The 69,219-nt window shown below is 41.4% G+C and overlaps 7 protein-coding genes across 10 annotated transcripts in view; 2 read left to right on the top strand and 5 right to left on the bottom strand.

The window, feature by feature from the left end:
* Nucleotides 1-8,053, top strand: part of loxhd1a (lipoxygenase homology PLAT domains 1a) — a 37,021-nt gene extending 28,968 nt beyond the window's left edge. Inside the window, exons 34-41 of the mRNA XM_014413513.4 lie at nt 1,031-1,158; nt 1,271-1,388; nt 2,790-2,967; nt 5,100-5,285; nt 5,398-5,568; nt 5,663-5,795; nt 6,981-7,136; nt 7,252-8,053. Of these exons, the coding sequence (XP_014268999.2) occupies nt 1,031-1,158; nt 1,271-1,388; nt 2,790-2,967; nt 5,100-5,285; nt 5,398-5,568; nt 5,663-5,795; nt 6,981-7,136; nt 7,252-7,732 (1,551 nt within the window). The 3' untranslated portion in view covers nt 7,733-8,053. The remainder of the gene's footprint in view (nt 1-1,030; nt 1,159-1,270; nt 1,389-2,789; nt 2,968-5,099; nt 5,286-5,397; nt 5,569-5,662; nt 5,796-6,980; nt 7,137-7,251) is intronic.
* Nucleotides 8,054-11,743: 3,690 nt separating this feature from the next.
* On the bottom strand, nt 11,744-25,795 carry ark2ca (arkadia (RNF111) C-terminal like ring finger ubiquitin ligase 2Ca). The gene is made up of 8 exons (XM_004549746.6): nt 25,501-25,795; nt 18,486-18,786; nt 18,272-18,397; nt 17,999-18,128; nt 17,810-17,914; nt 17,484-17,579; nt 17,284-17,384; nt 11,744-15,717 (listed from the first exon to the last, which is right to left on the bottom strand). Exons 1-8 carry the CDS (start codon nt 25,559-25,561, stop codon nt 15,600-15,602), a joined length of 1,038 nt encoding a protein of 345 aa, XP_004549803.1. The 5' UTR covers nt 25,562-25,795; the 3' UTR covers nt 11,744-15,599.
* Nucleotides 25,796-29,863: 4,068 nt separating this feature from the next.
* On the bottom strand, nt 29,864-43,175 carry ark2n (arkadia (rnf111) N-terminal like PKA signaling regulator 2n). Of its 4 annotated transcripts, none has more exons than XM_004549742.6 (5): nt 42,940-43,170; nt 41,217-42,125; nt 34,224-34,394; nt 33,675-33,786; nt 29,864-33,550 (listed from the first exon to the last, which is right to left on the bottom strand). In XM_004549742.6, exons 2-5 carry the CDS (start codon nt 42,055-42,057, stop codon nt 33,361-33,363), a joined length of 1,314 nt encoding a protein of 437 aa, XP_004549799.2. In that variant the 5' UTR covers nt 42,058-42,125; nt 42,940-43,170; the 3' UTR covers nt 29,864-33,360. The 4 variants fall into 4 exon arrangements, with proteins under 4 accessions (XP_004549799.2, XP_004549800.2, XP_004549802.2 ...); XM_004549743.6 differs by having other exon boundaries at nt 41,217-42,122; XM_004549745.6 differs by lacking the exon at nt 34,224-34,394 and having other exon boundaries at nt 42,940-43,169.
* A 695-nt stretch (nt 43,176-43,870) lies between these two features.
* Nucleotides 43,871-48,763, top strand: atp5fa1 (ATP synthase F1 subunit alpha). The gene is made up of 11 exons (XM_004549741.2): nt 43,871-44,010; nt 45,127-45,205; nt 45,384-45,553; nt 45,939-46,112; nt 46,438-46,604; nt 47,151-47,451; nt 47,546-47,770; nt 47,840-47,947; nt 48,042-48,186; nt 48,300-48,450; nt 48,537-48,763. Exons 1-11 carry the CDS (start codon nt 43,951-43,953, stop codon nt 48,613-48,615), a joined length of 1,659 nt encoding a protein of 552 aa, XP_004549798.1. The 5' UTR covers nt 43,871-43,950; the 3' UTR covers nt 48,616-48,763.
* A 552-nt stretch (nt 48,764-49,315) lies between these two features.
* Nucleotides 49,316-52,843, bottom strand: hwa (huluwa). The gene is made up of 3 exons (XM_004549740.3): nt 51,983-52,843; nt 51,168-51,363; nt 49,316-50,150 (listed from the first exon to the last, which is right to left on the bottom strand). Exons 1-3 carry the CDS (start codon nt 52,562-52,564, stop codon nt 49,984-49,986), a joined length of 945 nt encoding a protein of 314 aa, XP_004549797.1. The 5' UTR covers nt 52,565-52,843; the 3' UTR covers nt 49,316-49,983.
* A 217-nt stretch (nt 52,844-53,060) lies between these two features.
* On the bottom strand, nt 53,061-56,845 carry zgc:122979 (dnaJ homolog subfamily B member 5). The gene is made up of 4 exons (XM_004549739.2): nt 56,629-56,845; nt 55,790-56,048; nt 54,912-55,444; nt 53,061-54,000 (listed from the first exon to the last, which is right to left on the bottom strand). Exons 1-4 carry the CDS (start codon nt 56,734-56,736, stop codon nt 53,767-53,769), a joined length of 1,134 nt encoding a protein of 377 aa, XP_004549796.1. The 5' UTR covers nt 56,737-56,845; the 3' UTR covers nt 53,061-53,766.
* Nucleotides 56,846-63,375: 6,530 nt separating this feature from the next.
* Nucleotides 63,376-64,787, bottom strand: LOC143419300 (urea transporter 1-like). The gene is made up of 5 exons (XM_076885503.1): nt 64,779-64,787; nt 64,163-64,300; nt 63,836-63,955; nt 63,766-63,798; nt 63,376-63,672 (listed from the first exon to the last, which is right to left on the bottom strand). The coding sequence occupies exons 1-5, from the start codon at nt 64,785-64,787 to the stop codon at nt 63,376-63,378; spliced, it is 597 nt and encodes a 198-aa protein (XP_076741618.1).
* Nucleotides 64,788-69,219: the final 4,432 nt, after the last annotated feature.

The following is a 69,219-nucleotide window of genomic DNA, read 5'->3' as shown; positions in this document are numbered from 1 at the left end:
GAGCCGTGATTCAGGATAAAACGAAAAGCAACAGCATGACAACAGTGTCTCAGGCAGCTGAAGGGAGACTGTGATAAAGAACAGGAGGAAGATCAAGGCCCTCCATGGGGTCTGCCATCAACAGACTGAAGAAGTGGAAATTAAGAAATCCTTTCAGTGTCTAGAGAAAGCTGGCCTAAAGGACAGCACAGATGGTGATCACGGCAGCACAGGAGCAGGACCTAAGCATTAGCTCCATAGAGACAAAACCTAGTGGCTAGGATGGTGTAGATGAACACCTGTGCGGCATATAGAGAAGTCCACAAGTCCTGATGGGAGACACCTCCAGAGGTAGTTGAGAGCAACATGGCGAAGGTCCTATGGGACTTTGACTGTCACACAGGCGCAGCTTCTGGCCAACCAGCCAGACATCATGGTGGTTGACACGCACAGAAGACAGCAGTTGATGTGAAAATCCTAGCAACATCAGGATTTGTGTTTGCCAAACTGGACTCTAACCAGGGGTGGGCAACTCCAGGCCTCGAGTGCCGGTATCCTGCAGGTTTTAGATCTCATCCTGTATACACACACTTGAATTAAATGATTAGTTAATTACCAGGCCTCTGGAGAACTTCACGACATGTTGAGGAGGTCATTTAGCCATTTAAATCAGCTGTGTTGGATGAAGGACACATCTAAAACCTGCAGGACATCGGCACTCGAGGCCTGGAGTTGCCTACAACTACTCTAAACCATCAGCATCCATCTACACGATGGTTTAGCTCCTTTATATTTCACTGGTGCACAGAACAGGAATTCTTAGCCCAGATATTCACAACTGTTGCTACACTGGAAGCCCCAAAATATTGGCTGTCACCTCCCTTTTCATGGCATAGCTATTAAATAACCAATGTCTGCATTTGTGTTTATTTTATCACTGTTTACAACCTTAAAATGACTGAATTAATTCGTATGTGATCGTCCAGTGAAGCTGTAGATGTACTTGTGGGAGGATAGTATTGTTTGATGTCTGATAATCTTTCCATGTTAGATTATCTATGAGGTGACAGTGGTAACCGGAGATGTGCAGAATGCGGGAACAGACACCCAGATCTTCATGACTGTTTTTGGGGCCAACGGCAGTACAGAGGAGATGCTGCTGCAGAAGAATGAGGACAGGTAGCATCAATGATTTCTATTTTCATTCATGTATCTAACTGTAAAATAAAGAGAGGACCAATTCATACTCAAGATTCTAAACTTTGTGCTTTGATGTGGTGGTGAACAAAAGGTTTGAGCGAGGTCAAGAGGACACCTTTAACATGGAGATCGATGACGTTGCCCCACTGAGAAAAATGCGACTCCGGATAGATGGATCAGGCAGTCGGCCCGACTGGTTTCTTGACAAGGTCGGCTCACCAGGCACACAGATACAATGCAGTCATTTAGAAGATGTTTATTTGGTAAAAAGGGTTTAGAAAAAACCCCAGGAACAGCTAGAGCAAAAGGGAACGTGTGCAGATTGAGCTCTTTAGTAATATCATGCATAGAATTTTTTGTTCTTGTCGAGGCCTAATTTGTTATAAAGAAGAAACTGCAGATCTCAACCATAAAACATAAAACCAGCAACATAAAAAGCAGAAGAGTAATCGCTATCTCATTCCAAGATCAATAGTACAAAGCACTCACAGGCTTGTGTTTTTTTTATCCTGGCACCACATGCTGTAGGTCACAGGATCATTCAATCTATTATATGGCACAGACAAACACACACACACACACACACACACACACACATCTACCCCTGCCTGCAGGAGAACGGTCAATGATTCAACCACACACAAAGACACAGGCAACAACACACACAGAGCAGGGCCCAGAACTCCTGGAGTGAGCATATTGACCCATTTTATTCTCCGTGCCGCTGTTGCTTGAATCACGGACACGCTCTCTCTTACAGTACGCACACGCTACAAATGAGCACCGTGTTTGGCCTCGAGAGAGAAATCATTTCATCTTATATATAAATTAATTTACAGAATACTAGTGCAACATATTGGAATTGACTGCCTCAGTACTGAAAGATTTTTTTAAATGATTCTGTGAGGATGATATCACTTCCCACCACTAAATTTAGTGTGAAGTCTCAGGCTAAAGGTTTTGATGAAGTAGAACACATTTCCTATGCAAATGTCTTCTCTACTAAATGCACCATGCCTGTAGGGCGGCAGAGCAGTCAGAAACAATACAAAGCCCTGTCCATCCGTGCCCGAGTCTCAGCCGCTGTGAACATCTCCTTGACTTGACCCTGAACAGAGCCTTGTGTGTTCAGCATCACAAGCAGATATGCTGCCTTTATGGACAGGTCGTCGCCTTGAAACTGACACAATGGTGCACCAGGTGGACTGCCAGCATAGTAATCTGTCCAGATAAATACGCAGAAGGGAGAGCTAATAGATGTCTGGCTGATTCTTGGCCTAACAGAGAAGATTTTTCCTGTTATTAGAAACTCGAAACCTTCAGAGAGGCAGGATTAGTGTATCTGCTGGTAACACAGTAGTCATCCAGCCATAATATGACACAGCATTCAATACACTAGTACTGTGGTTCAAGTAATAGCAATATCAATCATAAGTGAATGCATTACTACTGATGATGCCCTGAACTTTCATCTGCAGGTTGATATTTATACTCCTGTTGTAATACATCACACCACAGCAGCATTTATTACTGTTAAATCTTACCTTTAATAATTATAATGCAATCTTCCAAACGCTTTGCTAATTTATAAGCTAATTCTGTGCATTCAGGTGATCATGCGTAACCTGACCACGGAGGAGGTGTCTGTGTTTACCTATGAAGGGTGGCTGTCCAGGACACATGGACCCAAGAGGACACTGATCTGTGAGATGGCAGCTTTGGTGGACGAGGAGGTGATGGTGGAGGTCACTACCTACATTGTCCAGGTCAAGACGAGTGACGTCGCAGGTAGGTTCTCAACCCAGCTCTGTGGTCCCATTCGAAATATGCAGTACTTGTCCAAACATACATGGAAATCTTCAAGGTGTCCTTTTATGTTTGAATGAGTCATAGATCAATGTTAAATGATTCAAACAAACAAACAAACAAACAAAACCTTCCTCTGAAATTTCAAGTATAATCAGGTCAAGCATAATGACTGGACTGCCCAGTGTCCAAAGAAAAACTTTGAAAGCTCTTCATAAATTCAGGAAAAGTATTTTTCAAAGTGCTTTTGAAAAATACAGGAAAGTCTGACTCTTTGGAAGCAAAATATGAAGATATGAGGGACAACTTTGATGAGGGAAGGGATTTTGCACATATGCTAGATAATTATTTGAAAATTTGTCTGTGTTTAATATGAGAACCCATCATTGCAACAGGATATATGTGACAGAAGAAATGAAAAGCATAAAAGCTTCTTTCAGACACTGTTTTTTAAACTAGTTACAGGTTGCCAATATTTGTTGTGGCCATTTTAAGATTCATATTGTTTGATCTGAACATGTTTAGGGGCTTGACGATATCAAATGATTACTTATTCACAAGCAAATAGGTAAGATTAGAAACATGAAGCACATTTTTTCTATAAGAGTCCCAATACCCAGTTTTGATTGCACATATCTTAATGTGTCAACATAAAACCAAATAATAACTGAAATGTTGAGGTCTGAGCTGTGGGGTCAGTGAGGGCACTCTAAGTATACTTAACAGGCCTATGAGCATTCCCTGTCCATTCGGCCTTTATTCTCTGGGTTCAGGGGTGCTGAGACTGAGCAGAGTAGACATCCTCTTTCATCAGGAACATCCTCCAGCTCTTCCCGGGGGATCCTGAAGGACTCTGTGGTCAGCGGACACATTTAATTTGTCAAGCGTTTCCTGGATCACATCCTCATCATCTGTTTTTCGGACCACTTTCAAAGGATACACCAGAGAGTATTCTGCATTTGAGCACCTGTGAGTGGCTCTATACTGTGAACATCCTGTGAAACCCTCCCCATCAAAGCCAAACGAGCTGCTGCCTGGAAGAGACTAATTACTGTATGACTGCCATCCCATGTTTTCAGTCACTACCCAAAGATCAATGCAGAGTTAGAGCCTCATTTTGCCTGCCCTTGTGCAGGGGTTTGTTGTTTTCCTAGGCAAAGGCAAAGGTGGAATAATTCATGGCTGAATCCCTCGTGGCAATTAAAGAGATCCTCTTCAGAAGCCCTCCACACCGCTGCTCCATCTTTTCTTCACCCTGGATTTTCATCTAGCTCAGTTGCTCTGCTGATCAATACGATCAGAATGGCAAGAAGTCTGAGCCGACTTCAAAGGGCTGCTCTCTGCCACTGTCAGTTACTGGAAGCTGACATGTAGCCTTGCACCGCCACTAAGGCTCTGGGAGGAAAAAATGAGCAAGGCTGATAGATGCAAACACACCCACAAACAACATCACATAGGCAGAGCTGTTCCTATGCACGTATACTATAAAGAGGTACTGAAGATCAAGTGTGTCCATTAGAATATATGTCACATAAGTTACATATGTTACATATAACTTTAAAAATATCCAGATCTCAAATATTGCCAGCGTGATAATTTCTTATTACAACTGCTGGATTGTTAAATGATCAACATTCTTGCCTACTCTACAGAAGCGAGTTTAAGCAAGGACACTGAAAACATGCTGCAGGCTGAGTGAGGTTTCACTCAGGATCTAACCGACTGTGATAAAATAATAAAGCACAGGGGGATTATAGATGCGCTGTATGAGTCAGAGAACCCAGCTCTCACTGCTCCCCAGTTTACTTTTCAGGTGGTGATTTGCTATTGCTGTACAGCCTTTTTACTGCCATACAACTCTTTGATATAGCTTAATTGCTTTGCACGTATATAATTAGAGCTAGCTCGAGTGACAGTAAATCATTTTTATTATAGTTAATTGCATTCAGTGACCATGTAGACTGGGAAGCTGTGACTTTATAGACTAAAATCCAAGCAAAGTTCTGTCCATGGTTCCACCCATGTTTATTTAAAAGTGTAACCAAACCAAGAAAAATCCCTTATTATTGTCGAGGATTTTTTTTTCTAAATAGTAAACTGCTGCATCTCTTCAGGGGCAGGCACTGATGCCAACGTGTGGATCATTATTTTTGGAGAGAACGGGGACACAGGAACACTGGCGCTGAAAGAGTGCAACAAGTCCAACAAGTTTGAACGCAAGCAGGTGGACACGTTTCGCTTCCCAGAAATCCTCAGCATGGGAGACCTCTCCAAAGTACGAGTCTGGCACGATAACACAGGTCAGCTGCTCTAACTGGCACGGTGAACAGCTTAGACTGAGCTCAACTGTTCTTAGAATGAAAAGTTTGAAAGCACTGCACACTGGTATTTTTTGCATCTCGTTACATGCAGGTATTGCTCCAGGCTGGCACTTGGAGTATATTGACGTGAAGGACGAGATCATGGACAAAACATTTCGTTTCCCCTGTGACCGCTGGCTTGCCAAGAACGATGATGATGGACAGATAATGAGAGAGCTGGCCTGTGCTAACAATGACTACTTGGACCTCAATGAAAAGACCAGTAAGGCTAGCACCTCACAGCATTCAATTATCCCCCCTTGTAGTTTAGTGCAACAACATTTTACTGTAACTGAGTCTCCTTTTCTCTATGACAGAGTATGAAATTTGTATCACAACTGGAGACACAGCTGAAACCAAGGAAAATGCCTGGATTGTACTTGAAGGGAGAAAGGGTCGATCAAAAGAATTTGTAATGGAGAACTCCTCAAAGAAGAAGAGGTTCTTGCGGTAGGTACTTGCTGCAAGATTAACTCAGTCACCGGCAGCTTGTTTGCATGAAAAAGAAATGTGCTTTCTTTCCCTCTGCATCTCTCTCTGCCCTCATGATGATTATCCAAAATACTTAAGACCAGACCAGCACCGCACTCTGATGTCATGACTACACTCCATCCTGTTAAAGATTAATTCTGACACAGAACAAACTGGCAGTGATGTGAATTTCAATTAAGGCAAAGCAATTTAAGGGAATAGCTACTAGGGCTGGGCCATATCATACCGTTCACGGTAATACCGGTATAATGTTGGGCAATGACAAGAAAATGAAATATCGCGATAGAATGTGGGTAAAACGCGCATGCGCAGTGCCTTTGTTTTCATACGCACATGGCGAAAAAGGCACGGCGGCGACGGAGAATGACATGGGCGAAAGCGGATCGTTGAATGAAAAGGATGAACCATAATTGGTTTGTAAAAATGCTGCAACTTCAGTGATGTGGAACTGGTTTAGCTTTCGTCCGTCAGATACACAACAAAGCACTATTTTTGGTAGAGCGTGCTAGCGGGCCGTGGTTATTACCGTGTTTTTTGGAAAATACGGCACACTTAAAATCAATCCTTTGATTTTTCTGAAAATCGACACTGCCCCTTATAATACCGAGTGCCTTATGTTTGGATTCTGGTTGTGTTTACTGACTGATGTTTTAGTACGACTTTGCTAAGCTACAAACCTGCACCACTTGATGGATTGTCGGAGCATTACGTCTATCGTAGGGAACAGCCTCGCGGAGTGATACGTACTGTGCTTCAACATAATATTACCGTATTGCGTGTGTATAAGCTCTTTTTAAGTTTTGTGGATATTATACATGGTTATGCTGAGAATATGTCGACCAATTTCCACTGGAAATGCCTTTTGGTTAAACTGTCAGCAAGGAATTTGCATTTGCACTGTTACATTTTTATATAACTTTAATGCAAAAAACAGCTGCTTGTTTAAGTGAAAATACATTGATGGGGTTTTTTGCACTAATACAATTGTGGAGTTGTAAAGTATTTTGTCTAGTGTCAATTATATCGTCAGTTATATCGTTATCGCAAATTTTCAAATGTATATCGTGAGAAATATTTTTGGTCATATCGCCCTGCTCTAATAGCTACTTTCACCAACGAATCCATGTTCCTCTCTCTTTTTAGGGGAAATGTTGACAGGTTTGAATTTTCATCCAAGAACTTGGGTGATATTGCTGGCATCTGTCTGGGCCATACACCCAAGGATGGAAAGAAAGTAAAGGGGGAGGTTTACTGGCACGTGGAGGAGGTTGTTGTGACCGAAAGAGAACTGGGAAACAAGTAAGGCAGCTGCTTCCCCACTGTAGCCATTCATTTATTTTCCACCATCAAACAATTTCTTGATATTCTCAAATGGTTAGACTATATTCCTTCTGCTCTGCTCCATTATCTCCAGGTACATTTTCAAATGCAATTCCCTCATTCCTCTTTCTCCTAAGAGGGACGATTTCATCACCGTTGAGTGCACAAAGACCATCGAGAGCTTTGCAAGCAAAGCTCGAAGCCTGGTACCTGTCAAATATGAGATCATCGTCATCACAGGTGATGAAAAGGGTGCAGGAACCGATGCCAATGTTTTCATTACTCTCTATGGCTCCAATGGAGATTCGGGTTGCAGGCAACTGCGTCAGAAGTTTCGTAACCTTTTTGAACGTGGGCAAACAGACCGTTTCTCTGTGGAAATGCTGGACATGGGGGAGTTGCAGAAAGTCCGGGTAGAACACGACAACTCCGGTCTCAGCCCTGGCTGGCTCCTCGATCGTGTGGAAGTCACCAACACAGCCAATGGTGTTACCACTATCTTTCTCTGCGGGAAATGGCTGGACTCTAAGAAGGCAGATGGAAAGATCTCCAGGGCCATCTACCCAAAATACTAAAAAACCCTACAGCTCAAGCATGTCCTCTTATGTTTAAAAGTAATGACCAAAGAGATTCTCCTTCTAGCAAGTTTTATATCTCAGGAACTGAGACATTAAAAAAAAACATGTCATGATGATGTCTAATGTGGTCAGGAAAAAGGAAAGTGCCAATCTTTTTAAATATCAGGGATTCTTTGCATTGTTTTGTTGTAATACACATTTTATAAAATGAACAAATGAATAAATAAATCCAATTTGTTTATAACACCCAGTTTTCAGCTTCACTTCTGACTTGCTGGTAGGTCTAAACTTTACCTTCAAGTCTGGTTAAGCAGAAATATACACTCATTGGGCACTTCATTAGTTATACTTTGCTATTACAGTCGTCTCCTTTTGCCTTCAGAGCTGCCTTAAACACAGCAAACAAAATGCTGGAAATATTCCTCAGAGATTTTGATCCATATTGACCTGATTGCATTACACAGTTGTTGCAAATATTCAGTTCCACAAACTTGCAAAGATGCTATATTGGACTGAGATCCGGTGACTGTGGAGACAATTTATGTGCAGTGAATTCATTCAACAAATCAAGAAACCAGTTTGAGTTGATTTGAGCTTTGTGACCTGTCGCACTATCATGCTGGAAGGAGACTGGTACACTGTGGTCATAAAGGGATGGGCACGGTCAGCATCAATACTCAGGTAGGCTGTGGTGTTAAAATGATGCTCAGTTGATACTGAGGGTCCCAACATGTGCCAAGAAAATCTCCTCCACACTATTACACCATCACCAGTATCAGCCTGAATCACTGATACAACGCAGGATAGATCCATGCTTTCATGTTGTTTACACAAAATTCTGACCCTAGCATCTGAATTTCTGCAGCAAAAACTGAGTCTCAACAGACCAGGCAATGATTTTCCAATCTTCTGTTGTTCAGTTTTGATGATCCTATGCAAATTGTGGAGAATGATATTTAGACATTACATTAAACAGGTAAATAAATGACTCAAATGGGACATTCAAATATGTCAAAGTGATCGTTAAGAAGTAATTGTGTATGAATTTTATATTTATAACTTTTTCCTTGGCCCAAAACAATTGTTTTAATGTCTAGTCAACAATACAGGGACACACAGAGATTCCATGATTTCTTCGGGTTTTTGAATTACAATCTAACCGCTACATGTCAGTAGATTGCAGAAATCAGTCAACTGAGTTCTTTTGTCCCTGATTCAAGTGTATAATCCTAGATACGGTGGCCAAAGGAAAAACATGTTGTAGTCAGTCAAGAGAGACCATAAACATTAAATTTAGACTGTTCCCCATGGTGACATGGTCAGTCGGCAAGTTTCTATTAATGTTTGGACCAGATCCGGAAAGAGTTTTTCCCTATTTGTGAAAAGCTGTCAGTCTTCTGTTTTCCTTAGCTGTCAATGCCCAGTAAGAAGCACCTATCTCTATTTTCAAGTCCAATATGTGTCACTGAGTCAGAGAAGCTCATGTCTGAACAATGACAGCCATACTAAGGTGAGTTGTTGAGGACATACAGAACATTAGGCGGCACTATAGTTTTTGCTGCTGGTAGCCTCTGTTAGCTTCTGTGAAACAGTCTTTGAAGTGGATGTAGCTTTGCTGAACTCTGACGCTCTGAGTGAATAACCTCTTATAAGGTGTGAGAATGTAATCAAGTGTGAATTTTTAGGATTTTTAGGAATTTTAGGATACTTTAGCCTAACGTTAGCTAGCATAATGTTAGCTTAAAACCAGCTGCTGTTGTTGTTAGCTTTTGTCAGCTAGCTGGAGATAGACAGATAACAGTCTAATCTTCTGACAATAAGTAACTGGAATAATATTAGGAATAAATGAGGATGTTTATACACATTTTTGTGTTTTAGAGTCCTGACTTCAGTTCAGCAGATAAGACTTGAGGTGAGGAGGAAGAGGATGACTTTATATCCAGATGCTGTTGCCTCTTTTCTTTGTGTTTTCACTTCTTTGGTAAAGGAGATCCCATCAAAGCTGACATGTGGGTGATCTCTAGCCACATACGTAAAACGCTATAAATTTATAAGTACAATATCTTTTTTTTTTTCTCTATAAAACAACCTGATGACCTGACTTCACCTTTAACCAGTGTTGGGTAAGTTACTTTAAAATAGTAACTTAGTTACATTACTAGTTACTTCTCTCAAAAGTAACTCAGTTACTTCAAGTTACTCGTTACTTTCAAAGTAACTAGTTACTAGGGAAAGTAACTTTGGTTTTACTCAGAATTCTCTTGTTAATGTGTTGCTTCCATAACTTTGCCAGTCTTCTAGCTTGCTTACTTGCCACAAGTGCACTGTGCCACCTACCAATAGAAAGAAAAAGATAATGTGCATATTTCCACGAGAGAAATCCCACGCCTGGACCGTCATTGACTGCTGCCATGATTCTAGCCTACGTCACAGTGTCATCTGCGCCTTTTACATCCAACACAAAAACTGCAGTCGTGGTGCTTTCGATTGTACTCAGAACTCGGAAATTCTGCCTTCCGAATAGGAAGATGTAGGCAACACCAGACTGCAGATGAGCTGCATACAGAGCTGGACTGGGACAAAAAAATCATCCCGGGCATTTTGACTAGAGACTGGCCCACCATTATAGGGAAAATCATAAAGCCTTTGAATGAAAACAAACACTGTTGTGACAGTGATGTACACTGTTTTGATGGTATATATGCATCAATCTATCAATCGTTTGTTGTAAGATTCAGATAATTCTTTTTTAAAAGCTAGACATTTTAAATGAGAATAAGAAAGAAAAGTATTTCTTTGTGCCCCCCTTTCCCTGTTAATGCCCTACCTGCCCCCCTGGCAACACTTTGCTAGACCCGCCCCTGCACAGTTACCAGCTGTCAGCTACTTAGAAAAGGATCCTGGTGTTATTTGTCTCTCAGAAACAGTTCATAACTTCAACTCATTCATGTCACCTAAAAGGTAAACCTGTTTCTCCATCACCTGTTCAGCTCTGATGATCCAGTAAGGACATCTCCTGGTTTCATCTTCATGTTTCCCTCTCACCACATAACCAAACCATATCATGACCAGCAGCTTTTTTGCAGCTGTGGCTCCAGCAAACATCAGCTGATACTAGAAATTAATATTAAATAAATTCTAACAACAGCTGATCAAGCTTAAACGTGCTGCTGTTGTTTAGCGCGACATCCGCTGGTTTCCTCTTTCTGCGCAAAGTGGGCGATAAACACACAAGAGAGAAAAGCCGATCAGCTGATCACTGATCAGTTTTCATGATTGAAGTAGAAACGGGAGAGGGAGGGGGGAGAATGAGAGAAGAGGCAGCTGTGCAACGTAAAGACACAGAGTAACTCCAGCTTTGTGCCTTTTTCATTGTAGCTGAATTACGGGACAAACTGTTCCTTTTCACCTCAATAAGAAACGCGTAATATTTTCTCTGAATACCAGACGGGACGGTTGGCAACTCTAATAACTTATGAACAAAATAAAGTTAAACATCATTAACTTCATAGCACCCACCCAGCTGTATAGAAACTCCGTCACGCTAGCTAGCACGCAGTACGGAAAAAGTCAGAATAACGAAAATAAACTCCACCTAAACTTGGTTCATATCTGACCCAGAGAGACTGCAGGTCATAACTTCTTACCTGAAGGTCAGTTCACACTTGGACCGGCGGCCGCCTCGGGTCTCTTTTCCTTCTGCGTCCCTTTTCCTTCATCCACCTGCTGGCCTCCACCACTTGCTAATGTTACTGAATCTGTGGAAGCTCCGCGATAGCCACCACACGAAGTAACGAGTAACGACCCTATCTAAATCCCAGTAACGAGTAACGCGTTCCTGATTTTGGCATAATAACTAGTTACCGTGCTCGTTACCACAATAATAACGTAGTTACTGTAACGCGTTACTTAATAACGCGTTAGTCCCAACACTGCCTTTAACTAAGGATGAAGTACAAAACTGCTGCATTTTGAGGGGTTAAAAAAAAAGACAAAAGAAAAAATAGGTTCACTTCCATTTTACCAAGTTTATTACAAAAAGAGCACATATAAAAGGATAATATACAAGCCATGAAATAAAATTAAAATTAAAAACAGAACAGTTTGGGTTTAGCAATGCAACCTTTGAGATCATTATCATCATTATTAGTAGTAGTAATAATAAATAAAGTACAAAATTCCACCAAATGTAAATCTAACATTTACCCATAACAGGCTCATCCACTTCATCATCAACACGCTCAAAACCATTTTAATGCGCTATTGCTTTAATATTAATGATAAATAGTTCTATTTTCAGATAAAATATCCTATTTTGAAAAAACATTGCGCAGTCACAGCTAAACAGCAGGTTTTCATACAAGGATGGCGGCAGCCCTTTCACTGGCACTTTTTGGGATAGTTTCTCTTCACTTGTTGGTTTTTGTCAGATTCAAGCAGCAACAAAATTTATAATTTTTTTTCTGTTATATTCTTTGTATATATTTTCACCATATACTATGAAACCATTGCGACTACACTGAAACCTGAGAAAACATGCATTTGTTTTTTGTTCTTTAGAAAAGGTTGTGCTTTAAATCCTTGCCTTCCTTTTTTAGACTGTGAAAGCAAACAGAGAGAGAGTCGGAGAGGAGGGACGGACGGTAAAATCAAACGGAGACGGAAAGAAGAGGAGAAAACAGAATGGAGAAGTACATCGAAAGGACCGCTGTAAAGCCCACGGTGAAACATGCCTCTTTATAGTCAGAGCTATTTCCACAGCAATGCAGTGCTTCGGTACTACAAACCGGCAGCTAGTTTTTGGACAGCTTGACTTGGATTGATTGATTATAATGGCTTTAGTCAAATGTTGTCTCAGCTCCTTCGTTTTCCATTCACTTAATTAACTAAGCAACCAGTAAGGCATGGTGGATGGACTGATTGTTGTTCATGGTTTCCGTTATATGGAAATATCCCCTAACACTTAAAGCGAGGCACTTGTTATGCTTAAATCTACAAAGCATTTCGGGGAAAAAAACAACAACATAAGAAACCAACGAACAGAGAAACACTAGAGAGATGACAACTGAAGAGATAACACAAAGAGTTAAAACAAAGGAACATGTTTCATTAAGACCCTTAGTGCATTGTGTGAGAAGCAGAGCATAAAAAAATAAAAGCCAGTTCATTTAAATAATCTAAAATATTTTTTTTGCCAGTGAGAGGGTTCCCATTTTAAACAAGTTAGTGCAAAAGAAAGAAAAAAAAAAAAGAAAAAAATTGTCACAAACCAAAACCAATTCACTTGCAGTTTGTTCACTACATCACAGCATGGGGGATTGGAGAGATTGCATTGAATGGAATGTAACCAAGATCCACAGCACCACATGAAAGAGAAAAAGAGACATAGAAGACAGGAAGAGAGAGAGAGAAAGAGAGAGAACGGGCTCAGTAGCTCAGCCTTGGTCAGTAAACGCACAGCCAGCTTGTGGAGATCAAACAGCAAAACTTTTTTTCCTCTTTTTTTTTACTTTTAGTGTTCCGAAAAAGTACAACTGCATGCAAAGCATTCCCATTTAAAACAATGCAACCAAAAAACATGAGGTATCCATTTTTTAATAGCCTTTTCATGTTATATTTGTAAATAAATAAATTATGATTCAGTCAACCCAACTCCAGAAAAAGAAAAAAAAAACTATATAAAATTAAATACATACCCACAGTATCTACAGTTAGTAATAAATTATGATTGTTAAATACTTAAGGCATCTCAACTGACAACACCCTGTGTAAACTATGACAACTTTCATCACGGATGACTCCACTACAGGAGGAGGCAGTGTCAACACTGGCAGTGCACAAGACAGGAAGAAGTAAGCCTTGTTAATTGAGTCTCTGGGCCAAGTGTTACCCTTGTTATATGCTATCACAGTGCAGAGAGGACAATGAGGGTCCTAAAGGCGTCCTGTAACACACGCGCACACACACAAACACACACAGCTCTGTGGAACTGAAGTGACAAGCTGACACAAAGGGTAAAAAAAAAAGAGAGAAGAAATGGTGATGGAGAGAGTGTGTGTTTTAACAGCCTGAATGCTTTCCTGCTGTCCTGTCGTCTCGTGTCTGTGTGCACTGTGAGAGGGAGGCTGCCTCCGTCGCACCACGTTTCTACATGTTCTAGCAAATACAGCATAGCAACCAGCATAGCAACCACGAGGGGAGGTCTGTCACACAAATATAACACAAGATCAATACGCAAGCTCCTCTCCCAGCTCAAAACACTGCATGAATCCGTACCTATATATAAACCAAACGCGATGCCGAGGAGAAACTTTTGTTGCTATAACTATCGTCACATGTGCTTGTTCTTTAGGCAATAAGGTAAACATCAAAAAACAGGATCCCAAGGTCGCCACCAAAGGGAACCGGATGACACGCGCTACAAGTCAGGGGAGCAAACCACTGACTTTTTAAAAATTATTATTATTATTATTAATATTTGTTAGTGTTCAGAAGATAGTCACAGCTCAGATTAACTAAGTCATGCACAGGCGTCTCTGTACCTTTTAAAAGTGAAGAAACGCTACCACAGCCAACAGCCCCAAACCCAAAAAATGAAACATGCAATCTTCCTTTTTTGTTTTTTAGTGTGCACTGTTCTGCCACTGGCCTAGTGCCAGATGGAAATGCAGGTACAAGGGCAGCTAAATCCTCCCACCTCGCTCTGCAGTGCATGATAGCGTCTGTTGTTCATCCCTTTTCAGGTTTTTTTGTGTTTTTTCTTTTTGTTTCTTTTGGTTTTGTGTTGTATAAGCACTCCAGTTGCCGTGTTCTTCACCTAACACGTTTGTGTGAGACGCAGTCTCTTGAAGTGACACATGGCATGGGCAGTGGACATAAAACCTGTGCGGAGATTCAAGCTACACTGTGACATAATGCATTTTGGTGAAAACACTATTATTTTTTGTCTTCTTCTTCTTTTTCAATTTCAAACACAAAAACATCGCAGTCACTGGGTTTTCCCTGACAGTGAATGAGACCTAATCACATCACACCATCTGCACATGACACCAGCCCAAGGTAAACGCACAACTGTACTGCGAAATGTCAAAAGCTGCATGAGAGAATTAAAACACCCAGCTAGCTGGTGCTTGGCCTCGAGGAGGTCGCACCAGATCTCACTTATTGGTTACTGCTACTCTACTACGACCACAAATGATCTTTAGGTAAACATGGCATCAGAGCATTTAGATTCTGTTAAGCTTTCTTGCGTGGCAGAATATTCATTTTGATTGTGTTTAAAAAGAGAGAAATATATATTTGTGTGCGTGTGTGTGTGTGTGTGTGTGTGTGTGTGTGTGTGTGTGTGTGTGTGTGTGTGTAAAAAGAGAGCAAGAGAGAGAGATTGAAGAGAAGAGAGAAAAGTAGCCAGCTAGGTCTGGGGTTATGTGTTTTCTAGTCTCAGGACATTAAGTCATGGCTTTGAGGACATGCTACACAGCCCCAGGCTACCTACAGTACAACACCACAACAGCAACAACAACCCCACGTAAGACCAGCAAGCTACAAGTAAACCCTGTGTATATGAGTATGTGTTTGTTAGTGTGTCTTTTGCTTCCAGAGGGATGTGCTTCTATATAAAGAGAGTCCTTTGCGGCCTCTCCGTGCAGTTAGTTTTCCTGGCTTGGCTCAGTAAAGCGTGACTCAGAAGGGTGGTGATGTCACATGAAGTCTGGAGACATTTGGCAAAGCACCCGACGGGAAGGAGGAGGTCGAGGGAGGTGGGGTGGGGTAGGGTAAGGTGGGGGAGGCTGGCGAGCCGGGGGTGGAAGAAAGCAAGAATCGCACCACGAGGGCGACTGAATCACGAGAGTGTCGAATCTCATCAGCTGTCGGGGTTCAGCTGTGTTTCGATGTCAACTCGACAGATTGGACACTTTCTGCTGGTGGCCAGCCATTGGTCCACGCAGCCCTGGTGGAAGAGGTGCATGCAGGGCAGCCTCCTGCAGGATAGGAAGAGAGACAAACTTTAGGGTCAGTGTGGATTCACATGACTGTGTGTTACTTTTCCAGTGCATACAGTTGTGAGCTTAAAAAGACCCTCGGGGAGTTAATTCTGTTCATTCAGGCATGTAGAGACAACTTTTGTTGTTGAGTAGTCAGTCCCAAATGCCTCTCAGACAGCTGAGACTCTTATGTTGCAAACCGATCCTCTCGCCTCACCCAGGGGGACAGTTCTTGTTACCTAAAAATTCCCTCCCAACCACTGTTTCAAATGCATGTGCGTAATGGAACAGAACATTTTAGGGATTATAATTCCAGCATTTGAAAAGCAGGTTGTTGCCATGCTTCTGCCTCTGCATAGAGGCTACTTTTGGCAGCACCATTTTCACAAGGGGTCACTGCAGCAGGTAGTTCTGCATGTTTGATCAGTTTTATGGTGGATGCCTTTCCTGATGCAACACTAAAGGGGATTTTTGTCTCCGTGTGAAAATACAACTATCAAAAAAAAAAATGTAACTAAATTTTGGTATGTGGGTGGCTTGAGATTGGACTATTTCTTAGCCATGATCAGCAGCTTCCTAGAGTCTCAGCTATTTGTCTGGCAACAGCTCATAGCAGAGGCTCATTTATGCACACATGTGGTACAGGACTGGAAAGATTCTCATGAATGATTTGCTCAGAAGGTCAGCAGAAACACAATGGGAAGAAGTAAATACTTGGTATTTGTCAGAAATTCTTACATTATATTACATAGACAGTGGATGAAATGATGATTTGAAATGACTGCATTTCATGAAATGACTGATATTGGATTTATTATATTTACTTTTACAGGCCCATGCTCATGTTCTGACTATTAGTCCTTTATTGCCAGGAAGCCTGATGACATTATATCACATATACCATAGTTTTTAAGTATCAATTAGATGTTGCTGTCCTTGAATCAAAATAATATACATTTTAAGGTGTTATAGCTCTGTAAAAGCTAAAAAATAGTCCACTTTAGCTTGTTGGTAGGTGGTTAAGTAGCATCAGGGACCTAAGATGTACCTGTGTGCAACGTTTGGCTGCTGTGCTACAGACTGCACAGGAGGAGTTTGCAGACAATACACAGAGATGTGGTGTATCATATCATGATTATCAGTAAACCTGACAATAAGTCAGGTAAAGTGATATTTATTATAAAGTGGAAAACAAAAATCAGACAAAAATGTTAGAAGGCAACGCTGATAATGGTAATGGTACAGTAATTCCTGTAGTCGTGCCTCTTTTATCTCTTGCAATTGCTTGATGTCTCACTCAGGCAATTAGCTTATCAGTCTTTCAATGATGTCATATTGTCTACGATAATAGAAAAGGAAGTCCGGCTTCCATCTCGTCTTCCCCATCAGTCCCTGCTGTCTAGACCCATCCTGCAATGCATCTCTGAGCTAAGCTCATCATCTGCAGTCTGCAGCATCATGTTTCCCATCAAATCAATTTGGTATAGATTTTCCCATTTAACTCACTCAGAATAAGTGCACTTCTCTTTTTTATGATTTCTGGGTCTACAAAGTAATTATTACCTGACATCTTCTCCGTCCTCCAGCATGGACAAACATATGGTACATTTTTCATCAACATCTGTTTCCTCCTCCTCCCCAATCTTCAACTGCAGGGGCTTTCTCTGTTCGTGGGTCACATTACAGAGAGACAGAAATGTAGGGTCAAAAAAAAGGGGGGAAAAAAGCAAACGTTCAACAGATTTTTGTCTCATCTGCCATACCTTCTTGTATTTGTGTGGAAAAGTAAATCTCTCTATGGTTGTCTGAACAGCTCCTCTGCTAACGCTCCCCAGTCGATCCTCCAGCTGCAGCAGCTCCTGCAGGAACAGCCCAGTTAATAAAATGAACCAGAATGCTAAAAAGAGAAAAAGCTACTACATGGACAACAAATGGTTTGGTTCACTGCTGTTTTCATGGTCAGGAAAGAATGAAAAAAATCTGCGTATGAAGCTCATACTGATTAAAAGCTAGAGAACAGTTAGTACATATAACTTAAAGTGACACCGTGGGAAGGTGCAGAGTTTGATAGATGGACAGTCAGATTTACCTCATAGCTTTCTCGCACAGCAGTGGCGTGCCTCGAAGGATTTAAACTTTGCAGCGCCAACAGGTGAAGCTGGGGGTATGGGTAGTTTCTGATTTCATGCACAACCTACAACAAAATCCTTCATTATATTACAGCAGGAATATAGACTATCAAGCTATCCAAGGCCACCTGAGGAAGTGACCAACATACCACTTGTGCAGAGGATGTGTTCCTGGGAAAGTGATGCATTCGAGGGGAGGCCAGGTAATGCTGATAGTGCTGCGGAAGCTGCTGGAGCTGGTACTGATGGTGAGGGAGGCCAGCATCTACGCTGAGATCCCTGCAGAAAGAGAGGAACGTGGCTAAATTAACATAGCCCATGCCAGGCAATGTGGCAGACAGACAGATGGGTGGAAAGATAAAAAAAGACGGGATCATTTCTCAACTCTGCAGGATTCTCGTTAATCCCCAACGGTGACTCACCAGTCGGTGCCTTCGGCCAGGTACCGCGGTTGTTGTGTCATTGGCTGAGGAACATGGAGGGGCGGGGAGTACTCGTAGCCCGAACGCAGTCTGTGAGGGTTCAGGGGAATACGCTCCTGGGCTCTTCTGTAATTAGATAGAGATTTGATTTAAAAATATCTCGGTTTTTTGTTTGTTTTTTTAGTTGTGTTTGTATGGATGCAAGGGTCACTACCTGGAGTGTGGGAGGATCCTGCGATGCTGCGCTTCGAGGAGCTGCTGCTGGATGAGGTATTGCTGGTGTAAGGCCTGAGGTAGGAATGAAGGCCCCGGCACATCCTGAAACTGAGGGGGTCCGGGCAGGGCAGTGAGGGGTGGATGGTGCGTCGGGGGCAGGTGGGTGGCCAGGCCTGTCTGCGGGGGCTGGCTGGCATGTCCTAGAGGAAACTCAGCTGAGATGGGCGCCTGGGGAGCACCCAGGTGAAAGTGTCGGCAGGAGGTAGCATGGCTGTGTTGATGCCTGGTGAAGTGCGCTCCTATTGGGAATAAATGCGAGGGATCAAAACGGAGCTGCGATCACTTTCACTGAAACTTACACGACAAGGAGACGAACCAACAGCACTTTCGCACACACTCGTAAAAAAGACACAAACACATTTAAAAACCAACCACGCAGAGAGGAACATGACACAGGAAGAGACAAGACAGACAAAACAGCAGATGGACGACGCAGACATGGAGAACCCTGTGGAGCACCAACTAAACCCACAGACGGATTTCACTCAATGGTCTGCGTCTCCACTTGCCATGTGCAGCCAACAGGAAAGACGCATCCTCACTAACTGGGGGTCTAGGGTATTTCCAAAACGAATCCCAGCAAAACCAATAGTTTCAAACTCTGTTATTTTTATTGCGTTTGCTGTTTGAAGGAACATATTAAACTGAGGCTTTCTCAACAAAAGAGTCAGATAACAGTAATGCACCATAGCCATCAAGAAAGTCTGAAAAGTTTATGGGCTTTCATTTTTGTCTTCTCTCCACCCTTCCTATTAAGCAGAGAAGATGGGAGGTTGTGTGCTAGTCCCACTGAGTCACCTTGGTGTTGCACTTGCACAAAACAATCAATACAAATTACTCAGAGCTCACAGAAATGAATGCTGGAAGCAAGCTGAGAGTATTACTCCTTTAACTTCCAATTAAAGCTTCTCTAAATTTCCTCTGGAGAGGAAAGCAGACAGCGGGGTCTGGAGGACAGTGTATACGTAAATATGTCAGTATTGTGTCTTTGCATGTCCCGTGAATAAGAACTGCCCATTTAAACTGTTTACTCATAATCTTTCAAACAATAACATGAAGCCACATTGTAGATTTGGCTCTTTGTCTATGACATACTTAATATTTCCTGACAAGTTTAATTAACAGTAGCTGGTTCACTGAGTTGAGATCTAATTTAAAATTTAACAAGTGTGTAACATTTCTCAACGGCAGAAAAGGAAATATTGCTTTTACTTCACTGTTTTTTTAAGACGTAGCAAATCAATTAAGGAGAGTTAGATGTGCAGGGAAGTGGTTATGATTTGATAAAGTTCTGTGCAGATGAAACAAACACATTTCCCAAAATGCTCTGTTTTTTGTTGCTGAAACGACATATTTCTCTGGCTTTGCTTTGTTGGATATAGCCTCGGGACATGGAAAGCCAGTGAACCCAGAGAGCCACGGGCAAAGAGAAAAACAGCATTTGGCTGAGGAAGTAGAGCAGAAATGGCAGACTGGTGGCTTGGATTGGTTAAAGGCTGTGCATCAGTTTTGCATGAAGCCTGTGACCCGGCAAAGCTGGACTGTTGTGTGGAGTTCAGGGTAAATATCAGATTATTTGTGTCTGGGAGCTTTTCACAGCATGAACTGCTGGCATTAATATTTGACGTACTGCAGAGCTGCCAGCAGCAGCAGCCCTGATGTTTCCACTGTTACATCTGAGGCTTTGTCTTTGACTCACAGACAGAAACACACACACACACACACACACACACCCTTCCACCTATCCTCTCCCCTCAGCTGCTGCACAGGCGGCCCCTCCCCCACAGCATGGCTGCAGCATGGTGTCCCACAGTGAGTGACAGCCAGCAAGCCCCACCCACCTGCGACTGCAGCAGTCTGACATGGAACCTCAACTCTTTTCTTTCTCTCTCCCTCCACTCCTCCTGAAGTCACTGCAGCTTTACATCACACCTCCTCTCTAACACACTCCTGTCCTCTGCCTGTCTCACTGGTCTCCCATTAGGCAGAAACCATCCCCACACCTGCTGAGGTCGCCAATTATAACACTCACCATCAGAAGGTGAGGATTAATGAGGCAAAATCAGTGCATGTGTTGTACAGCTGCACTTGGTGAAGAAAAAAAAATCCAGCATAACATGCACATGCTTGGAAAACCATTGTGCTGACCTTGCTTTTCGTGGTTTTGTATCAGTGCAGCCGCACATGCAGTGCAGCTGCTGGAATATTTAGAAGTCAGCTGCAGAGCACACATGGCTGTGCCTCGGACACACCTTTAGCCTTTTTCAGACACTGCGCGCAGATGTAAGGTTCACGCAGCTGAGTCAAGTGTTAAAATGGAAGAAAAGCGTCCCACTTGGACACTTTTCAAAGAAGCATCTAATGCCACATTTAAAGAGAAACACAACAGATGTCTAAAAAACTGAAGATTTGATGAAAATGAAAAGTCATTACACAGCTGGCTGATGTGCATAGCCAGCATGTAAAGAGAAATGAGTTACTACTAACAACAAAAATGTGACTTCTTTTATTTCATTTGCACTCATTACTCAGAGTTTAACACATTATCTGTGCTTGAGAAACAACGTTAGCCTAACTGGGTTTAGTTATGCTGCTGTCACCAGCTAGAAAGGCAACATGAATATAAATGTGTCATGGTCCGTTGTGTTAATAAAGAAAAACACCAGCTGAGGACCTGACAGCATACCACAGAGACACGAGTTTAAATACAGGCTGAGCAGCCACCATTTAATTATTGAACCTCTGTATTGTCTTTGCGGTACCCATTTGGAGACTGCAAAAAGGAATAGCTAGACATTTAGGACTGTCTACTTGTTCACTTTGTGCTGGAGGTCAAGTCTATATTGCTCTTATAGCTGAGTACTGATGTTAAAGGCTAGAGCCAGGAGGCAGCAAACTCAATATGTAGGCAAAACTCACCAATTAATAGGTAGTCATTATCTCTTATCTAGTGGATAGTACTTTTACACTTTTCAGTTAAAACATGTCGATGAATGATTGACAGATGTGCTGGAAGGTAGTTTTTGTCTTTGTAAGACAAAGCCACTTGGTGGCTTTTGTTCAAGGCATCTTGCTAAGGTACAAGGTAAGGTAGCAGTACTGATTTTGTGAAAAAAATGACTATCCTATTTTTCTTTCCTGTTTTTGTTTTTGTTGTTGTGTTTTATATACACTCAGTTTGAATTGTAAGCTATACTTTTTAGGACAGGGGCCAAAAAGATGGGAAAACCCAGCTAGTAAAATGCCTGAAACCTCTTCTAAAAAACAGTATTGATTCCAATTGGGTAAACTGAAAATAGATCAATTTTGTAATTGGGTTTAAAAAGAGAGTCTTTTAGATGCAACTATGTTGAGCGTTTCACCAGTGGGTTTTTTTTTTTTTTCAAAGTAAAACACAATCTCCATAATCTTCCACTATCACTGGGTTATATAATCACCAGTTCAGTGTTGTTTAAAAGATTAAGGGAATTCTAAGAATTCTCTGTATTCAGGGGGGAAAGCTGAAAACCAACACTGAACGGCAGTGCTCTTCAGCGCCATTTCAGTTCTGTGGTGGAAATCTGTGAAGTGGACTAAACAACTTCTCAAAACCACTGTGAAAAACAAACAAATTATACATAAATAGAATTCAGAAGAATGGCACCATTCCTGATGATATGCACATACATTAGTGAGCAATATTATGAGTAACTTCACAAATCTTGATGATGCTTTCACAAATCTGTGAAATCGCCATTAATGCTGAACAATTTGATATGTACAGGTATCGGATCAGATGACTTCTTTTTTGGAAAGCCTTTGCTTTTTTTTCAGCAAGACCGTGCAAAACAACATTCCTCACGAATTACAGCAGTATGGCTCTGTACAGAGTGAGTCCAGGGGCTAAACAGGTCAGAGCCATCACCCAGTATCAACATTCTAGATAATGCGAACCAAAGATAAATAAATAACATGTATATAACAAAGGGGGCTCTGAAGTGTTGAGCTGCTGAAATCTTACATGAAAACATGTTTCTTTCAAATCTACAGCAACCGGTCTGCCATAGTTTCCAAGCCCTTGAAGAGTGTTGTTAGAAGAGCTGATGCAACTCTGTGGTAAACATGCCCCTGTCGCAACTTATTTGAAAGATTTTGCTGGCATCAAATTCAAAACAAGAACTTATGTTTTCCATAAAGAAAAGGAAAAAGGCCTGAATAATCCTTAAATTCTATTTTGTGCTTCATTAATTCACTTTTATTTTATTTTTTAAATATAGGGTTTAACGTGCTTGCAAATTATATTGTTTTATTTTCATTTTATATAGCATGCCAGCTTTTTTTAAATTTTTTATTATTAAACACTTGTATTTTTATTTACTATTTAACTCCTTTTGAGTGTTTTTTTGCAATATACTTCTATTAACTATATTTAAAAATATATATATTACACATACCATGATTTCACCCATATTGCTCACAATGTTAACACCAATGATTGGCTGTGAGAGAGGCTGTGTTTTGGTCTATAGATAGTGTATGGATTTGGACGGAATGACAGCCTGTATGTAACAGGAAATGTCAGTGTCGAGGTTTCAATATCAAACATGCCTTTGCATTTTAAAAATGGAAAGAAAATGTGCTTGCCCCTACTCCAAAGTAAGCAGTGTGGCAACCTGAAGAAACTCTGTCAAAGACAGCTGAGAAATGAGAGCACATATAGAGTGAGGGGACCGTCTCAGTGACAGCACAGTGTGGAGGGAGGAGGGGGAGGAACACATGGAAATCAGCAAAAAGCACACTGAAGGTTAGGAAGAAAACTACAGTCTTTATTGGAAAAATATTAGTATGTGTGGCACTGTGTGATAATAGTAATAATAAGAGTAAGAGACTCTACATAAGCATAATAAGCATAATAATAATAATCCCATGCAAATAAAGACCAAAGGCAAGGCCTGACCATGCTCTCTGTAGGGTTAACAGAACAGAAGCAGCATCCAATGAGTAGATGTGTATGCTTACAGCACATTTCAGTACAGCAGGGACATCTCTTCACAAAGATTACATTGGAATCTGCTGTTCAATGTGGAAAAACAAAAGTATAAAATGACCATGCATTAGGATCTAATACAAGAACATAAGGCAGAAAAACCACAACCAAAGAATAAAAAAGACATTTTGATTCTAAAAAAGGAGATCTACAGCAGTGCAGGATATACACATCCCTGTAAAATGGATAGCATTCTGGAGGTGCTGGAGGTAAGATTTGAGAGGGAGTGGTAGTGGTGGTGGGGCGCTGCAAAAATGGCAAAATGGGTTTAGATTCACATCTCTCCAATTTATTGTGAAGTCCGCTCAGCTAGCAGGGACAAATGCTTTGACACATGGATAGGATTATGACCAGCAACCATTAACAGGTGCAGTGGACCTTCAAATGTGGGGAAAAAAAACATAACGTCGCCAAAAACAAAATGACTTAAGCGCTGCATGCCAATTAGTGATTATCAGGATAACAAGATTATTAGTAATAGCAATTGTAAAGTGCTCCTTTGACAACAAAAAGACGGTACAATGCACCTTTGTGAGGAGAGTAATCAACGAGTTCGATCAAGCCTGGCTGTAATCGAATCGGGGAGGGGAGGATCAAAATGTATCCACTTTACAGAAATTTACAGCAGAATGTAGTCTATCCACACTGAATGGGAGAATCACAATGACAGTCTGTAGTAAAGTCTAACGCTACAATGGGTTATTCACTAAAGAGCAACATGACAGTTTAAATTAAGACAAACTGTTTTCTACAGAGAGTGTTATTCTTTAGTCTGTTACACAGAAGGATACGGTATGAGTGGGAACTCTGTTTTAATGCCAATGTCGTCTTCAGATGGAAAGAGGAAATGAGGAAGAAGGGGTTCACAATACAGCTAGATGCAGAGAACAGGCAGAGGCTACGGCAGACAGCAGCAGATGATCGTTAGCTACACAATGGAGGGGGACAAAGGTCTGAGAAATGCGGAATGTAGAGCCAGCCTCGATACTATGGAACAGGAAAAAAGAACACAAATAAAAGCACAATGAAATCATTGGTGCTACTGCATGTAGTTTTAACAATGCACGACAAATTACTATTATTATTACATAATCAACACAGAGAGCCCTGCTGCAGTGGAGGATGATGTTATTGTTGTTATGCCCTATTAAACGGATTTTATGCTGTTTCACTACTGGAGCACCTGCAGCGAAATTTGCAGGGAATTTTTTTTATTATTATTTTTATTAGAGGTTTGACGGGGACATGCTCCAAAAATGTTAAAGCCTATCCGCATTAAAAACCAGTCATATGCTTATACTAATTTACACCGATTAGCCTAATGCTGTCTTTCAGTGGAAGAACCATCCAGTTAAAGTAACTCGCAGAAATGAGATTTTTTTAAAGGATGCACTTTGGATTCAGAGGTCTACCCTAGCTTGGCTAAATTCATAATTTAAGAAACCCCTGTGGAGGTTGTAAGCTAAATAAAGCTGGGCTGGTATTAATCTGCCGTTGTTGTCCGGGCTGTAGTAGCTAGCGGCGACGGCACACACATAAACAAGGCGAAGGGATAAATAGATAAACCAGACAGAAGCGCGCTAGCCGCCGAGGGTAAAAAAGAAAAAAATGAAAAGGGGAAAAGAAAAGCTGCCGCTTGACAGCTGAAGTCCTTTTAGTGCGGTTTACAGGCCCGAAACACAACGTCTTCGTCGGCATTTGAGGGCTCACGTCTTCGGTCGCTTCATTAGCGGTCTCGGTTCGGCTACAGCTAGCAAGAAGGCTAATATAATTTCGGTATCGCTCGCTGTTACGTTGGCTCGCTTTTAGCTAGCAGGTGTCAGCTCTGTTTACATCATCTGTGGATATTTAAGACAAGTAATGAAGAAGTATTATTTCGGGGTTAGCGTTAGAAAAAAAAAAAGAGAGAACATAAAGCTCCTCATACCTCTGTTTCTAACTGAGCCGAAGACGGGGAGAACCAGATATCCGACATGCACTAAAACCATCCTGGGTCCTTCTTTGTTTTGTGCGCAGCCAGTAAGACAGATGGTCCATGGAAATGATCCTCTTCAGTCACCAGCACATTCAAACAGACTGCGCTGCCTGCACACACACACAGACCCCTGTAGCCAATCAGTGGAGCCTTCCGAGCAGGACCCTCCGGATTTGACAGCGGGATCCGCCAATAGGATCAGTTCCTGGGCGGAGATATCCTTCCCATCCGCACGCACAGTGCGGGGTACTTTCGTGGCTGGAACATTTAGATCTGATGGTACCTTATGGCTATAGTTTATCACGGAGCCTGAAATAAACGGAACTTTACCTCACCAGGCTTTACTCAAGTATTTTTTTATGAAAGTTTTGACTTCTGCTTCACTGCATTTATTTGACAGCTTTGGTGACTAATTGCAAATATTTTTCTATTTTGGTCTTCCTTGCCCCCCTCTCCCCTTTTAAAATAGGTTCAAGTTTTCATTACACTATGTTTTCGTTACACTTTTAAAATTGATGTGATACTACAGATAAATACTATACTGGCACAGTTAACAACACCAGTATTACCCAATATATGTATAAATTACAAAAACAGCAGCTGTATCCACAACAATAGTAATCAGCAGTTGCCCCAACTTGTCCCGATTATGCCTTTATATCAGGCATTTTCAATGCAGGACTTGAGATGATTCTGCTATATACATTACCTTCTTTACACGTAAGGCATAAATGTTGCATTGCAATGTAGTAGATTTATCATTTATTTAGTACATTTACATTTTTAAGTTCAAAGTTCCTTTCATGTATTGCAGATAGGGTATACTGAACTGAACAATGCAGGGATTTATATGAGATATGCCCTGAAAAGTATGAAAAGGTTTCTATTCAAAGGATCTAAGAGGATGGCAAGATAGGTGTCAGTGATACTCATAATAAGGAAAATCATATGTACATGGACCATGGGTAAAATAACATTTGAGAGTACAAATGTGATTATATTTAACACTCTGAAGGGTCTTTTCAGTAGCGTTACTCTTGATGCTTCAGGTATAGTTGGCTTAAAAGGGAAGAGAAAATAGCATTATGAAAATTACACTGGATTCAGTACCATACATGTATTGCTGGACTCATAATGGGCAGCTTGCAAAAAATTGATAAGGCAGACACAGTTGTTTGTTTGTTTTTCACTTGCACTTTTCAAACCTTGTCAAAGCCTCTTGCCTATATTACCCAAAAAGCTTAGCAGGTGGCAGTTCATTTAAAGAATCATTCAAAGTTAAGTCAGTAAAAGTGAGAACTTCCAGGGCTGAAAAATTGAGTAAATTTAAAACTGCAAACACCATTAGCTTCAATATGGTACCTTCTTGTAAAAAGAAAAACAAACAAACAACTTACTTTATTGTCCAATTTCATCACATCTGCTTTCAGTGAAATCATGAAAAATGTCAGTCTTCATCAACGCTGAAACAAGTACTGATGGCAGAGAGGAAGGATGTAACTTGCTTTAACAATTAAGGGCCAACAAGGGTGATTTGTGACAGCCAAATATTCACTGCCTGACAAGAAAAACAGCACAGGTTGTCTTACACAAAAGTGAAACAAAAGGTATTTACTGTTTTTGCTTTTTAGATTGGATTGAAGTGCTGTGATTGGTTGGGCCTAACCCTACCTATAGGGCAGCCAATGGTTATGCATATGCAACTGAATTCTCTCATAAACAGAATTGAAAAAAGGAAAGATATATACTTGCATAGATTATTTGCCTTGACCTTTGTCAGACTCGATCATCAGGAAAATGTTGCTGAATGATCTTCTTGATGATCCGATACAGTTCAAGTAATACTTAACTCTTTGAATATTCGTGAATATATGTTGGCCAGATTTGTCATACAGCAGAACTTGTGAAAAAAGGGGCCTGTGTCCCAAAAACCTCACTGCCTGTAGTGTTAAGCCTGAAGGATGAAGGAACAGATGGGCCTGTGGAGGCTGAGGGGGTCACAAAACTCTTAGTCCCATATGTCCTCCAGTTCCCGTCATCTAATGCCTTAAGCCTGCTGTGAAACACAAAGAGCCTTTCACGATGCTTTACTATCACTGCTGCAATCAATTTCACACATCAAAACTGCCACTTTATTCCACACATTTATGTACATTTGAACACAAGCATTTATCAGGATAGCTGGCTGTAGTTGACGTATTAACAGAAGCAGCAGCTGAGCTCTCTTTCAGCAGAACCTGATGTAAAAATTGTGTCCTCACCAGAAATGAGACTTATTTCCACTCTTTATTTTTAGAAAGCCCTCTGGAGGTGGGCAGAGCGAGGACTGAACAAATGAAATGCCATTTTGAAGAAACTGGAGATAACTTGGAACAAAACATGTACAACACAAAAATCCTAAGTGGCATCATTTAGTGTAAAAGGACATCTGCAAGATGAAGCGCAATCATTTCTGGCTTTGAGAGTGAGCCAGCACATTCACTGCTCTGTGAGGCCACCGCTGCCCTGTGAAAATTAGCATACAGCTGATGTTCTGCCCCGAGGGTGGAAAGAGCTGGCTAAAGGGCTTTAGTTTTTCGTTAAAGGGCCCCGCAGACTGCATTGCTCCACTCCCTCATTGTCTTCTTCATGTGAACTCCATATGTCCCCCTAGTGGCAGGTGTTACAGGGTGACCTCTGACCTGGCATGCTACTTTGGTGGGTGAGGATGAACCTGCATTGTTCACAGTCAGGCAGCCGTCTAGACTGCTTGGCCACAGAATAAAATAAACAATGAGACATCTTGTTAAGTGCTATACCTATGGTGGCAGTTATACAGTACTAAGTCTTGTGACACCCTTTAAATATTTTGTTTCCAAGGAGCCAGACGCTTGTAATTTCTTTTAAAAGTGATCTTGAGCAATAGTTCTCCAGGCTTCTGAAGATCTGTTAAAGTGTCCTTGGACATTGTCTGCTTTTTCACTCATTTTCAATCCAGGCCTTGTACGTAACCATTTTGTTTGTTTGTTAAGTCACTTAACACTGACCTATCAATCATTCAAACACAATAAAGGATACTTAACTTGAAGGTTGAACTAGTGTTGTTGTTAAACCAGTTTTGTGGCAGACAACCTAGAAAGAACTTGAAGTTGTAAACACATAAATTGTTCCCATTTCTTTATTTGCATATAGGAAAACTGTCAGCTTGACGTGCGTAAAATTCGATTTCTGCACTAACAAGGCCATTTCCAAAAAGATATTAGCTTAAAACTTGGCAGATCTTGGTGTGGTGTGCAGTGTCTCCCTAAAACAAATTGAGGAAGCTCGACAAGTGGAGTACAAAAGAAGAAGCATCAGGGCTAAAAAAAAAATCTACAGCAGATGAGCAGCATCTGAAAGTCATGTCCTTTAGAAGTAAGATGGAGAGATTCATCTGGGCCTTCACTTCATCCATCTAATGTTCACTGAATCATAAATGGTCTTAATGGGGTCGCTATCAAGGAGTTATTCTTAAGGAAGAGAAACAGGCAGAAAGGTATGTTGAGGTATGCCAAATTACACAAGAACTGGACTGAAAACCAGTGGCAACACGTCTTATTATCATGAATATGTACCAAGGACGTCAGGGTAGAGGTACAGCAGTGAGTGTCAACAGTCATCTGTAAAACACAATGGAGTCATGGATTGGCCTCCCCAGAGCTTGGACCTCAAAATTATTGAAGCAGTGTGTGATCATCTTGACTGAGAGCAGAACAAAAGGCAGCCAACGTCCAAAGAGAGCTTTGAATGTTCTTCAAGAAGCCTGGAGAAGGATTCCTGGCTGTGTCGAAATATAAAGGCGGCCATACCAAATATTAATTTCAAGCTATTAGAACTGTACGAACTATTTGTCTTATATACTGTGTTTCATGTGTGCACGTTTCAGTAACTCACTTATATTGTTCCCTCTTACCTTATAGTTATATTTCATGATGAAAATGTAAAAGGAATGAGGGTTGGCTCGAGACTTGTGCACAGGACTCGACAGATAAGAACACTCAAACAACACTCACAGTAAGCAAGAATTCAGATCAGTCTTGTAATGACATGATTTAACATTTTTAGGGTGAACTGTTAAAAGTGAAATTCAAATCGCACTTTATGCTAAAGTTGTAAACATACCTGAAAGGCTGAAACGTGTCACCATCCTCGTCTCAGATTAATTACACCACTTTGGTCTGCCAGAAAAGGCAAAAATCTGTGACTGGTGTCAAAATCTTGACACCAGTCACAGCACATGAGCAAAAACTGCAAATATATGCTTGTAAAACACAGAAATAAATGACTTGACAAGAGCTCATTAAATAACGGTCCGTTTATTTAGTTTTAAAATAGTTTCTTTTTGTTCTACAGACATAATTTCAAGGAAGTCAGGGACTTGCAGAAGCAACAAAATAAACACTTCTGTTAAGTTAAAATACTGACAGCAAAACGGAGCAAAAACAGAAGAGTGAGGCTGAAATACCGGCAATGACGATAACATCGGAGATGAGGATGAAAGATGCCACCAAACATGCTATGTGCAACCAGCATCACTGCCGTGGTTTCTACCACACTTATATCACTAAAGACACAAGTGATGCCTCGCTAGCATTTCATAATAGTCCCACAGAAAAACAGCAAAATGGTTTTTGCAAGCTGAAGTGTTGTGGTACAGAGTTCTTACAGTGGTAGATGTATATAACAGAAAAAACTGGCCAAGTAAAACCAAATATATATTCAACAATATATTCAATTTGTAACTATATTCGATCTTTTCACAGCAAATTCACTGACTTCCAAATGAAGAGATTCAGATTCACATAGTAAATTTCTAAGAATAAATTGGGAAATAAACTGAGAACATAAGCTCCATATAGACTTTGGTTTAGATTGTTCAAATTTTATCTTTCTGTGACCAGCAGAAGTTAAAATAAATCTATAATTATCAAGCGTCACTTAGGAAAGTGTATGTTATTAAATATGCAATTACAAGAAATGTGTTAAAATAGCCTGTAAAGCTATTGATTACATTTTTTTTAGCCAGCGTGGCTGCAGTACTGCATGAAGACAAAAGAAGACAGCAGGAAAGAGAGCAAGCAGGCCCTGAGGATCAGGGTTGAAAAACAAAAACAGAAAACAGTTTATACAATAATCATCTCATCTATAAATGCCCCATAACTCACACATTGGGCATAAACTCAACATCACTTTTACTCTTTTTCTATAGATATATATGTATAGATATATGTGTGTTTGTGAAATTAACATCTATTATTAAAATATTTATTGTTGCGATAGCAAAATCCGCTGCTTTGTAAGGTAAAAGAATAAGCTTTAAACCTTTCTAAAAGGAAATAGTGCACATTTCAAGGCATTCAGGCCATCTTGCTTTGCAGTATTCATTGGAAGATACAGTTCCTCAGTTATTATAAAGGGGTCCCCAGAGATTTAAAGGAGTTTGCATCCATTCAAGGTAAGCATGCAAACAATAAGTACAACCAGCCAGCACGGCAAGGACATACATTCACTGATAATTAAAGTCGCCCTTGGACACTCAAACTGTAACAAAAGTGTGGCTTCCAATGCATCTTTGAAAACAAAAACAGCACTGTCGTAGTGTTTTGTAGCTTGGACTTTTTTTTTTTTTTTTTTGCTTATTTTCTTCCCAGGCTTCAAATCACAGGTGTGCAATTAATTTCCCCCAGGTGTCACATGACAAACTTGAATTCTTGTGGAGGGCCCAAAAAACAAGACACCCCTAACCAAAAATAAAAAGTTTTATTGTTCCTGTATTATAGTGGCAACAAACAAAAACTGAAATTTTAAATGAAGTGACTTCTTCAGAAATGTTTATTGGCATTCTGGTGATGAGTAAACATTAGATGAGAAGATCGATAACCTGACTGTGTGAAGCTAGCGGCCAGTTAGCTATGTAGAAAGAATAGAGACCAAGGAAACTGCAAGCATGCTCGTGTCCATCTACTTGACCTATTTATTTCTGACCATACTAAAGGTGGAGAAACCAACTCCCAAGTGTCTTAAACCTGTATTCTTTTTAACAGCCGGCAGCAGGTGACTCCTCTGGCTGCAAAAAGACTTCTGGTTGTGCGCGAGCCTATCGGAAAACAGCCGTTAACCTGCTTGCTCTGTAATCTCACTGAACACTTCCCTGATGACTTCATGGGCTCCATCACTAGTTTCAGGTCATACAGAATGAAACATGAAGCTCATTTTGTAATTTATGGTTTACATAAGGAGTATAAAAGTTAATGACTCGTCAGTCAAAGACCAATGTGTACGCAGTGTCCGGGGTTTCACACTACAGCATGTAAAAAAAATTTTCTTTTATTTTTTAACTACTCATACTGATATACCATGTGTTAACTAGTAAATGCAAAGGAACTAGTATGTGGCTCTTGGAGAGAGTGTTTCCCTGATTTCTGTCGAGCGAATATAAATGGACTGCAGTCTTAGTTTTTATGTTTTGTCACCCACCTAAAACACCCATCACACAAACATGCATCCAGCACTATCACACAAACAGTCAGATGCAGATTACACATTAATGGGAAGATTCTGGAGTTCAAAATTTTGACCCTTTTGACATGTGGCTAGATGGAGCTAGGAAATCAAAAAACCCGACTCTCCAATTATGGGATGCCTCACTCTCTGTGTGGCTCTGAAGATTAAAGGTCTTCTACTGATTGGAAGATCAGTGATCCAATCCCTGGCTCTTCTTCATGTCGAAGGATCCTTGGGCAAGATATTGAACCCCGAGTTCCCATTAATGCATGCATGTGCGAGTGCTTAGGCATGGACAGAAAAAAAGTGCTTGTATGAATGTGGGTGAAGGGAAAAGAGCGATAAATACAGTCCATTTACCACTCTACCTCAAGAACCACATCCACCTAGCTCTAAACTGCTTTATTTTTTTAAATAGATTTCTGTTACCAGTCTTCTCATCTAACTCTCTAAAAATAGTGAAAGTTTCCCTAAATATCCGATACTTCTTTTCAAATGAAGCAAAGCACTCACTGACAGCATCAGAGCATGGGTTGTACACCGTATAGTAAAACAATCTATAAAGGCAGACGGATCTAAATGCAAGTCCAGTGGCAAGACCTTTGAAAATGGGGGGGAAAAAATAGAAAATTACCCTTGACAGATACAAAGTAAACTTTGTCATTTATCTATGGTCTACTACTGTACAACAGAAAGTGTACAAGCTGCCATTCTGTTCTGACCTCAGGTGGCTGCAGATTTAAAAAAAAAAAAAAAAAGCCAAATCAATTCTGAAAACATTTCATTCAAAGTCTGTAGTGAAGCAGGTTCACAGCCATCTCATGATACTGACCTGCTCTAAAGCAGCAACTTGAAATGTTCACTATACAGCTTGCAAGCACATGACACACTGCCTATATCTGGTATTGAAGGGTAACTGAGGTATTAAATGAAGGGAAGATATTGCTATCATTACCAGATAAATCATTCTTGTACATTTCCACCTTCACTTGAGGTGCTGTGCCATTTAGATGCAGCTAAAATTCATAGCTGACAAGCAAAGGTTCAGGGAATCACACCAGTTGAATGGCTTTGATACATGATTGTTCAACAGTAAAGTTAAAAACAAAAGAGTGCTTTGGAGCAGGAAGAGCCCACAAGCGGTTACAGGCGAGGCCACAACTCTAGAAAGGATTCAGTTTAGCTTTAACGTGGAGGACAGGCAAGATGGATGAGGAGCAGTTGGGAGGAAGAGGTGTGTAGGGAAAAAAAAGTCTTCAGTGTATACGTTGGGTTTTTTTTTTTTTTTTATTAAAGTAGGTATTTGTGTCCGCCGTCCTCGTCCAGCGTGAGGTCCACCACTTCAGGAGGGGACACCCAGTTGGGCTGAGGGGAAACAGTAGTCCAGAGCTGTGATTGATTTGTGCTGTTTAACTGCTCCCCTGAGTTCTCTTTCCAGGAGGACAAACTCTTTATGACCCCCCCGCAAGGATGGGCGCATCTAGATTTGAAAAGGAAAGAAAAAAAAAAAGTAAAAAAAAAAAAAAAAAAGTAAAAAGTTGAATTCAGTGGAGGGGTGGGCAGTAACAGTAGAATTTTACAGTTTCCCCACTGAAAGTCTTTACCGTGCTTTTTCTTGCACTCCGACTATTTCCACCTCACTGTCAGAGGAAACAATGTTAATCTGGCCCTTGTGCTGAGAGCTCTCCTTGTGCGACAGCTCTGCCTCCATGTGGCCTGAAACAAATGTAGAGGAACACAGTCATGCTTTGTGAGGAGGGCCGAAGCAGTAGAGCGCTTCAGACCTCGCTGACACGTGAAGACAGCAGCTGCTTTGACACAGACACACAAAAAACACAAACCCCAACACAAAACAGAGATGAAGCTGACAGTGGTGTTTGTAAAACTGACTGGACAGCATGGAGTGACACATTAGATGGCTGCCTTTATATTCATGTTCTGTCGGCTGCAAAAAAGGTCAAGACTTTTAGTAACATCAAATGCCAGCTGGCGGTGTGTGGGATAAAGAGTGCTTCAAAAGTGTCTTGCTGAGATTAATAAGACCGCCTCCTGCCACACGGCACATTTCAGCTTACTGATGACAACCCATGCCTTTAAAATGTCCTGCCTTCACTGAGAGGATTGGAATTTATTATACCGGGTTTGTAACTGACCTGAGGTAGAGCTCAGAGCTCTTATACACCCAGAGTGAGCTGCCATATCCTGGCCTCTGTGTGTTTTTAGCTCATGCTTTATCACCGTGGGCCGGACTGCCTCCACATTCATACTCTCGTGGTTAGAATCAGTGTCTGAAATATCATAGTGACCCACTACTGGAGGCCCGTCTGCAGAGAACAAAGAAAACACTTCATTATTCAAATCATGCCTGGGAATAGTGCGACTTCTGTTTGAATGAGAGACTGGACACTGCTTCCACAGACCCGCTAAGTCTTAGCATCTACAATAGACACAAGAAAACCCCCATTGGTCCCCCGTTTCCCCTGAAGTAAAGGTCTACATTAACTCTAAAATAAAACAATGCATTATACTCTTATAAATGATGGTTGTATTTGAAGCACATCAACAAACCTTTTGTTCTTTCCATTTATTGCTTTTTAAAATAACAGCCATTCACATAAAAACTACACTCGAGTACAGTCGTTACAAAACACATTTCAAAATAATCTTACTCAGTGAATGAAATGTAGTGGGGATAGTCAAAAAAACTAAACAAAACAAAGCCAAACAACAGGAGTGTAACTAGAAGAGCGGGAGCACATAATTGTTCTACCCTGTAAAAAGGAGTCCCTGGGAAAGAGAGAGAGAGACACACAGACACAGACAGACACACACTCTGCTATCCAGACATCTGTGGGTGTGTGAGAGGGGTTTTGTCTGGACAGCATGTACTGTGAGAGAACACTGCCTATGAATAGCTGATATAGGTAGATACTAGGGTTACCAAAGAAACCAAGCACTTGCCAATATAAAGGCCATGTATTAGAGATAGAAAAGCACTAATGTAGACCAGGTTAGTGTCTTTGGTAAACAATGGACTGTCCTTGCTGTTGTTTTTAATGCACATTTTGATTTCATGCACAGGCTCTCGTTACTGTGCTGACAAAACTGTTGATTTAAAAGTCATTCTAGTTTTAAGGAGTACAGGAGAGCTGACGCTGGATCTATTTAAATCCGTAATGGCAAAGGAACGCTTTACAAAACAAGCAATCTTCACACAACATGAAACCGTTAGGTCAAGGGAAAACAAGGAAAAAAAATATAGAGATAAAATGTCCCGTCAGTCACCGTTTATCAGCATAAGGAAAAGCTATAGCTTGCACACGTGCTGCTGATGTAAACTAATTTGGCCTTGCACATTCTATATACTAATATACTCGCATGCAAACAGGTGGGGGAAACACGTCGCTTAGCTTTAGGCTCTGTAAAAATGACAGTCATAGGGCTACATATACACATATAGAGAACACTTTTGAACATCTTAACTTTAAATATGATCAGGCCAAAGATTCCTTCATCAGTCTCTGTGATGGTTGTTAGCAGTATTTAGAAATAAGACCCAAATGGTCATCTACATCAGTGAAAACAGTGTGGGGGGGGAGGGGGGTTCAAGGAGGATTGTTTCCTCCCCCCTTTCAAAGACCACAGGATGTGAACCAGAAGGCCACTTGATCACATAGATCTCACTTTTTCTTTTCTTTTTTTAATTAGAAAAAAATCCGTAAACATTGCCATGCACCATACTGCAGCTGTATTACTGCTCTATATCTGCACGTTTGATGCCTGGGTTTTCAGTTTAAAGTCAAGATGCGAATACGCAGTGCCTGGTGGGGACACTGGATAAACTGGCAGACCAGTGCAAACAAAATTGAAGTAGACAAATACCCATTACTATAATATGACTGAAGATTTGAGGCCAATGCAGCCAATAGCCACAACAAAAGAACCCATGCCTTATATGATGTTATAAAATCTACACCTAAGCTACTAAAATAACCACAAGTTTTCTTTTCCAGATTCCTCAATCACTCGTTTCATGTTACTGCGCAAATGCAGTGCCAGCAGCAAATGTAACAGAAAGGCCTTTATTTAAAAATGTAAACACGTCTAATCCTTAATATAGATTTTTAAAAAAGCAAGAAATTGTGTGTGTTAGTATATTGTGTTTATATTTATAGGCATATCTATGTTTAAATGTTCTGTTAGTAAAGCTATGCCACCAAAATAAAGGTTGTCACAAGATTTTCCTGAACTGTTTACAAGCAAAGTGCAAACAGTTCAAGACAAACGGGGGGTATGCAGTGGTAAACCTGATTCTTAAGGAAACAGCACTATAATGCTTTACCCATCATGAGTTCAGAATGACAAGGCACATGCTATTACACAGCAGCACCCCACTTAACACTGCAATGATGGCTACCCATCATTATAGTTCATATGCTGAATGAAAGAAATAAAACAGTTACTCTGTATGTGTCAAAGAGGGTATTCAGCTGGTGCTGAAAAAAACGAAAGAAAGAAAGCAAAGCAATACAATAAGAGCCCTGACTCAGTCTATTGAGAAGCCATGTTTCCGTGTCACAGATGCTGCAGAAATCAAATAGGTGAGTTGAATTTTTCTCAGTGTCAAATCTCACAGTGATTCAGTGCCAGCACACATGCTGAGCCTCAGGGGCCCGTGCTACTAAGCAGGATTCCAAGCTAGTTTCAGGTTTTCAGGGTTCCCCCGCTTCCAAATTCAGTTCCTTCTGCGGGTACACTGCCACATTAGACCACACCAAAATACACGACCTCCTGAGTAGGTCATGTTCAACATAACAGATGAACGTATATAAAGCACCAACTACTGACCAATTGGTTGTCTTTTGTGAAGATCCTTTGGGCTGTACAGCACATGTACTGAGTGGGTTTTATTTCACTTATGCCTGTGAGCATTTGAGCCCATTTCTTCTTTCCATATGTCAAGACTCTTTAACTGATTAAATTCCAGTGCTTAGACCTTATAAAATTTGCAAGAATTTAAAAAAATATTTTACCCGATGTCATTCGATTTAACATTACCCGGGTTGTAGCTGAAACAACAGAGCTAAAATTATCTAAATAAACAACCACAGGTAACACATGAATTTGAAGAAATACATCATTGTAATTCAAGTTATATTTTCTTGTTTGTCAGTGATGGAGCATCATCACTAATGGGCCTTTTAGTAAATTGCACATTCACACAAAATGCAATTTTATGCCAATTTTTCCTCCTGGCTTTTTGCCTGGATTACATTTTTAATTTTCTTCATATCAGGATTACTGTTTGTTCTGACTTTAAGTGGCTATAGTCCCATAGTCTTTGCAGTTGGTCATCTGGTGCCACCATTACGCATGTTATGCGAAAATGCTCATAGCTGGGTTTAATTAAAACAAACAAACAAACAAACAAACAAAAAAAAAAAAAAAAAAAAAAAAAAAAAAGAACCCAACCGATTACCAGACTCCATGTGACTGTGTTTGCTAGGCTTAACAAAGCCATATAAAGAAGACATGTTAAACCTGCTTCATAGCACGGGCCCCTGGTCTGCACAGAGTCAAGTTCAAATGACCAGTTCAGGCCCAGCTGCTGCTGCTGGTGGTGTTTCTGTTTAGTGCCCTCACATCCTTGAACGGGTATACCCCATTGCTTTCTGCCTTAACTATCTCTACACTTGCCGAGATCAAAGTAAGAAACTGCGAGGGGTGAAGCAGAAGTGAAATCTAAACATTCAAGAGACCAGGGTCTGGAACACCTAGATTTCCATTCTGAGTGACAACTTCAGGGTGGATGTTGTTGTTGTTGTTTATAGGGGTGTGGGTGAGACTGTTGTTCTCTCGTGCCAACATGTAGGCAGCCATAGTCTCTGCAGACTCTGAAGATGGCAAAAATGAGCTTGGGGGGGAAGGCCGTGCCCCCTGTGAGGCCTGCTGCTGCCCTTCTGGGCCGTCACTCGAGCGCTTGGAAGAATCGTTGTCCGAGTCGAGGTGTGCAAGCTTTTCCATCCAGACGCGGAAGCGCTCCTCGGTCTGACGCTGCATCACAGCAAAGCGCGTCATGGCCTCCTCCAGAACGCTGCCGATGCCGTTCCTGTCCCACGAGCCGCTGTCCAGTAACCCATGAATCTGGGATCCCACTCTGGATCTCTCCGAAGCACGTCTGAAGCCAGCTTTAAAGACATTGAGGCCAAGCCATAAGAAAATACAGTAGCACTTTCATGCTTCGGAGGTGGACTTTTGCATTACAGAGAAAATGACAGTTTGTTTCAGGTAACGTGCAGATCGACTCTTTTCATGCTGATGGACTACATCATGCAGTTGTAGCACTCAAATCTGTGTGCGGGATGTAAAAAATGGCTGAAAACATTTCATGTCCTACAGATCCCTGAAGGAAGATAATTGGTGGTCTGAGGGTGACTGATCGAGTGATTTGGAAAAGGTTTAAGATTTTAAAGTAAATGCAACAACCCAAAGCAAAATAACTTCAAATCTGAGCCGCAAAAGCAACAGACATAACTAAGAGATAGACTTTATATAAACCAAAGTACCTTTACTAATACAAAAACAATTTATTACGGATCATCTATGAAACACAAGAAACTAAAATTTGATTTTAATGTAAAAATGCTACGGTAATAAAATACATCAAGCTATACGCTAAAGAACACAATCATGATCAAAAGATTATCCAACAGTAAACCGAGTGCTTCTCTTCCGTTGGGAGACCTTTAAACACCAGCCTGATAGGAGCTACTTCTGGAGAATTCAACTCACCCAAAAGATTTCTACAACATGTAAGCAAACTCACGGGGTCTAACGTGCATGCAAGCGTTACAATCAGCGTTTGCCAATGAGTGTTTATTCCAGGTAGACACCTCTGGCCCACAGATTCGCAAAAAGCCATTCTCAATTAGATTTGTATATATTTGTATGCATTTACACTTTCAACAGGATGACAAGAACTCACGGGCTCATCTAAGGTGTTGCAAAATCATTTAAAGTATAGGAAAGCACCCAACTACATTTCTGACATGATTCACTGTAGGAGGAGTGAAGTGTGTGATGGGTCAGGACAAAAAGAATATTGAAACATTAAGGAATATTTAGTAAGGACAGAAATGCAGGAAATGCAATACTAAATGCCCAGCAGTTTTCATGTGAATGAAATACTTGCTAAACTCCCTCTAACAAAACAGACTAATTACTTATGAGGTTAGGCAATCTAGTGAAACACAACATTAGATATTGGATTTTATGTCCTTACTCATGTATAAGCCAGTATTTCTACAGCTTACTGACACCAGCAGTGACTGCAGAGTCTTGCAACTCAGTGAGATCATAGTATGTCTATTTAGAGCAAAGGCTGTGTATATTAATGGCTGACTTGTTGAACTGCAGAACTCACAGTAATGGTTACATTAACTCAACTCTTTTTTTACCACTCTGAGCTGGACAATGTTGATTAGACTCCCATAGCAAATCATCAGTAAGAAAGAGTTTCATGACAATGTTTAAGTCTCTTTCAGACATGGGATATGTCAGATTGCTTGCTTTACCATTCTGTTCCAGTCCTGGTTATCACTCATAAGACCCTTTTCCATCAATACCTACTCAGATCGACTCGGATCGACTGGTTTTCCATTACAATTTAGTACCTCCTAATGTGTGTGTGAACGACGCGATTAATATGTGACATGAACGCTACAACAAAGGTGGACGCCGAGGCAAAAATATACCTGCTACTCGGTCTGTGGCTTTTCGCCAGACTCAGGGACCACGTTTTTTTGTAGCCATTGTGATGCTACTGACCAGCTAATCAGTGGCATGCAGTCTGACGGCATCACATTTTAGTACCTGCTCGGATCACTGGAACCCCGGCTGAGCAAGTACGAAAAAGTACCAGGTACCAGGCAGGTACTATGACCTAACAGAAAACTCTGAAAACTGTGGCGAAACGTGCCGAGTCGATCCAAGTAGGTACTAATCGAAAAGGGGCTTTATATTGTTAATTATATTATTAATGTTGCTTAGTTGTTTAAAGCTTCATTGATATAACAGTGATGGGGAGAGCCATGGTATGTGTGTCTTATTTGCAGGATTTCTCCAGCCAATCAAAAAAAAAAAAAGAAAAAAAAAAAAAAAGCTTCCAAAGAGGTTTTGACCTACCACCAAAGAACCAAAGAAGAACAATCAGGTGATGAATCTATATTGAGACCATTTTTTAATGATCTTTAATTTACTTTAAGCTTTAAATATAATTTTATATACACTGTTGGTTTATAAAGTGCCAAACAAAGTGACAAGGATACTTTCAACTCTGAAGAAGTGTAATCTCCTTTTTTGAAGACTTTGTTTCCTCCTTCATCATCACAAGGACCAGGTTCTGTATGTGTGAGTGTTTGCTGTAGCAGCTCCCAAATACAGCATACAGACTGTGTGAGAGCAAATGAGCTTTATTCTGGGTTGGAAAAAGTGAAAATTCTTCATCATGGATGTCTTACCAAGACAAATGCTAAGAGAGATGTGCAAAGTTGCAATTTCATTAATGCAACTGCATATATTTTAGACTTGTGTCATACTGACAGTGATATGCAAATGCAGGTTGAACCTACAGCAGCTTCAGCCTGTAAGAGTGACGCTCTGTTGAGACTTCTAGATAAAACTGAACAGAATGATTGTCCAGCCAATGCATTCTAAGATGATGTCTGTCTGACTAAAAACGGTACATGTCTGAAAGGGGTAATGCTGTATTATGACTAGGTGCTGGTCCTCTAAACATATACTGTATACATCTAAAGACAACTTGAATGAATATAGACATGGATGGGAAAATAACTAAGGAAAAAAATGACAAAACAAACAAAGCAGCCCTGTTATTGATTTGATGTTAGGAAGGATTTGTACAGTTGTTGTATCAGTTTAATGATTTGGTTGACAATTTTTTTTTAACTCATGCAGGCAGACTCTTATGTCTAACTGATCAGTAGTCAATACTTTCTTATGTTGTAAACCAGTACTAGTCTGCAATGTGAGTCAGAGATTTATATGAAATACTAAGTGGCTGCTAGTGGACAGTGATGGTAGTAGTACTGAGCTCTTAAGCATGCGTTGTAAACATCGGTTATTACCTGGAATATCTGTCTTGATTGTCTTGCTACCCCCTGAGGTGTCATCATCCTCATCCTCGGAGGAGCTGGTGCTGGAGTCACAAGTGAGCTCGCTGTCACTTGTACTGCTGTCCTGCAGCAGGTTGTACTTCTTCCGTGCTGCTGCCTCTCGTTTTTGCCTCAGCAGGCGCATTCGCTCCTTGTGTTTCTGACTGCGGTGACCTTTCACTTTTGAAAACTTGCCATTGGTTTGTTTTTCCTGGCCTCCTGCGGCTGCTATCATGGTGGGCTGGCAGCGGTTCTTCTTTGCAGCCATTGTACTTGGAGGCACCTCACTCTCTGAACGTGACCGTCGAGACTTCCTTCCCCCTGCAACTGTGGCAGATGCTTGCATTCCTCCTGCCTGCCCAGGATCACCTGTAGCTTCCATGCTGCCCTCTTCCTCTTCTCCTATGGGAGGAGCAGCACCTTCTTCCCCTGAGGAGAGTGTATCAGAGTCAGCCAGGTGGCCACTGGATGAAGGCGAGAGCATGCAGGGGTTCGAGGAGTCACTCTCGTAGATATGACGAGACACGGGTTTGTCACTTCCTGTTGAGGCATGCTGAGACTCTGGTGAGTCTCTGCGAAGCTCCTTCATCAAGCATGGCATGGACAGGAGACTCTGCTCACCTTCTGTATTCAAGGGGCTGTCCGCCTCCTTTTCCCTTGGGGGCGAACTGGTACTGGTAGTGGTTTCTGTTTTCAGATGCTCATCCTGCTCTGCTTGAACAGAAGCTGTGGCTGATTGAGCTTCATCAAGGCACTCTGAGGGGCACTCAGCATCTACAAATTCTTCTGCCTTTTCTGAGTCAGCCATCTTCATGCTAGTTGAGCCCAGCGGCCAAAGGTCCAACAAGCATGGACCAATGTCCCTGGACAGGACCTCACCTGCTGGAGGAAACGAAGCATCACAAACTTTAGTTAAACAATCTAAACAAACTTGAAAGACAATAACAATTGTTTTTAAACCTTAATTCTTTTAAACAAAACAATTACTTTTACAAAAGAATTATATGAAAAAAAACACAACTTAAAATAAATATCTTGCATGACACATAAATTCTTTACTACAATATTTATTTGGAAATATTTAGGAGACTGAATAATTAACAATTATTACTATAACCGTAAAGTTCTTAAATCAAAGCTATACCCTATACTAAAATAAATAAAAGTGGAATATTATAGTTTACTACTTCTTCCTTTCTAATCCAATTACTGCTTTAAGTATAAAAGCACACAGACACGTTAAATGTCGGACAATATTTGGCCAGAATATGTTTTTAACGGTATTACTAGAAGGTGCTAAGCATCTGCTTTAGTTTTAGATTTCACAGACAGCGAAAACGACCCTTTTAAACAAAGGTTTAAACCCATTAAAGTACCCGTGTAAACTACAGGATGTTTATTTGTTCCCGGATAAATTACTTCAGTTAGTTGTGTCAAGGGCTAGCTGGAACTAGCACACCCTTTTAGCTGCACAGTGAAGCTAACCTCGGTCATAACCTTAAGATTCCCAAACTTGGCGACAGGCAGACGTGGAAAAAATATTCACGTTGCAAGATAGCGGCCTATCATTAGCCTAAAAATGGAAGCGCTACGAATCCAGCCAGAGCTGTAACAAGCAGGATAATGTCAGCAGCTATCAGTCAAAAGCGATAACCAACTTAGCCTTTAAAATAGCACTCGGCTAGTTACAACTTACCGCAGAGTTACTTATATTCTTCTTTTCCAAGTGTCACACTCGACATCTTCAGTAACGTGCAACCTCTCTGATATGTGATATGTAAACTGTGCACCGCTGAATGCACTTGACTTATTTACAACTTGGAAGAATTTGAATGTGTTTTGACGCAGAAGACTCGCAGCTCCGCGAGCCCTGTTTAGCAGTTAGCTGTATGTTTTTTTTTAAAATGTCTCCATCGCTCACAAAGCTACGTGCGCCACTTCCGGTATGCGCTACTTAGACGAGCGCCCCCTATTGTTCGGAAATCAGCACTTCTTCTTCTATCGGCTTCTTTCCCCAAAGGCGGTCGCCACAGCGGATCATCTGCCTCCATCTTACACTATTCCGAGCACCATCTCTGTCACCCCCACCCCTCGCCCTCTTTCTCTCTCTTTCCATATATCCGCATTATTCCTTAGGTTAATGATCTGTGGAGGAGTAAGCCACATGTATGTTAAAGTGTTCGCAGAAAGGAAACTGTTATATGTCATAAAAATGGCCTTCATATATTTATGTATATGTATATATGTGTTTTTGTTTTGTTTTTTGTTTTTTTTTGTGTTTTGTTTTTTGTTTTTTTTTGTTTGGTTTCTTATTCAACCTTTTCGAGATGTTGTTGCACTAATGTTGTCTCCCAACGAGAGATTGTAATATGTGCATAAATTTAATTAAAGTATGAAAAAAAAAAAAAGATCTGTGGAGGAGCCACAGGAGCCATCTTTTAAAAAACATAAAAATTAAACTGAAGTACAGTCAGTATCCAAATGATTTTATTTTACTGTGATCTATGCAGCTACCGACACACTTTTTAAAGGGAACCCGAAGAAATACAACAAAATAAAGTAAAAAAATTAAAAACTACAAAAAGTCTGGAGAGTGGTTTATTTTGAAGTACTTCCGGGTTGCGGTGACCTCTCTACAATTTGCTGCCGTGTCCGCCATCCTTCTCTCTCCTCTCCAGGAGCAGGACAGACCTCGTAGGACACCAACATGCTGTCAGTTCGCGTCGCAGCGGCTCTCGCCCGCAACCTGCCCCGCAGGGCTGGATTGGTAAGCACCTCTACTTCTATATGTGACGTTTTTGTTCACTTCTTTAAGGAAAAACAAGAATTTATTCGCACAAAACCATGGCGGCTGTTGTGCGCGCGCACGTCTTTGCATCGGAGGGCACTGGGCCCTTCACAGTGCCAGTCACTGTTGCTAACATGTTTGTAGTTGACAGACAGCAAAACCCAACTTGAGGAGTCGATAAATGAAAAAAAAAGCAAACGCTGGTCCACGTGTTGCACTGCTAGGCGAGTGTCAGTGGAAATGACAAAGCTGTAACTTGGTGTTGAAGGTCAGGTTTCGCCCCTTCGGTATGACAGCCTTAGTCATAATGTATTTATCAAGCAAGCTTTGTACAGTTCTTTCAGTACATAAAGCAACATTATGGTAGACATTTCACTGTTCTGGATGGATATTATAGACTCGATCTGTACCAGTCATCGGTTGAGATTGTCCTATGACTCTATGACCTGAAACCTTTTATATACAGTTTGTCATACTTAGAACCAGCCCAACCTTTTATAAAATTGTAATATAGCTGCTGTGATTAAATGACACGGTAATGCATGGTGCAGTAGTTCATGTGTATTCTGTATGTAGCTTTTTAAATTTTATTTCTGCTTGTCACCTCTGTGACTCAGGGGGCTATAGGTGATTTAAATCCAGTGGCAGTGACACCTAAAACAAGTCCAGTCTGTAATCTTTACTTTGGTCACTTATTTTTTTTTTGCTGTGTTTTCTGTATTTTCACAATAATTGGTGTTGAGTTGACGGTTGGTAGAAAGGTTCCCTAGCAGCTGGGGATTTTATTAAGTTTATCATCTACTTTTTTATAGACAAAACATTAGACATTTCAAAATTAACAGCACAACAAATCTCAAAAATTATCATACAATGTAATTAATAATGAAAGACGGGGGTTTCATTATTATTTTTTATAATGTTCATTTGGAACGATTTATTCCATGATTGACATCATGACCTCTTTAATTTTAGTTTGCCTAATAAGCTGCCAGTTTATATTTGGTTAGACTGTTTTTAAATAATTAATGATTGAAAACTGCTGTATTTCCAGCCTGGATAAAACTAATTCTTTCGCTCTTTCTTGATGTGATAAAGGTATCAAAGAATGTTGCTGCGGCTTGTGTAGGAGCCAAGAATCTACACACCTCTAGCCCATGGCTGCAGAAAAAAACAGGTCAGTGTTTTGGGAAGTCTGCTTCAGCCTAGAATCTAAGAAATGAATTATTTTGGAACATTTCTCCCCAGCAATGTTTGAGGAAGAACCACTATGTAAAGATCTCACAATATCTGTCTTAATTAGTTTCATAGAACTTTATTAACCCTGAAATGTAAACACTCATTATACATTACAGGCACTGCTGAGGTCTCATCAATTCTGGAGGAGAAAATCATGGGAGCTGATACCAGTGCTGATTTGGAGGAGACTGGTCGCGTACTGTCTATTGGTGATGGTATTGCCAGAGTGTACGGTCTTAGGAACGTGCAGGCTGAGGAGATGGTGGAGTTCTCCTCTGGTCTTAAGGTGACTATCTAAGTCTTACATAATGACCTTGTTTAAATACCACGAGTGAATAAAAATATTTAAACAGTTTCTAGATCATTTTAAGTCAAAGGTGTTTGGAGAATGATAGATTTTTACTTTAGCAGCAAAGAATATCTGTAAGCCACTGGGTAAGCATACTGCCTCAAGTTTAAATCCCAGGTTAATGTGTTGTTCCTTGAAATGATAACCTCTGATAATAAGTGGATCTGTTGGCAGAAAATTGAGTTAAAGATGTGGTTTTGATTAGTCTTTACCCACATACTGTCCTTTAAAATGGATTATTAAACACAGTGGTTGTTCAAGTACTTTGCATGGTAAATTCATGCAAACAAAGGTAATAATGGTTATTTGTTCTCCTACCCAGGGTATGTCTCTGAACTTGGAGCCTGACAACGTTGGTGTCGTAGTGTTTGGTAATGACAAGCTGATCAAAGAGGGCGACATCGTCAAAAGAACAGGCGCTATCGTTGATGTGCCTGTAGGCGAGGAGCTCCTGGGTCGCGTTGTGGACGCTCTTGGAAATGCCATCGATGGAAAGGTACCTGTCAGAAAACCAAGAGAGTCTTGTTTTCCAGATTCTAAATTAATTGCGTCATTGCTTATTCTAGCCGAACAGCACTTGAAACTTCAAATATTATAGTTTATGATCACATGGTTAAATGTAGAGTGTTAGGTATGTTTGATAAATGATTGAAACTGCTGTTTAATAATCTATTAGTAAACTGAGGAGTTGGTTCATTAACTTTCAACTAAAGTTCAATATGTGTAAAGAGATTTTTGTTCACCCAATTTTGCTTGGCCTTTGGCTTTGTGGAGTTGATTGATGGTACACTTGATGGTTTTATACATCATTTTCTCCACAGGGCCCTCTGGGCTCCAAGGTTCGCAGGCGTGTGGGACTGAAAGCTCCTGGTATCATCCCCCGTATCTCTGTGAGGGAGCCCATGCAGACCGGCATCAAAGCTGTGGACAGTTTGGTCCCCATAGGTCGTGGACAGCGTGAGCTCATCATTGGAGACAGACAGACTGGGTAAGAGGCTCAAAGTGAATAGCTGAATACGACAGAGTATTTGATGGGATTTCCAGTCCCTTTTAAGTGCTTCTACAGTAGTGGAAGTGACGCTTCCAAAGAAGGGGTCACAGATACCCTATTATTATAATAAGTTGTTGTTGTGTTTTTTAGCACTTGACCATTATTTTTTTCACAGACAAGTTTTATTTGTTACTTCATAAATGACATTGTAAACTCATTAGTTCATATTAAGCTAAGTTCTGCCAGCTTTGTTTCATGTTTCGTTGCAGATATGATGTCTCATGAAGCATCTGATTGTTTTTTGTCAGATGGGAAACCAAATGTGCAAAATAATTCCATATATCTACATGAGCTTACATCACTGTGAACAAGGTGTCATTTTTGTATGCTGGAAGCTAGGATTTCTATTGTGTTTATGAATAATGGATTAGAAATACACTCTTTATAATATAATACACTTTTTTTAGACTGTTAGATCTTCTAAAACTGTTCTAAGCACAAAAATGTGAACTGGTGGTTTGTGTATCCTCATTTGTCTTGCAGAAAAACTGCCATTGCCATTGACACAATCATCAACCAGAAGCGCTTCAACGATGGGACTGATGAGAAGAAGAAGCTCTATTGCATTTATGTTGCTATTGGCCAGAAGAGGTCCACAGTGGCTCAGCTGGTGAAGAGGCTCACTGATGCCGACGCCATGAAGTACACCATAGTGGTGTCAGCTACAGCTTCTGATGCTGCTCCACTGCAGTACTTGGCTCCCTACTCTGGCTGCTCCATGGGAGAGTACTTCAGAGACAATGGAAAGCACGCCCTGATCATCTATGACGATCTCTCCAAGCAGGTGAGTTTATTTGGTCTCATGCTACAGAGCGTTTTTTAACACAAGCGTAAAAAACTGTGTTTAAAGTCTGTGTCTGGTTCTTGCTTTCCTGCAGGCTGTCGCTTACCGTCAGATGTCCCTGCTGCTCCGTCGTCCCCCCGGGCGTGAGGCTTACCCAGGAGACGTTTTCTACCTGCATTCCCGTCTGCTGGAGAGAGCTGCTAAGATGAACGACAACTTCGGCGGTGGCTCCCTCACAGCCCTTCCTGTTATTGAGACACAGGCTGGTGATGTGTCAGCCTACATTCCAACTAATGTCATCTCCATCACAGATGGACAGGTCAGTGAGTTGCCTTCCCTCATTTTAATTTGGATCCTCAGCCACCATTAAATATGTTTTCTCCCGCAGATCTTCTTGGAGACTGAGCTGTTTTACAAGGGTATTCGTCCAGCTATCAATGTCGGTCTTTCTGTGTCACGTGTCGGATCTGCTGCCCAGACCAGGGCCATGAAACAGGTTGGTCTTTCAGTCTTGCCTAGTTTTAGTCTCTCAACTGATTTTTGTGCTGGGAGTCTTTCACATTAACTTCATTTTTCCTGTCCATCATCAGGTGGCTGGTACCATGAAGCTGGAGCTTGCCCAGTACCGTGAGGTGGCTGCCTTTGCTCAGTTTGGTTCTGATCTGGATGCTGCCACTCAGCAGCTGCTGAACCGTGGCGTCCGTCTGACTGAGCTGCTTAAGCAGGGACAGTACTGTGAGTATTTGCTGTTTGTATAGAAAATGATGCATCCATATTAAAAAAAAAAATAGAATTTATCCATTCTGCAGTTGTCTTACTTACTGTGCCCATGAACTTCCATCTTTCAGCTCCAATGGCTATTGAAGAACAGGTAGCAGTCATTTATGCTGGTGTGAGGGGACACTTGGACAAAATGGAGCCAAGCAAGATCACCAAGTTTGAGAAGGCGTTCCTGCAGCACATACTGAGCCAGCACCAGGACCTGCTGGCAAATATTAAGTGAGTTTAACATTTCTAAAGCAGTAGCAGATTCTTTATTTTTAATGCATTGGTTACAATACATCTCAATCTGTTCTTCATTGCAGGGCTGATGGCAAAATCTCTGAGGCATCCGATGCCAAGCTCAAACAAATTGTGTTGAATTTCCTCTCCAGCTTTGAGTAAAGTGGTGCTTTTTGGTCTGGTTGTTTTCATGTTTGCATAGTTCAGTGTCAGTTATACTTTCTATGAACTTAAAAAAAACAAACTCAAAGGGCACTTGATCTTTAAATGTATAGATTTCTCTGAACAGAGAATAAAGTATTCCACCTAACTCTGACTCAGTTTCCTTTTTTGTTTTTACAGTACTGCTGTTATGTGGAGCTTTTGTATTTTCCCAGTTGCCTATTCTTTAATCATTTACATGTAAGCATTGAGCTAAAGCATTTATTTAAAACTGTAGCAGAAAAAGAACTGCTGCAGTTGTATATCCCTCAAATTTCAAAAGACCAGCAATGCAAATAGTTCTCATTTGTATTCATATGATCATACACTCAAACTTTGTTTCAGTGCCAGGAAATGCATAATTCAGCTTTTTATCAGGTCAGACTCATTATTTGAGCTCAGTTCTTTAAAGTTTCCAAACACTGTTTAAGACAAACTTCCTAGAAACTGGAAGTAAATGGTTGATGAGGATGATCGTCTTGTCGTTGTAACCATATCTCAGCCTAGATCAGTTGTATTAGAGGATAAACATCTAGAGCTCATTGTAAAGTTTTCTAAAGGTTCATCGCATGTGCTGTAGTTGAAGCTTCTTTTAAGATCAAGGCTTGAAGACCTTAAACAGAAAGGAACTGTTTAAATTTTCTGTGACTGAGCAAGATGCATTAATACATACAGCCTGTATTCTGAAAACTGCAAGTTTACTTGAACCACATTGCAGCACTGTTTATGAATACCATTCAAGCCAGTGTCCTTTTATTCTGTGTTATTAATCTACTGCAAAGACTCGGCTGCCTTTTTATTTAGACATTTTTAAAAATAAGCACAATCCCATCACAAACCATATCACCAAGCGCGCCCTCTGCTGGTCAGGAGAGGCAACTGGAACATGCCGAAACAAAGTATGTAAACATGAAGTTTTTTTTTTATTATAAAGATTAACAATTTCATCAATAGGTACTTTATTATATTTTACTACAGATCAAAGTGAATCAAAGAATTTCAAATCAACTGTGAAACTGATTGTTATGAAAATGTTTGTGATACTTAGAACCAGCCCACTGGGCCAGTGCATGTGAAACTGAGATGAATTAACTAACATCAGTGAAGCGTGTTATCAGTGCACTGACAACATTTGATAGTAACTGAAGTCAAAGTGAAGAAGAACATAGTCTGAACAGGTTCTGTGGAAGAGTGAGTTTTACAACAACAAAAACTATGTCAGTTTGTTTAAAGTGTTAAATAGTGTTAATGAGACAAAGAAATTCTAAAAAAAACAAACTTAATGGAATAAATACATGATACACATTAATAAACATTAAAAGTACAAATTTACACCCAGTACTGTTTCATGTGGATTGCAGGTCTGCGATGTTTATGTTTGGGTATATTATTCTGTTTGACATAGCAGGGGTCATAATAATCCCACTCCAGAGCTGAAGCCAGCACTCCGTTGGACAGGCCGTCACTATCTGCAGACAGAATCCGCAGGGAGACCCCTGAAAGGAATTGCATTTCCACTTTAGATGTTTATTGGATCAAAGGTTGTACTTTGCTGCACAGTCTGTTTTCAGTGATTGCAAACTGGAGGATTCATATCACACAAACTTTGGATTTTTATGTGCATGAATTACACTCCGATATCTTTTCTTCGTCTGCGGTCAAATTCTATGTGGACATTCTTCGTAGTGAAAGGTCAACAAGAAGAAAACTTTCTAATCTTTCCAAGAATTTAGTGTAGATATTACTGTCCGTGATCACTAGTCTACAGATTTCTGCAATTATTCACACTTAGACACTTCATTAGGTATATCTAACTAGTTCTGGATAGGACTGCCTTAATTCTTCAAGGCATAGATTCAACATAGTGCTGGAAAGATTCCTCAGAGATTTTGATCATTATTGGCATAGTAGTGTCATACGGTTGCTGCAGATTTCATGCCTAAGGTGCTACTGATTTGGATTAAGTGCATGTAGATTTCAGGTGATTACAGTGAATTCATCGCCATGCTCACAAAACCAGTTTCAGATGATTTGAGCTTTGTGATATGGCACGTTATCCTGCTGGAAATAGTCAGTAGAAGATGGGCACACTTTGTTCATAAAGGGATGGACACGGTCAGCAACAACACTCAGACAGTCTGTGGCATTTAAAAGTTTGCCAGTATCCCTCACACCATTGTACCACCAGCCTGCAATGCTGATACAAATCATGGTTTATGCAGCACATTCTTACGCTACCATCTGAATGTCACAGCAGAAATCGACCAGGCAACATTTTTCTGCTCTTCCTTTGTCCGATTTTGGAGAATCTCTGAGAACTGTGGCCTCAGTTTTTGAATTTGATTCTGCAAATAAAATGTCATTTTATTCCTGACATTTTATTTTCAGTCAGGAATAAAATGTGTTTTCAAAATAAATGCAAGCCCCATTTCATGTATGGATCAACATCAGTTATTGAAGACATTTGTATACAGTGAAGTTGTTGTAGTGGTGATCATTGTGAGGGGAAGTACCTGCACTTGCTCCAAAATCACTATCCAGTCCAGGACCCGCTGCAGACGCGTTCAGACAGGACGCCTCTGAATGCAGGTTGGTGTACTCGCACTCCATGTCTATCTTGTCAACCCTGCACCCTGCAACACCTGGGTCCACACCTGGCAGCATCTCATAAGTACTGCTCCTCCGAATCAGACCCACAAATTCAGTCTCCTGCAGAAAACAAAGGGATACAAAAAGCTGCTCATAAGAACACGATCTACTGCACACACACACACACACACACACACACTTCAAGGATTAACATCTTCCAGTGATAAACTGCATCACATCACACTTCATTCAAGATAAAATTAGACTTATTTCTTCTATATGCCAAAATACTTGCAAATATATTTTGCAACATCTAAAATAACCCCAAAAGATCTTAAACGTGCAGGCAAACTATATAGCAGATAGATTACCACCAAACCAGTGCTGCCCAGGGCTTTGGACTCCACACAACCTTCAGAGATTCCTTGTGTAACAACTTTCTTTGGTATATTTTTATTTTACAGATAGTTTATTTGGTAACATCAGAGCATGCAACACAAAAGCAGTTACTAATGGGAGGGTTTTGCTGCTTCTAGTGAGGCCTTAAACTTCTCTTTGCATTTGTACTTAATTCAGCTACCACACACAGGAAACCTGTGCACACAATGAGCGGTAACAAGGGGGTTAACGGGCCCTAAATTGGGTTAATTAAGCCAGTTGCGCAGTTTGAAGTATTTGCGACTCAACGCTTAATACTTTGTCAAAAAAAAAAAAATTGGGGAAAGACCCAATTACTCACCATAGGAGTGTTTGGAGGAACAAGGTTCACTCTGGTTTCAGTCCCTGAATCGTGCGGTAAAACTTGTGCACTCCTGCGCCAGCCTGTTTTGCTGAGGCTGTAGGTCCGTGAGCTGGAGGCCAGGTTTAGTCTCGGGGTAAAACAAGCTTCTGGAGAGGTTGCCCGGATGGTGCTCGGCGCTCTCTGAGACCCTGAACCTGTAGCGCCATCTGGCCTCAGAAGCCGGATCCTGTGATCCAGACCGATCCTTTCCCTGGAAGAAGCTCTGGAAGAAGTAACGGGATGAGGGAGCACGGGCTCTGATAGCGATAAATACGCTCTCCGCCCGTCTTGGCGCAAAGGAAACGCCACATCGGACAGTCTGACTCTCTGAGGAGACCGCAAAAGCATCTCCTCCATGCGTTCTGGCCACAGACTGATTTTCTTCTTTGACAGGATCAGTAACTTGTAACCCAGCAAGAGGCAGTTCAGCAGAAGCAGAACGACCACGCAGGGAACGAGCAAGAGAACGACTAAGGTCAGACTCGTCACTGGGTTCCCTTCAGTCAGACTGGATGCTGTGGTTTCACTTACTTGCGACATTTCATTCCTAAACACATGGAGGCTGAATTTCGGAAAACTTCAGATTACAGGCCGTCTGTCTTTACACAGGTGGCTCGATCTCTTAAATCAATGTGGACTGTCTTTTTTTTGTTTGCCAGTATTTTCTATCTGATGCCATCCTGCATCTCAAATGTATGCAGCCTCCAAATATGAGTGTTGTCCTTAATCATTCTTGTCTCCATCACTGTAGGCATGCGCTCTCACTGCTATCAGAGCACTGGCTTTATTTGACAGGACTGTGCAGCGCTCAGTTGGCCGCCACATAAATTACAGACCAACAGGTGTGCCTTATTGTGTGCAGGATGATGTTAGGACTGGCCGCTAGATGGCAGAAGATGACTGCTATATCGCTGAGCAACTTCAAATCTGGTCTGAAGTGTGATTTAGTGGACTGCAAATGTCTGAGAGTTCACTTATGTAAGTTTAGGATTTGAAAATAATAAACTTTTATCCAATAGTGAGGCGGAAACAGAAGTCAAATTGTTCTTTTTCTTTATTTTTCATGCTTCCAAACATCTCTATATCAAGTAATAATAACAATAATAATAATACATCAGCAGGTGGCTCATCGCAGATTATATACAGACATTTCAAATCATTCAATAGAACATTTGACAGATGAATCTCTTTTAGAGACAGTGTTTCAGCATTTTGTACACAAAGTAGATCTTTGTAGACAAGTATGTTTGCTATTGTAATAAATCAATGCAAAAGATCAGTCATATGAACACCATATAACTATAATGATGACAGTAGTAGAAGTAATAATAATAAGAATACTAAAGTTGTGTTATTTCCCTTACATGTTTCTACCATTGAGGTTTAAGGAAGTCTATACAGACTTGAATAGCACACTGATATCCTGCGAAAGGTTTGCAAGTATAACAGTACAGATAACTCATTCAAGAGAAAGGCTATCGAGTCAATGGATGCCCTCAGATACCAAAGACCCCCATTAATCAGCTGTCAACTCACTGCTCGCACAGCACTGCTAAGTTGGTGTGCATCGTGCCGAGCGCCCGCAGAAAGTCATCTCCTCGCAAAAAGTTGCACGTGATCTACAACTTGCTTATGCGCCGCTTGCCGCTTCCAAACACAATAAGAGGTTGTGATTTGGTTGTGATAGCACCTCGGGCAAGGCTGTGTTTGTGAACTGGTAAGAACTGGTAAGAGTCACCCGGCTAGCACTGTGCCAGGCTGTGCTTGATGATCTCTCGGGACTGTGGTGGGATTCTGTCTGGGAAGGCCACCTGGAACTCAACCACCAAGTCGCCTCGCTGGGATGGGCTTTTGGGCAGGGGAAGGCCTTCGCCCCTCAGCCGGCGGACGGCACCGGGTTTGATGACATCGCTGCAAGGCAGAGGCATCATCCGGTTGTCAAGCGTTGGAACGTTTACTGTGCAGCCGCAGAGAGCCTGAAGACAAGAGAAGAAAGAGACAGTTAGCCCTGCAGACCCATGAAGCTCTTAACCTGTTTCACAATTCTTTTTTGAGTGGCCTAATTACGAGTGGAATCCAGTTTCTCTAAAAGTGTCAAGTTGCATAAGAGATAAATGTGGGGTGTCTGTCCTTCTGAAACAATTCTCTGTGTTATTTTCTGCGTTATGCAACAGACCGGTGTTACAGATGTTATAATCGCTGCTCCATTTACTGGCTCAGTGTGGGCGTTAAGTGTTTTAGTGACTGAAGTGAGCCATAGGAAGATGGAGGAGCTCTTTGAAATGTCATTCTCTGTGACTGCTACCCTGCTAATCTGTGTGTGGGCTGGTGGAAGCGAGAGCCAGAGACAGAGTGAGCCAAAAAAAAAAAAAAAGGCGCCTGCCTTATACAAGCAGAGAAGTCTGCAGCCAGCATAGTAGTTGTGAGGGAGGGTGAAGTGCAATTCGTGGGGGCAGTCAGTATTGGGAGCTAAATTTAGCTCCTGCTTGCTCGCTCTCTCTGCAGGGGCTGATGAGGTAAACGGAGGCGTTGGCAGGCTTACTGCTGTTTCTGTGTTTGTGGGGGTCTGTCAGCCCGCTGTAAGCTGAGGGGTTCAGATGCCCATAACAGAACACTCTGTTCTGTTCCTCAGACTGCAATCAAAGATATTGTCCTCCCTCCCTGCATTTGGCAGAGATTGGACCTTCAATCTTATGTATTACTGCTGTTTTTTTCAGGAATCGATTTTCTCTGGCATTTAAGAAAGAACGTTACTCAATGGTTATATAAAGGACAAGAAGTGGTGCATAGATCTTAGCCTTTATCTGAGTAGGTGTAAGTGGTTGTATCTGAGTATAGGCCACTCATATGTTTCATAATGTATCTGATGGTGATGCACCAAACTCACCTCTTTAAGGGTGATCTTGGCCGTGTAGACGAGGTTGGAGCCCTCTCTCTTGTACTGAGGATGCTCCTGGTCCCTGAGAATGAAGGTGATGTCTGCGGGGGCGCTGTTGGGGGTCTCGTCCCCCTCCCTGGGGAAGGTGATCTTGGTTCCCGATTTCCAGCCTTTCTTTACCACCACATTCAACACCTTCTCTTCTGTTCGCAAGGTGCGGCCGTCTGGGTTGAGGCGGCTGCGGGTAATCTTCACATGCTTGGTGCAGCCCTGCATCACCTCCTCCAGGGTCACCAGCAGGTCGTGCACCACCACTTCGCCCTGCAAGTGCCTCGGGCCTTTCCGCAGGCCACCGTCGGGACCTGCAGACCCGCTCACGTGGCTGAAGGTGAACCGTCTGAAGGGGTTGAAGAGGTCGTCGTCGCCCTCTTCGTTGCCAAAGAAGATGTCGAAGTGGTCAGAGCCATTGAAGAAGGAGGAGAAGGTGGAGTGGGGGTCGCCGTGGAAATTGCTGCGGAAAATGTTGCCTCCGTTTTTAAGGCCTGAAAAGGGGAAAGAAAACAGGTTCAAGTCAAATTGCTGCAGAACGTCTCCTAATTTAATGTTCCCTAAGTTCTCTTCATGCCACCTTTTCTAAAATGTTGTAGAGACCAAGAAAACTCTTCTGTTTCTCCCTCAATAGCTAATCAGCCTCACAGCTGTCACATTTCACATGTTGAGCTTGTTTTATAGGAGTGGGAGTCATCACACATCAATATTTAGCATTTGATGATGACATGAATAGTTAATCTAATCGCCCACGCTACACTAATCACTCAGATGGCAGTTACTAGTGAAGCTATTTAAAATGCTAGCAATCACAATTTCAGATCCTCGCCCTTCCTCACCTTCCTCTCCAAACTGGTCGTATATGCTTCTCTTTTTGGGGTCAGTCAGGATCTCATAGGCCTCTGCGATCTCTTTGAACCTGTCCTCCGCGTCAGCATCGCTGTTCTTGTCTGGGTGGAACTTGAGGGCCATTTTCCTGTAGGCTTTCTTGATTTCATCTTCATTGGATTCAGGGGAGACGCCCAGGACTTTGTAGAAGTCTTTGCCTGCGGGTTTGATGGGCAGACAGGGCACGTCCTGCTCTGACCTGGTGCTTTCCTGCGAAAACACACAAAAATGTCACATTAAAAACCTTTCTTCACCTTTTAAACATCAGCTTGCGCCAACCTTGTATCCCAAGTGTTGCCAAGCAGTGGCGAATAAGCATGCAAATTCAAACCTCTATCACCTAGAATGTTAAACAGAGTAGCTGATGCTCAAGATATCTTCCAAAAAACTGCTGCAGAATATCTATTAATATGCAGAAAATCCCCCCACCTCTAACAGAGTCTCAGTGGGAAAACACCCTTATCTCCGTGCTGCTGCATGTGCGGTCACATATCCATGAATTTCATAGGCTCATGCACAGCACAACGTGATGGGGGAAAGTCATATAAGAGGCAAAAGACTCTTCCCCACCTCAGCGACTGAGATACTCTGCAGCGATTGGCTGAAAGCGAGCCGGCAATTCTTACATATGAATGAATCCGGTACAACAGTAATGTGCCAGTTCAATACACACTGTTTAATTATACGGTGTCGTTCATACGAACTGTCAGCACCGTGCAGCTTTACACACTTCATACATGCTAAAGACAAACAGCCCCAGAAACTTCCCCGCGAAAAATGCGAAACTTACCGCTGAAGACGAGGAGCCGGAGCTGTCCCCCCTGTGCATAACTCGCACTTTGCACTTGACATTGCCATTTTTGTGCTTCACACCGAACTGGGTCCAGATGAGAACCATGATGGGAAACTTAGCTGTGGTGCTACGTGTGTCGCTGTCCTCGGGGCTGGTGCTGAAATCGCTCCGCTCGCTTGCTCCGCTCGCTTTCCGTGCTGTCTGAGCTCTCCTCGGCTCTCCGTTAAATACCAGAGCGGCGGCTCCCCCCTCCTTTCCCACTAGCCGCTCCATCCGCCCACGCGGTGTGACTGAGCTTTCCCCGGACCCGCCCATTTCCTCACGCGCGGCAGGGGATGCCGGTGTCCTCAGCGCTCTCGGTGAAGAGCTATTGGCGCTCGGGCGATGATCACGCGGATGTTGCAGCCTCCCTTTTCCATCTCGAGACTTGTTTCCGGAGTTCTTTAAGGCAGATTTGAGCAGTCACGACTCGGTACACCGAGTCCTCTTTTTTTCTCCTTCCACAGACAGAACAGGCACAGTTATGAAAAAGAACTCATAAGTGCTGTCTGCCCAGACAAACTCCAGACAGAACATACCCTGCTGGGTGATGGAGCCCCTGTCCTCGAGTGCCATTTTTGCATTTAAGCTCACGCCTTGTCGTTCTTTTTACAGATTAAAAACATGTTTTCAGTGGATGGGAGGAACAAAAATGACTAAATCGTCTTTATGTTGGTGGGTATGCAGAATCATTTAGGAATAGCCATTTCTGAAGTACATATTAATAATGCCATAATACCCATATTAGGCAAGATGCCCTCAGGTAAAAGGGCGTGTCCTTCACACCTAGTTTGATTCAGATCGATTCAAAATAATTATATGTATACATCATATTTATATATCATTGCTTTTAAATTCACATTATGAGCCATCACAGTGCACCTTATACTGTAAGGCAATGCTCATTCAGTTGCAGGGGGAATGTATTCCAGTTAAAATGTATTGTGACTATTTTGTTATGTAGATAATAGTACATGATTCTCTATCTACGACTGTCAAATCTAGATGAGGATAATAAGGATGTGGTCCCAGCTATTGAAAGGAAACGAATATGGCACCACCTCAAGGAGCGCCTTGTTATGAACAGTTTTCAGACACATGATGTCTGTCATAAATTCCACTTTTACTCTTTGGACTGTGTTGAGACTATCAGGCTTCCTCCCACTGTCCAAAGACATGCAGCTTGAGGGGGTAGGTTAACTGGTACTTCTACATTGGCCATAGCAGTGAATGTGAGTGCGAATGCTTGTTGTCTCTCGGTGTTAGCCCTGCAAGAAATTGATTACATGTCCATGGTGTACCCTGCCTTCCACCCTATGGCAGCTGGGATAGGGTTAGATAAGAGGAAGAGGAGGGATACATAGATGGGTATAGTGTGTGTATATGTAGGGATCAGTGATGCATCATCTGAACAACTGTAGTTGGTTGGAGATGATGGTTCACACAGAGTTTGGTATTTTAGTCTTTTATCCTTTTAAGAGAAATGTGAGGGCTTGTGAGATGAATAAGAAAATAAGAAGGAGTGACAAAACCATTGTTTAACATGACAGGGGTACTAACTAGACTGCTGCTTTACACGGTAGTTTTAATCAGACGTCTGTTATGTTATGTAATTCAAATCTTTCATCAGACAGTTAATAAAAACTGTTATAATACAGTCGGGCGGCAGGAAAAAGGTAGTATAAATTCTAAGTGTCTAAAACCTGACTTAGCTATCAAGCTAATGTAGTATAACAGCAGAGGACGGAATGCAAAATTATCATTTTTTGGGGCAGTATCACAGTGAGTTGGAGTTATTGAGTTGGATTGCACTCTGTCACATCCCAAACTCCTCATATTTTATATATTGACCATAATTCAAAAGAAAACCACATTTAGATGTTCACGTGACCAAGAGCCAAAGCTGATTTTCTGTACTGTAAAGAGCTGCTAATGGAGATTGATTAAAAGGTCAGAATAGTATCCAAATCCTTCTATAAGTAAGTCTTGTCAGCAGATAGCCATCTTCATAACACCACCAAGCACTTATCTAAGCAGTGATTGTGATTATCTAAGATAACTCAAATTAAAATAAGGTTTTGAAATCCTTTTCTCCCCCTTGGAATTTACTTTAACCATCATGTTTGCTGTTGCTGGATTTTCCCATTGATTTCAATTTGTCCTCCTTTCAATGCCATTCCCCCTCTTGTGATGTTTTTAGTAGCCTTTACTGAACGGATAAGATCGTACAGTAGGTGCAGTTGTGTATAATTCTGTCGTCAATAAATGCAAACCTATGCAAGTAAAGCACTGGGCAGCTAGCAGCAAACAGCTGTAGAAGAAAAAGACAGCTTAGTGTTATGTAACTGAACGTGTTAAAAAAGAAAAAACCCTTGTAAGTGTTCAAATATCTTGTGAAAATTTGAGATATTACCTGAACCTGGCTGGCTGTTGGTGTTACATAAATTTTCAACACATCGCTGTCACTTAAATGTGTTGCCACTTGCTTCAAATAAGCCAACAATCGTCTCTGAAAGCCTGCAGAGTCTAAAGGGCTGCTAGCCCGCGGCGCACACTCCATTCTGGTGAAATGTGTCGACAGGCTGGTTCTCAAGTACATCAAAGACTCCATCTCAAGCCAGCCTGGACCCTCACCAGTTTGCATTCACAGCCAAAAAAAGACTAAAGCAAAAAATCGTCAAAACTATAAAAACACAAAGCGTGCCATCTCCACAGCAGCCCCCCTCCACATCCCCCATTCAGTCTTCACACACAGTGAAAACAACACTTACACCCCCCGAGAAACCGTCCAACTTGGCAGTCTGGGCTCATGTTACACACTCGAGACAGTTTGGATTGACAGTCACGAATCCTCAGTTTTTGTCTTGCATCTTTACAGCATGTTATCTGAGTTAGTCTGAGTGAAGGATGTGGCTTTCTAATAAGCATGTAAATGGAACATAGCATAAGACGAGGATTTAGTAACTGCCAACAAACAGACAAACGGGTCATGTTCTCATATTTGAACTTATTCCTAGTGTCAGAGAATAGTAATAATAGTAGGCTGTGATGAATATGTGTTACATCGTGGCAAAACGTGGATACTAAACTAAACAATGGTGCTGGGATGATCCAGAATCAGAGGTAGCCAAATCTGCTGCTTTTGAAAAATGTCATTATGGCTGACACACTGGCATTTTCTCTGTGTATCTGTGCCACTGAGCACCTAGAAGTAAATTTTTGGTTGTAATGACTACATTAAGCATAAATCTGTGGTAGGAAGTGACTGCCCCTCTTCTACTGGTCCTGGATGAATGATTCACATGATGACATGTGCTGATTACTACACAAAGGCCACTCTTTTGATGAAATTCAGAAAGTCATCTGTTTTTAGTTTTTTTTTTTTTACTCCCATTGAAGAAAAAACAAATTAGCGTTTCTATTTTGGGATCGTACTACACATACTATGAGATTACGACACACACAGCAGACTGCACTCATGGATATGGAGTCGGTGTCACAGAGAGCGTACATACATGGCAGTGCTTCCTCCTCCGTGATGCTTCAGGCATCCAATGGAGGATGGAATTTCCTCAGGATTCTCCCTTCGTCTCACAGGAAGCAGCAGACAAATTTGGTTCGAACATGTTGAGCCAGGAGCGTCATGCAACAGATAGCAGCTCATCCATACTATTCACAGACTGAGCAGGAGAGAGTGAATCAGAACAGCCAGCATTCATAACTCCTGCCCACGGGAACAGTCAGTGTGTTTGGTCCTGTTTGTCGCACATTCACACTCTGTGTCTCTCTCACAGAGACACATTCAAAGGTGCCTGTCAGTCTCGGAGAAAATAATGCTAATTAAAGAACCAAGCAGCAGTAACACTGTTATTGTTAGGTGGTGAGAAGGCGGACAGCTTACACGGAGCCTGGTGTTCTTTGTGGTGTTGTTCGCGTGTTTTGTAGTAGCTGTACTGAGTGTTCACTCTCGTCTTCCTTTGTCCAGGCTGCTGTTTTTCTCCCCCCCCTGCAGTAGTACATACTGTACTACTTTTTATTGTTTGGAATCAAATACATGAAGTTAACTTTAAATTATATATAACATGTCTGAGTAGACTAAAGCAGTGGTTAAACTACCTATTTCATACTATCAATTACTATTACTTCATGAGCTTCCATAAGCTCACTGCAAACCTCATTAGGTACACCACTTTAATTCTTTGAGGCACAGATTCAACAATATGCCAGAAACACTCTTCAACATTATACCATCACACATTTTCTGCAGATTTGTCGATGATGCAAATGTTCCAAAATTCTCCAAACGTGCTCTGTTAGATTGAGATCTGGTGATGGTGGAGGCAATTTGAATATAGTGAACTCATTATGTTCAAGAATCCAGTTTATGACTAGGTGTGTTATTCTGTCAGAAGCATCCATCAGAAGATGTGTGTACTGTGCTGAGGTTATAAAGGGATGGACACGATCAGCAACAATACTCATGCAGGCTGTGAAGTTTGAAAAATTGTCATCTGATGCCCACAGTGAGTCAGGAAAATGTCCCTGTTATGCTCCCTCTTTCCAAGGAAGGATCAGTACTACAGCAAGGTCTGCAGGCCCAAACACAATAGTTTATTTTTTTCTATAGCGGTAGAAAATGTCAGGGTGAGCACATCCAGAAAAACCAACAAAACATTAGGTAAAGGGAACACAACTAACGTAACCTAAACAAGAGAAAATGTATTAAAAGAAAAAGACTTCCCACCCCTGCATCTACCAGGTGCATAAAAAGATCAAGCTGTTCTAGACACAGAACTCTCGGTCTATGTTATTAGAGCCCTGCCCACGTAAGAGTGATATTCTAGTTGTACATCTTGATGTATTTAACAGCTGTGGCTTACATACTGTTGCATCTTCTCCATGGAGTGCGAGATTTTTTTACCTTTAACTGTATTTTCTGCAGTTTTATTTTCAAAGTTGTACAGCTTTTCCTGTATATAAAGAATGCAAGCTTATTTAGAGAGAGGCTAATAATTATATAACGAGGCCGTGCAGATCAAGAAACTGCAACACTGCTCAATAAAACACCCTTAAAAGAGCAGGAAAAATGCAGCATATTTAACTGATACCATCAGTATTTGTACCAAACAAGTACAAGTGGATAATGTAACTACAGTTATGGAAGACTTTGGCCTACATTTCTGTACCAGACATGCTATTCTTATCTGACAGCATAGTAGACAGCTGGTAGAGAGAGATGTGGCCAAATACTTTTTATTTTCACTCATTTCTTTCTTTCTTTCTTTTTCACAGCACTCATACAGGCGACTGTTTGCTAATGCTTCAGCCCTGTCTCATTTTTGTGGGAGTATTGGGTGATGCCTGCAGGGGATGCAGAAAGGTGAATCATACTGCTGAGAGCACACGGGAGGAAGCGACGCCAACCTCATCTCACATCATGACACCGCCGCCCTGTCCTTCAAATGTCACCGGATGAATCGACATTGCTTGAAAAGGCCACCGAAAAAAATCTATTGTCTGAGGTCTGGTGTACTTACAGGCCGCTGGGGAAAGTTTCCTTATGTAACGTAATGCACCAAGAGTTTAAGCAGAGATCTTTTTGAGTATTGTGTTCAAATGAGGGCAGAATTAGGGAATGCATATCAGATATTAAGTTTAAAAAAAGACAGTCATAACAAGCCATATTTTATCACCAGGCAAAGTAATGAGACATTCTCATTTGCGACTCTGTCGCCTTCTCCCGTCTCGCACCTACCCCCCGACTGCAGCTCCCACACATGTCTGGGTGTGTGACTGGCTCGTATGTGTCGTTCTGGCTAGACTATAGCCATCCGCCTTCAAGTGCAGCAGATAGAGACAGACAGATGGCAATAAGGACACAGAAAGATACAGGCAGAAATGCACACAAAGATACAGACCGTGACCCAGATAGAAAAATCATTTTGGTGGAGGACAGAAAGCTAGATGAGGACAGATGATGTCTGAACAGAGATGAGCAAAAAGAGAGAAAAGGGCAGAAAGGGAAGAAGTAAGAAAGCGGGTTATAAAATTTATCAGAGAGATGGGGAGGAAATGATAAGAGAAAACATTAAGACAGATTGCGGAGTACAGAAGGCGGAGATGGATTATGTCTGGCAGTGAGGGAGGTGTTTTTATTTTTGTTTCTCTGCTGGGGGGGGGGGGTTATGAAATCTCCCCTGCAGCTCATTTTTTGCACAGCTGAAAACACTTCTGCATTTTCCCTACATATCCTCTACCAACAGCCACTACTGTGCTGTCGAGGAAAGACTGCCCAGCCCCCCCTAATTTTTTTGCTCTGCAGTCATAACTAATCAGCACGACAAATGTTGTGGTTTGCAAAGTGAAGCTTAATAAAATATGCTACAGCTAAAACACACACACACACACACACACACACACACACACACACACACACACACACACACACACACACACACACACACACACACACACACACACACAGATGTGCTCAGCCTGTTCTCTCAGTATGATTAGATTTACATCCACTGTTGTTACACCCTTTTATTGGAATGTACTGCCCTCTTCAGGGCAGAATAAATACTGAAGAAGAAAATATTTGCTGTTTAGAAATTCATCATTTGTCACCATGCACAATGCCAAATTATATAACAAATTTAGTTATGTAAAGGGGGGGCGGCGGTGGGGGGGGCGCCAGCCATTCCATCACCGTTCCATTCCTACAATATAAATGCTCACAAAGGTAAATGTTAAGGACAAATTCTTCTTCTCTGCAGCCAGATAGACACTTGGTCCTTCCCTCTCCTTCAGCGGGGCCTCCTCTTGGCCGCTCTTCTGCTGACTGTGCTGAGCTTTCTTTAATTGTCTCTGGTAGCAGAGATTTACCTCGGGGTAGGAGACCACAGACAGAGGCAGTCTGCAGATTGCTGGAATCTCAGAGGAAATGAGGAGAGAGATGAGAGTCGACAGGCAGAAAGGCCACGTGCAGGCCGGTAATGCAAGCTGAAAGGGGATGCCATAGGAGAGGAGAGCGTGACACATGATGAGCACGTGGAAATGATGTTTGCAGACTTGGGAGGAAAGTTTCTGAGCTACTGCAGACATCAGATTTGAGGTTGCTGCAATCATCTGTGTGTATGTGTGCAGAAAAGTTTATGAGTTTCACCAAACAGCAGAACCAGAGGAAGACACCCCCAATGGCACTGGAGGATAGTGCACTATTACATCCCCACAGCCTTGTGTAAATATCCCTTTGAGGAGCAGGCCAGAGCAAGCCATCCACCACACATCAGTGAAAAACACTTTAATCCCCCCATTTGTGTGAAGTATTACACAAATAACAAGCAACTGCATGAATCTGAAAACTGAACGTGTGCATTATTTAAGAAAACATTCCACTGTGCCATTTAAAGAAGCCAGAGGTCATTCTTGAGGCTCAGACATTATGCATATTTCTATGCAAATTGTTTTGAGACTTTCAGCAGCAAACATGCCAGCAGCAGAGCCCAAACGTGGCATGAAAACAAATAGCTGGTAAGCAGAGCAGCAGGGACAGAAGGATGAGACCTCCTGTCCAAGGACTGTCACAGCCGTACACCTGGCCAGCACCAACTGGCACTGACAAGAATAGCTGCAAAATGACAGCCTCCGTTTATTTACATTTTAAACAGTTAGCACTGTTTTTTTTAATGGCGCTGATAGAAAAATGTAAAAAAAAAACCACAAAAAAAACACCATTTAGATATTCATAGCTAGTGGACCAGAAACATGAGGTTTTTTGCATATCTTATGCACTCTGTAAGATTATCTGTGTGAGTAGCTCATGTAGCTGCAATGTGCAGCCACATCCACAAAATTAGATGGAAGGATCTCATTTGTTAGCAACTGAGGGCAAAGCACTGACAACTACTGGGCAGGAAATGAATTAAGAGGAAACTTGGAATCGCTACAGGGTGACATTATATTTGTTATTATTTATGGGGCAAATGTCCAATCAAAGAGAGCCAGATGAGCAGATTCCCTGCTGGATATTGCGCTTTCACAGCTTTTGAAAAGAACAAACAGAAAGGCAACAGCGTGGTAGTTCTATGCAAAAGTCAGGCGCTCACCAAACACATCAGAGACCATTATTTTTAACCATCCAATTGACAAGCTGAAAAATTCAGCCAGCAGGAGCTTTCATTTGCACTGGAAAATTGATGGGCAAAGCTGCTCTAAAATTAAAAAACATGTTGTCCAAAACCTCTAAATCACTCTATTACGACTTTAGAAAAACAGTAAGGCTCGAGTACTTTGATATTTTTCAGTCTGCAGTAAATTGAGATTAAGGACTGAGACTTACTAATCATCATGTTATTGCTGCCACTGTAGAGTTATGGCTGTGTCCTGAAAACACTCCCTTTACAATGCAACATACTGTCATTTATTGCCCCAATTAAAGTTTTTTTAAATGGTAAAATGTAAAGTCATGTTCACTCGCTCATCAGTATGTGTCTCAGTGTCACAGCGTAAGCTAAAGGTAGTGTTCGTGGCTTCCACACCTCTTTCTGCTAGCAATCGTATAATCCAAAGAGCCACATTTACAGCTGACAGTGAAACTAAATGATGCAGCACACTGCCGAATGCTGCTGTACTTAGCTGAAAATAACAACCATGTAATTGACCCCTTTTTCCCTTGAGGGTTTTTTGAGGGTGCTTTATGGTAGATGCATTTAAACCATCGTAATTTAGACACTCAGAAAAAAAAGGACAAACATATTGCACCGGAGTATATCAGCTGCTCACAGTGCAGCTTATTATACTGGTCTTTAACATTTGACAAGGTGCCTTTCCCATTTACAGGATGCAGCAAATTAATTTCTGGAGGAGAACACTTACTGCAACATGGACATAAAAACATTTGACATGAAAAGCCACCAGTGCCAGTGTCTTTAGGCAGAGAACATGGCCATCACTATGTTCCGTTGTAGGCATATAATCCCACTGACGTGGTCTCCCTGAGCTGAATGTGACAAATATAGCCAAAATTAGTGAGATGCAGCTAAATGAGAAACTGTGTAAAGTACACATGTAAAAGTCAACAGAAGTGTAGGCCCAGGGAATATAAGGGGAAAAGACAGTGATAATGACTTTGTGTTTGGAGGAAAAGGTGTTTTTTCTCTCCCTATTTTCACGATGAACTCAAAGAAGGTTTATTACAGATAAGTAGAAGCCATTGGGTCTCTTTAGTCCCAGCAAAGAAGCCAGACCCAGTGGGAACTAGAACACCTAGAAGACCATTCAGAGCGCTCCAGTGTTCTGTAGGATGAGGTTAACCACAGTTAGGAGCCAACTGAGAGGTCTGATGAGAAATGTGTCTTGGGCTACCCTTTAAATGATGCGGTCTAGCACCTGGATTATTATAGCCCATCTAGTGATAGATGATAAACTGTGATAAACTGACTTCAGTTTTATTAGTAGTACTATGAGTCACCATCAGTCATAATTATTCACACTCAAAATTAACTCCTTGCTGAAATCTATTGCATATCCATACTTCTATTAGTATAACATTACATGTTCCCTGTAAAAAGCCCAATAGGATGGAAGCAAAAGGAACCAGCTGGACTTTCTTCCTTTGAAGGTTTTTGGGGGTGTTTTTTGCTGTTTTTGTTGTAGTGCGTGCTTGTTCATGCAGATCATTAACTGGATTATGTACACACTACAGGTTATAGCAGCTACAGGTTGAATTGCATAAGAGTTTGTAGAGACATTGTCAAAAGAAGATAAAGCCTGGAGTTCAACCAAGTTTTGGTTATATAGCGCCAGTTGACGACAAAGGTTGTCTTTGTATTGAAAGGTAATTACCCTGCAGTATTAGAGAGAAAGCCTCAATGCCCCGCTTCGTGACTGTGGGAAGGAAGAACTCCCTATTAAACAGGAAGAGACCTCTGACAGTGTTTCCCTGACCTTTCCTCTATGACCACCGCGTTCTGTCCATCCATCTTCATCCAGCGCAGGCAGAGTGCACCCTGGACAGGTCACCAATCTATTGCAGGGCTAATACTGAATAGAAGTGCCAGTTAACCTAACCAATGCATGCTTTTGGATTGTGGGAGTGAGCCAGGAGTCCCTGGAGTGAATCCATACAACCACCCCACACAGAAAGACCCTTGCTGGCCAGTGGTTTTGACCATCATCAACATTGCTAACCATCATACCGCTGTGCTGCTTGGACCACAATGAGGTTGAGCATCTTTAAATGAGTTTTTCCTGATGACAACATCTGTCTAGAAATAAACATAAGATGCAGGAACTGCCAAAAACCACAGTTTGAAATATTACAGCAGAAATAATAGCTCTTTACAAACAACAACATTTCTTTCTATAGTTGTTTTAGCCCTTTGTGACAACTACACAGGGGATTTTCTTCAAACTCACCCACTAAACTTTAATAATGCTTTCACCATAAAGTGCAAGGCCACTTTTACAGATAAGTGGCCACTAGCTGTCTGCACTGCATCACCTCCTTTCAAGTCAGCAAACTTGAATGAGTAAAAATGCTCTAAAAAGATTTTTACACATTTTGTGATGCAATTATCAGACAAATTTTTGCCTGTGGGATCCACCCATACAGTATGGATGCTCTTTGTTATATACGCAGTATACATACATACATGCAGAACATTCAAAGCTTGAAAGCAGGGCTTCACTTCAACATCATAGTGCCTACATTAATCTTTTATTTAACATTCATAGCCATTGCTCAATATATTCTTTAACCTCGACAGGGTTACTAACTGAGCAGCACCTCAATCTTTGAGATTATGATAACATCAGACCATATTCTGTGGTTTTAATGGCAAGTTTGCAGAATTTTATCATGAAAGAACTTTAAGGTGAGCTGACAGCAGTTCTCCAGAGAGGGGAGCTCCGCTGCTATAAGCAACTGCCTCAGTATTGATATTCAGAGCTCGTACCTTTGGTGAATACCTCCAGATCTACGCTCTACAGAGGATAAGCGATCAGACGTCGGTGATCATCAGGGAGAATTACTCTTATATTCAACGAAACACAGCGTCTACATCTCATATGGACGATAACGATTTGTGGCCAATGTCTTCCAACATCTTCAGTGATCCCCAGAGTTTTAATGTTCAGCTGATGGTGACATCTCAAGGTGACAGCAACACTAGTTCAAAGCACCGCTGTGCAGCCTCACAGAGCTGCCAGCACGGTTAAAGACTCTTGGTTTGTTACCAGCATCAGCTTCTTGTTTGTTGTGTTACAAAATTAAGTTACAAAGAACCCCCCCTCTGTCGGTATGTTCATTAAATAGTTGTTGTGTGGCACAGCACAGACATTGATGTTATCAGGTTTTGTCATCCGCTCTCTGCTTCATCACAAATTACAGACAAGTCAACATCTCCCCGTGCACCATATAAATCAGTGAATGATTCTCTCATGCCCCCTGAGGTGGAGACAACTCCAGCAGAGACGTGCGAGCTGAAATCGAAACCTGGCTGCCACTTTGCCATGGAGTTTCCTCTCCCCCACCTGCCTTATTTATTCATTTTGAAGGAGTGATCAAAGCCGATTTTCCAAAGAGCTTCCCACTGTTCTATCGTCAACATCTTCGGTCACAATTCTCAGCAATGAAAGCCCGGGTGTCTTTATGCTGTGCAGCTTGTACTGAACCCCTTGATCTCTTCAGCTCTGCTGGTAACCTCTTTTCCTCCCTGCTACAATAGCAATTTTCAAACAGGCAACAAATATGGAAACTACTCAACACGATTCCACAGTAAGTTTTCAAACTGCAAACCAAAAAGCCAGGCGATCAGAAGGAAACTGATCAATAACTTTTCTCTGTAACAGCCATCAAACAAAGAATGTGTCTGTAGGTATTTCAGACAACAAGGCTATTATCTTCAAAAACACTGTGCTGATTTTTCATTATTACTTTGTGTTGTTTTCACTGTTTGAGTTTACACACACACACACACACACACACACACACACACACACACACACACACACACACACACACACACGCACACACAGTTTTGCAGATTGCTGCTGCGTCTTAAAAGCGGTGGTCCCGATTGCTGCTCTTGAACACCATTTGCAGCATTTTAAATTCCTGTCACGATGAAAAGTGTGGCACCGTATCTGAATTTGCATATTTTTTTCCAAATCCAATTTATAAAAGCTTATCCAAATTCTGGTCTCAGCTCACCATAAAACAGCTCTACCTCCATGTGAATGCAAAGTTCCCACTGGTGAGATTCAGAAGCATCGTGTGGTCTGCCTGATTCTTTAATTAACAAATGTTCCATCAGAGGGATCTGCAGTGGCATTTTAGGACCCTTTGATCAAAACAAAACAGCACTTTCAGCGTAAATGTTGGGCAATTCATTTTTCCTAAGGGGTCACATGAGGTCATGGAGTCAATAAGCTAATAAAGAGATAACATAGAAGTGAATTAAGCTTATTGATGTGGGGCTTTCATAACAGTCCCAGTTTGACATGTAGCCCCTTGGGATAATTAATTGCCCATCCTTGAAAAGTAAT

The sequence above is a fragment of the Maylandia zebra genome, linkage group LG7, assembly GCF_041146795.1.
Source record: "Maylandia zebra isolate NMK-2024a linkage group LG7, Mzebra_GT3a, whole genome shotgun sequence".
NCBI classification, from domain to species: Eukaryota; Metazoa; Chordata; class Actinopteri; order Cichliformes; family Cichlidae; genus Maylandia; species Maylandia zebra.
This window is presented reverse-complemented; position numbering and strand designations above follow the sequence as displayed.

Excerpts from the sequence above, each read along its gene's own strand:
- ark2ca (XM_004549746.6), bottom strand. The coding sequence starts at position 25,561 with ATGGTTTTAGTGCATGTCGGATATCTGGTTCTCCCCGTCTTCGGCTCA. Across the intron at positions 18,787-25,500 it reads CGGCTCAGTTAGAAACAGAG|GAGCGCACTTCACCAGGCAT; the intron begins GTATGAGGAGCT and ends TATTCCCAATAG. Across the intron at positions 18,129-18,271 it reads CTGGCCGAAGGCACCGACTG|GGATCTCAGCGTAGATGCTG; the intron begins GTGAGTCACCGT and ends CTCTTTCTGCAG.
- ark2n (XM_004549742.6), bottom strand. The coding sequence starts at position 42,057 with ATGAAGATGGCTGACTCAGAAAAGGCAGAAGAATTTGTAGATGCTGAG. Across the intron at positions 33,787-34,223 it reads AGCTCTGAGCTCTACCTCAG|GCCACATGGAGGCAGAGCTG; the intron begins GTCAGTTACAAA and ends CATTTGTTTCAG. Across the intron at positions 33,551-33,674 it reads GGAGTGCAAGAAAAAGCACG|ATGCGCCCATCCTTGCGGGG; the intron begins GTAAAGACTTTC and ends TTTCAAATCTAG.
- atp5fa1 (XM_004549741.2), top strand. The coding sequence starts at position 43,951 with ATGCTGTCAGTTCGCGTCGCAGCGGCTCTCGCCCGCAACCTGCCCCGC. Across the intron at positions 46,605-47,150 it reads ATTGGAGACAGACAGACTGG|AAAAACTGCCATTGCCATTG; the intron begins GTAAGAGGCTCA and ends TTTGTCTTGCAG. Across the intron at positions 47,452-47,545 it reads ATGACGATCTCTCCAAGCAG|GCTGTCGCTTACCGTCAGAT; the intron begins GTGAGTTTATTT and ends GCTTTCCTGCAG.
- hwa (XM_004549740.3), bottom strand. The coding sequence starts at position 52,564 with ATGTCGCAAGTAAGTGAAACCACAGCATCCAGTCTGACTGAAGGGAAC. Across the intron at positions 51,364-51,982 it reads TTCCTCCAAACACTCCTATG|GAGACTGAATTTGTGGGTCT; the intron begins GTGAGTAATTGG and ends TGTTTTCTGCAG. Across the intron at positions 50,151-51,167 it reads TGATTTTGGAGCAAGTGCAG|GGGTCTCCCTGCGGATTCTG; the intron begins GTACTTCCCCTC and ends AATTCCTTTCAG.
- zgc:122979 (XM_004549739.2), bottom strand. The coding sequence starts at position 56,736 with ATGGTTCTCATCTGGACCCAGTTCGGTGTGAAGCACAAAAATGGCAAT. Across the intron at positions 56,049-56,628 it reads CCGGCTCCTCGTCTTCAGCG|GAAAGCACCAGGTCAGAGCA; the intron begins GTAAGTTTCGCA and ends GTGTTTTCGCAG. Across the intron at positions 54,001-54,911 it reads CCAAGATCACCCTTAAAGAG|GCTCTCTGCGGCTGCACAGT; the intron begins GTGAGTTTGGTG and ends TCTTGTCTTCAG.
- LOC143419300 (XM_076885503.1), bottom strand. Across the intron at positions 63,956-64,162 it reads CGTTTGGGCTCTGCTGCTGG|GTGGTGGATGGCTTGCTCTG; the intron begins CATGTTTGCTGC and ends TTTCACTGATGT. Across the intron at positions 63,799-63,835 it reads TCCTCTGGTTCTGCTGTTTG|ATGATTGCAGCAACCTCAAA; the intron begins GTGAAACTCATA and ends ACATACACACAG.